A 72089-nucleotide genomic window follows, 5' to 3' on the forward strand; every position below is an offset into this window, starting at 1 on the left:
TGTGTATGTGCAAACCAGCCCATCAGTCCATTTAGAGAAAGCACAGTTTGGATTTCTGCCTACAGAATGAGACTGATTCTGGCTCCAGCATGTATGTGACTGTGTATCAGAGGTTTGGGTTTTGGAGGGGGGTGGGGAGTGCAGGGGGGTTCCATTTAATGTTTAAAGATAGTCAAAAAAGAATATGTTATGAAAGCAGCTGAGTGTTGTGAAGTATCTTTACTAACATAGGAAATATTAGCTTATGAACTTTAGGAAGCCTTTGCCCGAGTAACGAGAGGCTTAAAAGAAAATGGGATGGGTTAATGTTTAGATTGTGGTTAACTCTTCATAGTCATTTCTTTGGTTCAATAACATGGAGGCAGGGAGTAAAAATAGATGTATTTGCTTTTAATATGTACTTATTGCATGGTAACGCTCTACAAGAGCATATTGTGAGAAAATAGGATACTTATTTTCATGAAATCTTTTTAAAGATTACATATTCAGTAAAAACTGATTAAAAGATATTTGAGTGAGTGAAGTGAGTGAGTGAAGTCGCTCAGTCGTGTCCGACTCTTTGCGACCCCGTGGACTGTAGCCCACCAGGCTCCTCCATCCATGGGATTCTCCAGGCAAGAACACTGGAGTGGGGTGCCATTTCCTTCTCCAGGGGATCTTCCCAACCCAGGGGTCGAACCCAGGTCTCCCGCATTGCAGGCAGACACTTTAACCTCTGAGTCACCAGGGAAGCCTTTTTAGAGGAGAATTGTGCTTTTTTTTTACTCCTGTTCTCTGGCCATGGACCAGCACCACATAAGCCCCAGAGCCTTTTTGTTATTACCATGCAGTAAAAATCACTGAAAGAAACATGGGCTTCAGGGTCTGATAGATTTAAGTTCAAATCCTAGACCTGCCACTCACAAGCTGTGTGACCTTGCACAAGTTATTTAACCTAATTTTCAGCTTTTTTTGTGTTTTTTTTTAATGGAAAAATGGGGATAGTTCTGATTCCCTGCACAAGGTAGTTGATTGAAGCACCTTACACATGTTGGGCAACTAGTAAGTACGCAGTAAACATTAATTCTCTTACCTTTGCCAGGAAGGGAGAAAGAAGAAACTGAGTAGGAAAAAAAATTCTTTGCAAAGGGTCTAACCTTTGTTTAGTCAAACTGAATTGTGTCTGACTCTTCTGTGATCCCATGGATTGTAGCCCCCCAGGCTCCTCTGTCCATGGGATTTCCCAGGCAAGAATACTGGAGTGGGTTCCCATTTCCTTCTCCAGGGGAATCTTCCTAACCCAAGGATAGAACCCATGTCTCCTGAATTGGCAGGTGGATTCCTTACCACTGAGCCACCAAGACCCTGATGCTGGGAAAGATTGAAGGCAAAAGAAGAAGGTGGCAGAGAATGAGATGGTTAGAGAGCATCACCTACTCCAAGGACATGAATTTGAGGAAACTCCAAGAGACAGTGGAGGACAGAGGAGCCTGGTGTGCTGCAGTCCATGGGGTTGCAAAGAGTCCAACTGAACAGTTAGGGACTGAACAACAACATCTCTTTGATGCCATTTTCCTGCTAAGGAAGGTCATGGCATGCATTTGGAGTGAAAATGTATGGATGCCATCCCTCATCTCTCAAAATCTACTGTACCCCAGGTGTGTTACCCTGTGTCCAAACCTTTCCAGTGATGATTCTGAGTAGCTGTATTACCTACTTAGACACTGTGTACACTTATTCGTGGATTGTCTGTATTCAGGGATGTACCATGCCAGTTTGATCTGCTTTGAGGATATTCATATTGGGATTGTCTTTCCCCAGCAATGGTAGTGAAAAACTTGTTGGAAGAGAGAAATCTTTACAAATCACTACTTTAATTTTTTAATAAAAGCTTTGAGGTCATGGTAATGAGAGCACCACCAGATCAAGTACGACAGTCTTACCCAAAGAACTCATGTTCATCTGATGAATGCATGTAGCAGAGCCAATGATGCACTTTCAGAGCAATTGGACTGTCTTCCCTGCTTCCCCAAAACTGTTATTCCTGGTGAAGGAACCAGTTCAGTCAACATCAAATGTGCCTACTACGCATGGACTACATGTTACAGGAGGGGTTTTTGAATCTTTAAGTGTTCAGAGTGATACAGTTTGGGGTGCTGGGGACAGAGAGGGAAACAAGCAAGTCACAATTACCAACACACAACTGAAGCGTAATCTACATTCAGTTCCTCCAAGGTTGGCATAACCTAAGAGCAGAAAGCCAAATGCAAGCCTCAGGGGGAAAGCCACACTTGAAAAGTAGGAGGAAATTAAAACAGTAAAGTAAACTAGAAAGAGCAGTAAAAGGGAAGAAAAGCAGGATATTACAAGGTCAAAACAAAAACCAAGAATCTTCAGTGGCATCGCATGTAGCAAGGACTTCAAAAGAGAAGCAGCAAAAAGTGATTTGACAGGGAGGAAGTTAGCAGAGAGGTTTCCGAGGTTAAGTGGTTTCTGACTGGGCAGGGGGTTTCTATTAGATAAACAGTGGCTTATATGGAATGAGATAGTTAGATCAAAGACTTATTTAACAGAACATTAAGAAACCATTATAATTAGATTGGCTCCTTTATTTATTTCATTAGCATTTGCAGTGCTCTTACAAGTGCCCAAGTCTACTAAGCTCCATAGGATAGGGATACATAATAGAAAAGTCATAATTAAACCATAATGGTTTTCTTTCACAAGAAATCTGAAGTTTTAGACCCATGACTTAAAAAGTCTCATTTCCCCAAAACTGTTTCAGTTTATGTATTCTTTTCTGATATATTAGACTTCTGTTTTCCTTTTTGAATTAAAAAAGTTTGGTTGCCCACATCACAGGCAAAGGTGTCAACCTTGAAGGGCAACAAATTTTAAAAATAGCAAATCTCAATGTATCTTACGTATGCTGTGAGGAATAGTAGTTACAGCTTGTGTTAGACTTTTTCCTACAAATATAAACAAAAGCCCATACAGAACAGTCCAAAGAAATCAAAGCTTTCTCAACTTCACACACACAAAAATGTGTACATTGCTTAGCTCCTAATAATTTAATCAGTTTGGCTGGCCAGCATCACTGTTAAAGTACCAACTTGGATTCTGACAGGAGATTAAAAGCACAGTCTCAAAGAATCCTGTGTGAGCTGAGGAGAAACAGAAATGGCATTTATACCTTGTATTAGGGACTTATTTTCTGTAAAATTTTGATGCCTACAACATAAACCCAACCCCTCATAGGAATAGGCCAAAGCTGCCAAGCTTTCCACACTTTCAGAAAAGTGTGCTTCTCAAAGTGGAGTTCAGAGCTGCCTTGCAGTGGGCAACCTGGTGCCTGGAAGTGAGACAACCCACAGGATACCTTTGGCACATTACAAATGTGGGGGTGGACTTTATAGTCCACGTACAGACGCACACCTCAGCTAGAAGGGGCTTTTACCTGGCCATCCAAAAAAAATCCATCTTGAAAACAAACACACCAACCCACCTTAAGGGCAAGGCAGCGTGTTTTTTCTACTTTTCACATGCGCTGGGTTTTTTTTTTTTTTTAATAACAAGGAAAAATGTCTATAAAATACTAAAGAAAACTTCAAAAGGTTATCCTAGGCCACCCTAGTGAAAAAATAGCTATTTGAAAATTGCTCCAATTATCCTTTAAAGAAGTTTGATTATCCTTTAAATCCTTATTTAGCATCAGATTTCAATAACTGATTCACTACATTTGGAAAGCCACTAATTTTTTTCAATTGTTTTATCCCTATACCTTATGTTGTCACCCATCGAATGTTTTAATGGAGAATACCCTTTCTCTGCAGTAACTTCAAGTACTTTCAAATAGGTACTGCCAAACTCATCATTAACTTTAGTAGTTTTCATCCACTTTCTGTACTGTGGTTGACTCCCCCTTACCATTAAATTTGGGCTTCCCTTGTAGCTCAGTCAGTAAAGATCTGCCTGCAGTGTAGGAGACCAGAGTTTGTTCCCTGGGTTGGGAAGATCCCCTGGAGAAGGAAATGGCAACCCAACTCCAGTATCCTTGCCTGGAAAATCTCATGGACAGAGGAGCCTGGTGGGCTGCAGTCCCAGGGGGTTGCAAAGAGTTGGGCACGACTGAGCAACTAACACTTACTTACTTACCATTAAATTCAAGGACTGTGAATATGTGGCAGTCAGAGATGAGCTTGGTTCTTCTAATGGATAAAGAGGGTTTTCCTGGTAGCTCAGATGGTAAAGAATCTGCTTGCAATACAAGAGACCTGAGTTCGATCCCTGGGTCAGGAAGATCCACTGGAGAAAGCAATGGCAACCCACTCCAGTATTCTTGCCTGGAGAATGCCATGGACAGAGGAGCCTCAAGGGCTAGTCAGGAGAATCAGACTCGAACACAACTGAGCAACTAACACACACAGTGAATAAAGAAACTCAAAACCAAAGAAAGAATTCCCCCATTCCAACTCCAACTTTAATGATTAATTTCCTTATTACCCTGAAGGTACAGGTTATCTCTCTCCCCATCCAACTTCTTAAACTATACAATAAAAATGTCTAATCTCTAGGAGAATGATAAGCATTATGCTCTTTCATAGCAAGGAATGTGTTTCTTTCACAGGAAATAGTTTTTGTAAACAGGAACTTTTTAAAAATGTGTCCAGATCTCAGGTTTACATTTCATATCCAGAACTATATTCACATTTCATATCCAGAACTATATTCACCAAGTAGAAATGTGGGGCTTAGCTTTCTCAGCGGAAAACCACCATCCCAGAAGATTTTCCAAAAGTTAAACACAATGATTTTAGAGAAAAACACTATTTATTGTGTAAAAGATTTATATTTATTAACCAAAGCCACAAAACTATTAAAAGTTAACCTTAGTATTGACAATTAAGTCATATGAACCTGGCAAGGAAATTCCAGCTAAAGCTAATGAAGATCTTTTGCTTTAAATTCCCAAAGAGAATACAATAACTCTGGCACCAGTAATAATTAGAACCTTTCAAACAATAATGGAAACAAACATGTTAGTGTAAATATCTGAATTCAGAGGCAAGAAACGTAAAGTGTTAAGGTGTTGCAACCTGATGTATCACAGAGCATGTGTAGTGCCTTTTACAGTCTTGAGTGCCTTAGAAGTCAGACCATTACCACCAATTGGCAACTCTGATGATGGGTGTTATCCAACTACTGGCTGGAATTAAATTACAGTGTGACTAATGAAAACATTTTAATTTCTTGAAGCAAAGTATACAATCACACCAGATAACTCTGGCTGGGAAAAGGGCAAGTTTGGAAGGGTCAGTTTTCGATCTTACTACATGAACAGCAAACTCATTGTCTATCAAAAGCCCCATACCAAGACAAAAAAGTCAACAGGAACAGTTTTGCTTCGTTTACAATTTATTAAGCTCTTCCAGTGTTTCAGAGTGATATGGAGATTTCAATGATGTAACATGAATGGGACAAAAGGTGGACTTCGAACGTATCAAACAACTGTCTTGATCGAATCAGACTATTGATGTAGTTTTTCAATCTATCTGTAACAAATGTAGGTCTTCCATCCAGGTGATCTTGTAATTCACAAGGTTGGGGATAGGGATGTTAATATCCTAAATTAAAGGAAAAATAGTTAATTTCCTTGTAACCCAAACTTCAATATCTGTATTCATTTGCACACATTTTAATCTAGTCTGCTAATGAAGATCTCCACGTGTTCCCAGTGAGTGACTCAAATCAAATGTGAAGGGAACCCTAGGGATTAATTCAGCCAGCTATAGTTCTCACATTTTATCATTCAAATTCTGAAGTTATTGAAACACATGTTTCTCCAAAATCTAGTTAAGCTAGATGAGTTCATGGCTCTAGTAATACCAGAAGACTGCAGTAAATGAGAATTGGGTAAAAGACCAGGGGAAAATGCCGGTATTGATCAAGAGCCAGAGTGTACTTGCCAGGGACACTTACAAGTAAGGTCACTATTAGGATTCTTCATTTCTCTTCATTAGGTTCAAATCTGTTAGAAATGGGACCACGAAGGATCTTTAGGCTGACATGTAGGTAAACCCAGAGAGGCCCATCTGTCCTTTTACTGCCATGATATTTTTGCGAGACTAGTGCTTATACATGGCTGTGCTGTGTCAAGTCACTTCAGTTGTGTCCCACTGCTAACACAATACTGATAATATTTGAATGCACTGCTGGACATGATCTTCTTTGCAAACTCAGTCCCATTCATCACATGTATAGGCTGAAGTAAACACTGACAGTGCTGAGGATCAAAATGAACATACCTTAAAGTTGGAGAGTAATAGGCCCGTGTTATGTTGGTTACACTATCTCATACTGGTTATTTGTAATGGCACGAGAGAGGCAGTAAGCTAGAAAGATTCCAATCAGCTGGAAATAAAATATAAGCAAAACTAAACATACACATACACATAAAGCTTAAATACCTGAAGATACAGGTCCTTTCACTTCCAATTCACTACTTATTTCCTTAAGTTTTTTCTATAATAAGCTTATACATGATGTCTTAACTACAACTGTGATCTGGAATTTCACAACCATCCCTGACATAAATCAATCTGGGAAAATCCTGAAGTTTGGGGAAACTTTTCTTATTCTTCCTCTCAGTTATCAGAGCAAAAAGGATATGGCTTAGAATTAGCATCTCATCAAGTAAAATCTCCATCTATGAGGCAGTACTGTGATAATGAAAATGCTGTCCAGCATGGCAGCAATTAGCCACATATGGTTTTCAAGCACTTCAAATGGAAGCCTAAGGAGCTAAAATTTTAATTTCATAGTTATAACTTTCGAAAGGTGGCTATTTTATTAGAGAGTACAGATTCAGAGAGACCTAAGAGGGCAGGTCTCACAGAACTCTGGCGTTGTGGAAAACAGCATGGTAAAACAGGATCCAAGACAACTGAAAACTGGAATGGAAAGGGCAAAACTACTGTTTCTACTGAGATGATCGACTGAGTTTTGTGAAAATGTGACTTCTCTAAAAAATGTCCTTGCTATACAGGGCCCAGAAGCAAAAACTCAAAGCCTTCAAAGTGGAAATCTTGTAGCCTACACCTACAAAAGTGATGAAACATTTCCTAACTACAAGGACTTACTTGGAAGCAAGCGACTCCAAAAGAAATTCCAGCAACAACTCCCATTTCTGACTCTATAATGGTCATCACCATTATAAAACAACCCTAATGGAAGAGAAATTAAAAAAAAAAAAAAAAACAGTAAGTACAGTCCAAGCAATAATACTTTGATCACACATCTCTGCAAAAGATGATCTTTGTTCTTTTATTCAAATTATTCTTTCATAACAAATCCTATCTCTTTTGAGGGACATAAGATTCATTTTTTGGATTATGCATTTAAGTGTCACTTAATCACAAGTCACAAATTTTCTGAGCTTCAGTTTTCTGCGCTATTGCAGATTATGTGTATTGTGAGTGAAAATTAAATTCTTTTTTTACTCCTTACTTCATTGTTTACTTTATCTGCATCTCTCTGAGGAGAACAATCTTCAAGTTTACAGCAGCTTTCAGGAAATCCTTTTTCCGAGTAATAATTAGTATCCTTCCAATCTCTATAGTTGGTGACACCACAACAATGCAACTGAAAAAAATCCAACAAAAGCATTTAGAGTTCATATTACAACTATGTAGTCAAACAATTACACCAGCATCTAAGATTATACTCAGTGATCTCTATCCTATGACATTGGCATTAAAATTCATGAGATAAACATTTTGGAACTGGTCTTTCACTGCTATACTGCAAGTGGACAACATATGATAGGCAGGGCCCTATCATCTTCTCTGAGGGAATAGGGAATGTGTTTCCTTCTTGAGAAACCACCAGCTATGACCACTTACCATGCTTTGGATCTTGTCTACTGCATCACTTCTATAATCTCCCGTAGCGTTATACTGCTTTAAAGCTTTCTCATAATTATTCTTAAGGCTGTTCTTAATCTACAGCAAAGAAACACAAGGCTGGTAAACAAAGATTCTAGAATGTTCTTTGGATCTCCAGGTCAAATAGGAAATTGCAGCAACATATAATTAATATCTATGGTCCAATTCTATCTTCTAAGTGATATGGTTTTGCTAAGGGGACTCCTAAGCAAAACATTCCAGGAAAAGATGATAACTATGAGAAGTTCAAAGTACAATGGGAACCTATATTTATTCAAGTGGCAGCTTTGTACTGCTGTATCGCCCACCCTCACTACCACTTTGTTAAACACTCTCCTGGATGAGGCCTCAGTACTCACTGAATGATTTCCTAACCCCAGATTTAACAAAGTGGAATTCCAATTTCTAATTTGTTTTTAAAGTTTTGACAAGTGGAGAAGGTATCAATTTTGTGTTACCAGTTTTGTGCTAGTGAAAGCACTAGTGAAAGCTGTCTTTTAACTCTATTACTTAAATTTATCCAGTTTTATCTCTTAGAGGATAAATTTTCACATATTCAGGTTCCCAAAGGCAAGCTTACCTCATGTCTGAAAACAAATCCTATGATAGCAGCGACCAGTTCAACCAAAAAAATGAGAGTCAGAAACATTGCATACTGTGGGATAAAAAGAAAGTCCAAGTCAGCATAAATAAGATACGTGACAGCTGCAAAGCGAGTCAATGTTCAGCACATTGTTACTGAAAAGGGCAGGGAAAACACAACAGAAGTGGGAATTGGCAGCTATACTGTTACTTGCTAAGTTTTCATAAGGAAGAGGAAAAATCAGAAAGGGGCCATGCCTAGTTCCAAGAAACAAAGCCTACAACATATTAGCCTTTTCAAAAACCAACAACCAATTTTAAGAAAACAAGGACTCACCAGTTTCAGCATCCATGCAGAAGCTCGGCAGGTAGCAAAACAGCCAAAGGTGCCCAAAAGAATAATGACAGTGCCAGTGCCAATGAGCACAAAGGGGACATTGGTGGCCTTCTCATTTAAAAGGGAAAAATAATTCTCTAGGCTCACCTTGCCCCAAATGCCAACGGCAAGAAGGATAACACCAGTGATCTATGTGGGAAATCAGAGAATAGAGAGTTATACACTGTATACAGTAACATCTTCAAACCACACACCACTAGATGTTTAAGAAACAATAGGTGTGAGAATTGACGTAGCACTCTGTGGCCACAGAACTGTGGCTGGGATATGGCAGACAAGGGGGGACTGTACAGAGGGTTAGGAAGGGGAGCTGCACACAAGAACAGGTCTTGATAAACCCACACGCTGGACAGCTGTAGCCAGGACAAAACCAGGGGGCAGCTAGGCTTCTTGACAAAATTCTTAAACTTGATGTTTTTTTTTTTTTTACCCTAGGGTTCAAAACTTCCTTAACCCATTTACTCCCGCTTTAGGAAGAAAACCTTCCCGCAGGTAGGGGGAGAGGGAGTGTTCGAAAGTGTTCCAGAAACAAATGTGCACAGCGTACAAAAGAATGGTTCACAAAGCAAGCCTAAGGATAGACTGGCGGGAGCGGAGCCATTATCATACTTACCTGCGAAATACTCCCCTCTTATGAAGCAGTGAAAAGAAAGAGACTATTATGCAAGCGAGCCCTCACCGGGCCCGGGCAAGCCTTGCTTCTCAGGGGACACTCTCTGCTTGCTTTGGGGGCGGGGGGGGGGGGCGGTCACTCCATTCCAGGCGCCCCGCATCTAATTCGAACGCTAGGCACTTCTGGTCCTGGTTCAGCCTCTCGGCTGCCCAAGACCCCGACCCGAGCGGGCGAGATGCCCGAACCCGAGGTGGAGTCCCAGCGCCGAGGTCCCAGCAGCGACCGCCGCCCCAACCCCACTCGCGCCTCCCTTCCCACTTCGGATCCGAGCTCCCTCGGCTCGGGGTCACACACCCCCTCCCCGACTCCAGCCTGGGATCCCCTCCAGTCCCCGGAGTCTCCGTCTCTCACCCAGAAGATGAATGTGTAGATCAACAGGACGCTCTTGAAACAAGTGATGACCGGTTTGGTCTGCAGCCTCCGAGAAGGGGACGCCATGACTCGCCAGAGACCCTGCCCGCTGCGCCAGGCGATCGGAACAGCTAGCGAGGCGCGGAGCCCCCGAGTCTTCCCGGAAACTGCCGAAAAGTTACGAGCGCCCGCAACTGAGAAAAGCCGGAAACACTGTACAGTTTTCTAGAGGGTAAAGTCTGGGAGGCTGTCCGGAAAGTGACGACAATTTCCGAGCGCCCTCTGCCGAAGGTTGCCGAAAACGCTACACAAAAGGTTCTAGTGTCGGAAATTTCTTAGATCTTCAGAGTGCAGGTTGCTTCATTTTTTCGCTTATGGAATATTTCCTGCCCCCCACCCCTCTCCATGCCCTTATAAGTGCATCATATTGTTTCTAACACCAGCAACGCCAGCAGCACTCTTGAGATACGGCCTCGCCGGCCCCTAATGCCCTAAAAGTGGGGGAGGGGGGTGGGGGGGAGGATGAAAAGAGGTTAAAAGTAACCTAAGAAAAAGTAACCTAAGAGTATCTTATTACGTAGCAAAATACTCTCAAGACATGGACCTATATTTCCAAAGAGAAGCAAAAGCAGTTCTCAGAGCGATCCATCCAGTCACATGTTTTTAGACAAAAACCTAAAGGAAAAGTGCAATTTACGTGAGTGGTGGAATTAGGATGATTTTTCTTTTTTTTGTCTCTTGTGTTTTTTCGATTTTTGAACACTGTTTTAGGAGGTGGGGAAGGGGCACAAGAATAATAAATAACCACTTATTGAAAGAATTCCAAAGGTAGATAGGAAAGTAATGAATTTTAGAATTTCTCTACAAGAATTTGCCAAAAATTCTTGCCTTTATCCCTCTCCCTCCTTATCATCTAAATTACTGGAGATTAAGGAAAAGTGCTTTAAAGTAATTACTCCTCAAATGTAAGTTCAGCTATTAGCTACAAACTTTCAAAAGGGAAGGCGCTACAGAGAATACCCGGTAAATGTGACTCTCTTTTAAATGTTAAGACTGAAAGGCACTGTATATTCCAGCCCTCTGTATTTTCAGATCAAGAACAGCTGATCATAAAGAGGCTGAAATCTTGGGTCACACAACTAACAGCAAAGGCAAAACTAGAGATAACTGTGCTTTTTCAATCCTCTCCTCTATTATATAAGCTGTATATGGTATTTGGTGCCTACTCATCCCAAAGAAATTCTACCAGTTGCTTAGATCTTCCTAGAACTTGAGACTATGTGTTCCTAAGGACTTAAACTGCTTCCAGGATGGGAATGAATCACCAGAAAGTTTCCTGTCCCTTATGTCCACAGGCAGACCTGAGTCAAACTCTAGGGTAAAGTGGAATTTTAAAACACACACACACACACACACACATGCACAACAGCCCTTTTCACAATCTCCTAAATACTAGAGACCTCAGGATAGATAGGGATTTTTTTTTTTCATCTGTTAAGGTCCGGTTTAACAAAAGTATAAGCTCTTTAAGGGAAGAAACTGTCAAATGTGTGTGTCAGGGGGAGGTGTTTCTAGGGGGATGGGATTAAAAGACAGTATTCCATTTCCTAACCAACCAATTACATCATCAGTGACACAAGCTTAACATCACAAATGGGTATTCATTGTATTGCCACGGCAATAAGCCCTGCATTGGTGAAGAAGAGGTGACTGCCTAAACTTTTTTGCTCTAAATCTTGCTTTAAACACATACCACAGAACCAGAAAACAGGAAAGTTCCATTAACTTGGTCACACAGAGCTTCCTTGTGCTTCAAATATTGACCTAGGACCAGCTCCTATAGCATCATGCCAGATGTCTGAGGTCCAAGAGAGCAACTGCTGGAGAATTATTGCACTGCCATGCCTTATACTAAAGCATGAAAAGCCTAGCACATACATACATGGAGAGAACAGGTAAATGATACATGTATACACTTCGTAAACACTAAGGTCATCAGGAAATAAGGCAGACATCAAATTTTAAAACACCATATATGCCACAGCCACAGGAAATGAAGTTGAGGGGGCTCTCAGTATACCCAAAGTGGTCTCCCTAAACTAAAGAGCACACATCTGAGGGGTTCTCATATTAAAACAAAAAAGTATCAAGGGAAATCTTGCTAAATTCTTGTCATCTTAAATGAAGTTTCCTCTAAAGCTTAGGTTTGTACCATGTCCTGAAAGGGATTTTCATTGTAAGCCTGAGAGCAAATAAATATTTCTGTGGCTGAAGAAAAAACAAAATAGCCAAGCAAAAGCTGCATCTTATTTCCAAGAATGTGTTGATTTTCCTCCCCTCCCTTCCTCTGCTACTCACAACACTGCTTTGTTTGAATAACAGTCAGTGCCAAATTAAACCAAAACCTGACATGGAATTTAATATTCCTATGGCCACAACACCTTGAACAGTGCCTCCCACCCTGCTAACCCCACTCCCACCATTGCCATGCCACCAAGCCTAGAAGTTCAGTTTAGTTCAAATTTAGGTCTGGGTCTGGGTCGAAACCCAGACAAAGAGGCATCTAATCCCATCTAGGCAATGTAAGAAGTAAGTCTCTAGGCTATAAAATAAATTTATTCCTTAAATTATTAATAAATGCTGTACTGAGCATTGACTATGTACCAACCACCATTGCTAAGCAACCAACAAGTGTTACCTCATCCTTACATCACAAAAGTCCTTATTGTGAGGCCGCGACTACCATTGCTCATGTTTTACAGATGAGGAGACAGGTTCAAAGAAGCTAAGTAACTTGCCTAGGACTAAACCCTGGCAACTTCCATTTCTCTCATCAGAAACAGAGCCCACTCTGTGATGAGATATGGCTGCAATTGTACATTTAACCATAAACAAGGGCTCTTTGGAACCCCTGAAGCACAAGAACCTCAATGGTTTCCCCAATTCTGCCTTGTACTTGTGGGTTTTGTTGAATTTTACTTTTGCCTTCACTCAATTAGCCCAACCACCTAGGAGGTAACCCTGCCCATCCCAGAGTGGTAAAGGGAGTTCAATAGCTTTTTTGGTTCAACCTCTTAATTTCTCCCTCTTTTCTGATCACAAAAAAACATTTGATGTTGAAAATGTAGGGGGAAAAAGGAAGATACTTTCCTTAAATATTGTTACTGCTTGTTTTACAGTCAACATTTAGTGTAGATTTGGTCCCTTCTCTATTAACTTCCTGTAACCTTTAAGATTAAAGTGTTTTTCTTTGACATTTAAATGATGCCTCTTCCAGCACATCAGCTTATTTCCTATAGCTTTTCCAAAGTGAATTTCCTGTTCCATAATAAGCCAGTACGATTATCTCCCCAATAAATAAGATCTGTTCCCTACTTCCCAATCTCTAAACTCAAAATACCTGCCCCACAACTTAAGGTTCAGCTCAAACCCAACCCAATGAGAACAACCTCCCCCAACTCTCCAGCCTGGCCAACACATATACTTCTTTCTTTAACATCAGTCCTTATACTCTGATCATTCACATTAACTCATACCCTTAATCAATTACTATAGTACCTGCTTTCAGTATCTGCTTCTTCTCTACTTACCTGTCTTACGTCTGGTTGTCTACATGTTCAGAAACTACTTGAAGAGCCAGTTTGGCTGGGCTCCTGCACCCGCTTTTATACTCTCCAGGACCCTAGGACACAATGCTCAATTGATGAGGTCATTTGGTGCTTGGCCAATCCCTGTTCAGCTCATTGGTCATAGCTGGCCTCTGAGGCTAACCACTTAGTAGTCACTCAAGGCTTGATTAATTAAATGAAATTAAAAACTAAATGTCTAAGCCATCCCAGTATCACACTGACATAAAACGGAAAAATTAAGTTGAGCTGTTAGATAACGTCTTGGGACATTACTTCGCTCAGTCATGTCTGACTCTTTGTGACCCCATGGACTGTATAGTCCATGGAATTCTCTAGGCCAAAATACTGGAGTGGGTAGCCTTTCCCTTTGCCAGGGGATCTTCCCAACCCGGGATCAAACCCAGGTTTCCTGCACTGTGGGTGGATTCTTTACCAGCTGAGCTACAAGGGAAGCCCGCTGCTTGTCTTATTTTCATTTTCTAATACCTTTTCTAGAATCCCTCCAATTACCTTCGGCTAAGTACCTATTGTAAAATTTAAAAACACCTTCTACTTATTAAAGTCTCATATTTTACATTATAGTCATCAGATAACCATCATTTAAACAGATAATTTAAACATCATAATTTTGACAGATAACTCATAGGTATAGTTTTACAAGCTACCTTCCTAAATAAGAATATCTTTTTATCCCTCTTGTCTCTTGTGCGTTCTCACTGTTCCTTCTCTGCAATTGTCTTTTTCATTCACCCTTTCCCATCTACTCCTTTCACATTCTCTATGAACCCTTTCTTCCTTTTCCAGTCCTTATCTTGCCTTTTCCAAAAAGACTCATAATATACAATTTGGGACACATGGAAATGAGAAATACTCCTAAATGGTATTAAAATTTACATTTACATTATCAATTTGTCCTAGTCCGCTTTCTAAGAATGATTTCAAATGTAGGCTTGTTGAGCTTTGCTGATATTTCAACTAGTCAGTTTCCATATCTAGTATTTCTTAAAACAATATCTTGTTGACTCTGAGGTGCTTCTTATTAAAAGTTTTGATACTGAACTTTAACAACCTTAAAAAATTCATATTTGTATGTATGAATGTTGCCAGTCTCTGTCTTTTCTTGTCTTCCCAACCAAGTCATAGGAAAATGTGTTTTATTTAACTTTATATCCCCACAGTGTCTAATATAGTGTTACCCCCACGTAGTAGTGCTGAAGAAATGTTGGTTTTTTAAATTAACCCTACCTGTTTGTTGTAAGGTCTTCATATTACCCATCCAAGTGCTTCATAGGAATGCTGCCCCTCTTGTCTCACTTATCCCCTTACCTTGATCTCCCTATGATTTCTATAATCTTCTCCTTCATTTTCTTCTTTAATCTCTCACTGCCACCCCTCTGCCCTGCTCCTTCCAGCCCTGAGTGGGACACAAGGCCTATGCAGCATCTTCATCTTAGCATGTTCTGGGCTCTGTGTTTGGTGCTGGGGGAATGAAGAAGACTAAGCCATGGTCCCACTCACAGTCTAGTAAGGGACAGAGATGAGTCTGAGTTGAAAAGACTAGTTAGAGTAGGGAACAGAGACTATCATAGATCAATCGTGGCAATAAATGTGATAAATCCTATAATTGAGACATGAGACATGTACAAAGTGATATGATAGAAAAGGAAGGTGAAGTAAACCAGCTCTGGCTGGGATGGGCTGAGAGAAGCTTCTCAACAGGCCAGGAAAGAAGGGAAAGGGTTACAGAGTGGAGTAAACATATCTGTCCCAAGCCACAACAGTGAGAAAGGAAGAGCAAGTTTAGTGTTTCCAGAATGAGGAGTCATGGAGTGAATGTTTAAACCAGGCTGAGGACATAGGGGGATTTGCTTGTGTGGGGTACAGTGTGTCCTGCTAAGAGCTGGGACTATATTCTTTGCCACAAGGGAGTCAGTGAAGGGATTTTTAGAAAGAAAACAACCCTGGTAGAATTTATCCCTCTGCTCACTCACTCGCTGTCAATCTCTCTCTTTTGCTCTTTCTCTCACGCTCTCTGTCACACACACATTTATTTAATAAATTCACTATTTTCTAACACATAAGTTTAATGTAAACGCCTATATCTGATTTCAACGGCCCATAATTTCAAGAGCCCTACAGTATTTATTCAACTTTATCTCCTACCGCTCCTCTGAACCCTCATACCAGTTAACCCATCCCCTGCTTTGACTTAACAATGAGCTCTTGTTTATGTCATTTCCCTTGCCTGAGAGCAGACCACGGCCTATGTTTTCCCACAGAGTCTTCACAGTGTATTCCATACCTTTTGGAAATTTATAGGGTCTTGTACAATTTTCTAATTGTGTCGTCCTTCTCTCCCCTAATAAACACAAACCCTGTGGGAGCTGCAGAGTAAGCTTCATAAGATCAAGGATCACACAATTTTTACTCATCACTGTCCCTTGGTTCTTAGCTTAGTTGAAGCCCAATGAAGATTGATCAGCTCAATACACAAAATTGTAATTAACATCTTTGTTAAATGTCTGTTTCCTCCAATCCATAAGGGCAAGGGTGTCTCTCAAGCACCTCGAACAGTGTGTGGTACATAATAGATGCTCAATAAATATTTGTTGAGTTAATTATGTATTAGGATGTCAGGAATTTTGTCCTCCATCTTTAACACAGTAAATGCTTGATAAATTTATTGAATGAATGAGGCCAAGACCATGCTTTTAGCTACTTTATAAAATGATCACACTGTAAACACTCCGTACATAGTCATGATCAGTGGATGAAAAATGAAACAGGCTTGCTACTGAACTTTGTATTATTTTAAGTACAATTCTTCCCTTCATAACTGAGAAGGGGTTACCAATTTGCTTACATACACAGGAAATAAATTCTTTCTACAGCATCTAAAACAATTTCTTCCAGGACCACTGCATTTCGAAGTTGGAAATGCAACTCTGAGGGGAGGGAAAGTACCAGGAGCAGATATGTCCCATGGTAGAACAGTCTCATTATCAGACACTAAAATGAAGAAAGCTTGCTTGATGAGGAGAAACATGGCCCTCCATCAGAGATCTGTGAGAAACAGCTTAGCAATGGCTTTAACCTTGCCATGCACAGAGAGATCATTTCAATTCACGTAAACAACCTCCCCCTAAAGCATCTGTGAGTATGCTTTCTCTCTGCTCTTATTACAGGAAATCAGTTTGATCCTGAAGGCTGGAAGCACATGGTATATTTTGTCAACAACACAATCTTATCAGAAACTGAAGTCCATTGGAATTAGGTCATCAGAGATAATTTCAAAGTGGGTCTGACCCTGTGCATATGGATGGCAGGGCAACTTGGGGATGGTGAGTACTAAGGAATTACAGGGGAAATCTCCAGGGAATTTCAAAATCGGCTCCACTCCTCCCCTCTCCTGAGAGTTTGTGGAATTCGTTTTCATTCAATCCTGATGTCATTAAAAAAAAAAAAAAATGTTCTTCACTGCGCCACATCTCTGGAGGCCCTTTAGCCAGCCTGTTAGTCATTACTATACTCATGGGCTTGAGGCCAGCGCCACTCACACTCTCCTCTGCTCAGCAGCAGACGGGCTGAGCTCCTCTTATCCTTGCATTCCTTCTCCTCCATTTCTCTAAAATCTTTCTCTGAGGGAGGAACAGCTATAGCTTTGGGGCTACTATAGCTTTAAGGAAACTTTTGGCAGATGCCAATGTCCTAACATCTGGGCAGTGTTAACAGAATCCTGGAGGCCCGGACAGACCAGGAGCCACTCATTCTAGGAATGTTAAAAAGTAGTTTTTCCGACTGATGAGAGGAGCAGAGAGGAAGGAGAAAGAGAAGAGAGAGTACAAAAAACCCGTACATCAGGTAAGATCTGCTGCTTCACCCCTCCACTCCATACCATACCACCCCATCTCTCAACCCGAGGGAGTAACGAGACCCAGGACTTAGGCAACATGGCTCGGGGATTGGGGGGTGCGGGAAGAAGTTCTTTTATGAAATTGGACCATATGCTGGTTTCCATTTGAGCTGTGACCTGGCTGCAGACACAGGTTCCCACTACTTTCCCTGCCCACAGCAGAGGGATGGCCGACCCCATGACTGAGTCAAGTTTTCAGTTTGAGATTGGCGAGAAAGGTGGGTAGGGAAGGGGTCACAGACTCAGAGCACTGGGTCTGCAAAGGAAAGCTCCTGCTCCCAAACCAAGGAACTGGATGGAGGCTGCATGTGGGAGAGGGGGTTGATGATTAGTGCATCTCTCTTTAATCTCCTCTCTCTCGTCTGTTCATTCCCTCTTTCTGCTTTCATCTCTTGTCTTCAGCTCTGGCAGATTATCTTTTCTTGCTGAGATTCCTTCCCACATGTTTCCACTTTCCTTGCCTCCCCTGCTTGCTCTCACTTGTTCTGTATTCTGCTTCCTTGCCACTCTCAAGACAGAATCTGAAGCTAGGTAGCAATGAATTGGAAAATGAATTTCTGCCATTCTTGGACTTCTTGTATCCCTTAGGGATGCTGGTCAGAATCTGCCATCTTTTTGTTCCTCCATTTCTGGAACTGACCCTCCCCTGAGCATGGTGTTTCATTGAAAGCCTGTGGGTGAATGGGTTCTTGCTGAGAAATCCGGCGGCCAGTTTACAGCAATGGGCAGCAAGTTTTAATACTGTCATTTATGAAGTATTTGCCTACTGGAAGCCACAAAACTCTCATCCCATTAGAGTCCCATTAGAGAGTCCCTCACTCATTAGAGTGAGGACAGGATGGGAAGTGAGAGGGCAGTGGGAGGTTGCTTACCCTCTCCTCACGTACCTTAGTATGTTCTTTTCACCCTTACTGACTTCCTGCTGGCTCAGCAGGATAAAACTAGAAAGTTAGGCTGGACTTGAAAGCCGGAAGCCACTACCAAACCGCTAAGCCTCAAAATCCAAAGCTAAGAACTGAGCCAGGGTATAGTCACTGCCTGAGAGACTAGAGAAAGAAGACATCCAGTCCTGTTCAAGATGGAATTGGTAATATAGTATCTAATATATATGGATTGCTTCCCTATGTTTCAGGCAATAATCCACTCTATAATGTAAATTCTATTTTTGTGCCCATTTTATAGATAAGGAAACTGAGGCTAAGAGAAGGTAAGGAATTTGTCCAAAGCTCCGTAACTAATAGGGACAGAAATGGATACATATCCAGATCTATGTAACTCCAGAGTTCAAGTTCTTAGTCTGTATATGCTAACACTTTCTCAGATTCGTGGTTAGGAAGCACTAGTTCAGTGAATGAAACCATCACCTGGGACATTTAGATTGCAGGTTTCTCTCTTGGTTCTATATGATTTAATGTTGGCCCTTTCCTGGTCTTGAGATCTCAATGTCCCTCTCTGTAATTTAGGCCATGGAACACTGGCATCAGATATCACCAGGATCAATTGAGAATTGGTTGTTTTCTGTCCTCTTCCTCCTGAGAGGAAAAGACCAGAATTCACAAATAGAGTCTTATTATCCTAAAAGTGGGAGATCCTTCCAAAGGGGACAATATAACAGGTATTTGTTAATTTAAAAATCTCTCTTCTTCCTCGTAGATCCTGCATTTCTGCTTCCTCTCACTTTTGGAAGTTCATTGATGCCTGATTTCTGAAAGTCATCCTCCTTTGCCTTGGTGCTTCTGGCCACATACCTCTATTCTTGTCTCCCTAACCTCCCTTCCCATCCCTCCCCACCACCTTTTCAAGGATGGCCATTCAACTAACTCGAAGAGGAGCTCTCTCTCTGCTGCTCTTCCTCACTCCAGCAGTGATGCCAACATGGTATGCAGGTATGTCATAGGAACTGTAGCCCATTATTTCCAGGAAGGGCAGGGCTTAGACCAAGTCTTAGAGAAGGGAAGGTTAGACTGAAATAGGAGGCACTTAGATACAGAGAAGAACTATCCTCAATAAAGAAGATGGTTAAACATTGAGGCAGGCTACGGAGGGAGGCTTTTGAGGCAAACTAATAGATTTTTGAAAACAGGCTGCACCAGCATAAAAGTGAGTTTGGTCAATATATTCTTGTAGTTTATTTGCACAACACAGGGAATATAGCAAATATTTTATAATCACTAAAAATGGAGTATAATCTTTAAAAATTGTGAACCACTATATTGTGCACTAGTAATTTATGTAATACTATATACATGAACTATACTATACATGCTGCAGTCCAGGGGGTCGCAAAGAGTTGGACACGACTGAGGGAACAACAACAGCCACATACTTGAACTATACTTCATAAATATAAATAAATATTAAAAATGTGGCTTGTTAACATGGCTTTTGAGGCCATTATCTTACCTGCTTTTCCATTTTCTCTCTCTTTCTCTCTCCCCTCCCAGACATTATTTATAGGATGAGATTTTTATAGCTCCTTTCTGATAAAGATTGCTAATGACAATTCAGACCACATTCTCTTGAACAGGAATCCCCAGTTTCTTCTGGCTTGTTTCTTACTTTGGAAAGGATGGGGATTTCTAGATCCCTGAATGTGTTTCATCCTTTGCCTCTGGGGAGATATAGGGCGCTCAAGAGAACTCATTCAGCGAGGAGGGAAAGGAAGGGGAGGAATGAAGGAAGGATAATGAGGTGCCAGACAGGAGTTTTTGATGGGGCCCAGCTGGCATTCCAAGTGCTAATAATATTCTGTGGTCAGCACTGTCTGCCTTCATGGGGGCTGGGAGGAGCAGGGGAAGGAGACAGGCCCAACTAATGGAGTTAGAAAAACATCCAGAGATGAGTAAATAACAAACTGCTTCCATCACAGCTGCAGTCATCGTAGCTAAAATTTTCCACATGCCCTTAGCTCCTGGTGGAAGCCTCTGGCAGAAGCTCTGTTTGGAACAGCTGCATCAAGTTTTCAAACAAATATGCGAACTTCTTCCCCTGTTTGGCTTAACTTGGCTTTGTAGGGGGTGAAGCATGAGGGCTGACACTGAGGCAAAGATGTTCAAATCAAGCCCTTGGCAGAGCACACACTGTTTGGGGTTAAAGGAGCCCAAGTCTCCAGAATATATGTGCAGCTATCGTCCCCAAACTCTCCCTAGCTTCAGTTCAAGTACATGAGACCAAAATCCAGCCAAAGACCATGAGTGTAGGCTAGATGAGTGAAGCCTGATTCTGAATCACTATAAGAAACCCCAGAGCACACTGAGGCCTTTACCTTCCCCAGGGTGGAAGCCTGAGCTTTTGGAGTCTTGAGGACAATGCAGTTTTTTAAGACTTGGATTCATTTGAAAGTCTCAAAAGGCCATTTGCAAAGGTGGCCATTCCCCACTTTCTATAAGAGTCACCATGCTCATCACTCCTTCTTGGGAGCCCTGGCTAGTGAAGTCTTTGACAGTCCTGCCAACCCGTTCATTCTGTCCTGTTCTTTTCTTAGAAGGCTATGTGATGAGAGATACTTGGGAATTTCCCAATAATCTTTCCCTACATCACTAGCTCAACTGTCTGAGTTTGCTCTGTTCATGTGTTCATTTCTTCACTCAGTAGATATTTAGTGACCACTATATGCATTCAGGGCTGTTTTGTTCATGGCTATAACCTTGTCCTCCAGTGGGAGTTGTACAAGGAAAGCAGCCATGTATGGATTCTGGGCTAATCAGAAATAGGATCCAGGAATAATCAGCAGGGTGTAGGAAGGGTTAAAAATATAAATCAAGCCAGCAGTGGATTACAAGTGTGTATTGGCATATCTGTGCAGTTCAGGAAGTCAGACAGCATTTCTTATCATAATCCAAGCATTAGTGTGGATCTTAAAATAGTCATCAACTATCAGTTACATTTCCAACCACACCTTTGTAAAGTGTAGTGCTTTAGAGGGTCTGTTCTATGGATATTGGAGGAACCCAGTAACAGACCACATGGTAACCACCAATCAGCCTAAAGGGACCAAGGAACGATGCCAAAGCTTCTCCCCACCAGGGCTCAAGAGGGACAGACAGATAGAACAAGGTGGGGGGAGGGGTCCTCTAGTTTCATATATCACATCTCAGTATCTTAATATTTTCCAAAAATTATCCAAAGACAGGCAAAGATGAGAAATGGAAAGGCTTAAAGCGGTAAGGTGGCCCTGAATTATTCCTGTCACAAAGCAGACTTGGCACTGGGCCAGCCAGCTTTGTACCCTGGTGAAGACTGTAATTATCTGACTGAGTCTTCACCTCAGCTTTTCCACATCCCTTGTAATTCTGGAGTGATATGAAATGTTTGGTGGCCTTCGATCCCACACACACAGAGTTTAAAAAGCTGAATTGCAATAAAGATTTTGGATTTTTATTTCTGTTGGATGTTGTCCAAAACTTTCCCCTACAACCATCTTTAGTGGAGTGTCTGAGTTTGGCATCAAGGGGATCAAACTACCCTGGGCTGGAATGCCCACTCTGCCCCTTACTTGCTGGGAAACCTCGAGCTAGTTCCTGAACTCCTCTGAGCCTGTTACCTCATCTGTATTTGAAAGCAATAAGGGTGTCTACCTCACTGAGATGTCAGGGTGATCTAATGAGATGACACATGTAATGGGCTAAACCCAGAGTAGGTGCTGAGTGATGTTAAGAGTCATTGTTGTTATTGTGGTGGTCGTTATCCAGTCATAGGCCTTGGACACTCCTGTCTGCTCTTTTGGTAAACAGAGGCTTGCTCCCATGCTGGGAATTTGTTCACAGGCAAGCTCTGGAACAGGAGTATGGGGACCAAATCCTTTAGAAAATCACACATATCTGGCCTCCTGTTTATAGGCATTGTAAGGCTTTGATACTAAACTGAAACAGCTGACAAGAATTCTGTCCACCCTGCCACCTCCCTCCACCACAAAGAAACCACCCAGGTGGGAAAAGAGGGAGCAAGGGAGAGGAGGCCTAAGGAGAAATAAAGGAAAGCCAGGAGAGAACTGAAAAGGGAAACCAGAAAAAAATAAAGGGAAGGAGAAAATATGAACTCTTTCCTCTGGAATGAGGGCAAACCAATGAGGCCATGATTTCATAAGACAAACTTTCAATTTGATTCATTCCCTTGTTCATCAAGTTGGACTAGTTTCCCAACACCCACCCCTCACCCCCAGTCTGGGCCCGTGGGGAATGGAGGAGCCTCATCATCTACCCTCTGCTCCACCCATTAGTGCAGGGGGCCCCGTGTCTCTGCCCAGAGAGGAGACAGGGTAAGCTTGTGGTCAGAGTGTTTACACAGGCCAAAGGGCTCCGGTGCTAAAACCCAGCCTTGTCCCAGAAGCACACTCTCTCCTGGAAATGAAGAATTGTCTCTGACTCCAGCACGGCTGGCTGCTCTATTAATGTGTGTGCTTTAGGCACACAGTGAGGCTGGAAAGAGAGTTTCCGGAAACTTCCCTCCAGAAAGGACCAAGTTGTATTCCAATTAGTATGCATGACCCATTTCCTGCTGTCTGGTGGAACACACTGTTTAGTCTCCCAGACAGCCGCAGACTGGCCTCCACAGGGACTGGACCACTTAACAGAACGGGGGTGGACCCAGAATGTTCTCTAGTTCAGCACCTCCCTACTAAGGCTCCTGCTGATCAGAGTGACTGAATATTTCTGCAAACCAGGGCAAACTGTTCAGGCAGTGAAACTCCCCTTGCCTCTTAAGCCCTCCCTCTTTGCCCTGGCATGCCACCCCTGGCCCTGGCAATCAATTGAAATTGAAATTGTAAGATTTCCTATCACCATATGGCTCTATGTGTTGTTTTTTTTTTTAAGCTTCCTGCATAGAATTATCCTTAATACACAGTTGATTAAAAAAAAAAAAAAAAAGTGAAATTCGCTCAGTCGTGTCCAACTCTTTGCAACCCCATGGACTATATAGCAAAAGGCTGGTGCCCTGTGGGCTGGTGGGAGCTTGAGGAATTGTTTCCCTCTGATGACTGTAAGAAGGCCCATCATTAATGGAAAGACCCTTGCTAAGGTTCTGTATTTTTGCCTCCTATCTGGGACAACAGTCCATCCTCAGAACTCAGTCATCAGTGTCTCACCAAGACTCCTGTGTTGCATCAGGGAAATGGATCATTTCTAGTCCAAATGGGCAGGATGGGTGGATGGTCAAGAAGGTTGATTTTTTTTTTTTTAATGGAGTCTTCTAATGCTACCAGTAGCCACCTGACCCCCTGGACTATAGCCCACCAGGCTCCTCCATCCATGGGATTGTCCAGACAAAAATACTGGAGTGGGTTGCCATTCCCTTCTCCAGTGGATCTTCCCAATCCAGGGATCAAACCCGGGTCTTCTGCACTGCAAGCAAATTCTTTACTGCTTGAGCCACCAAGGAAGCCCAGTAAGCTGCCCACCCCTCCCCCACCATTAGCTCACCCTCTATGCACCTGAGGTGTGGAGGTTTGCCCACATTAGTTGTGCTGCTTCACAGCATAGGATTTTTCCCACTAAATAGCCACCTCATTCTCCACCCATGGAGTGTCACGCCCTCATAAAGGGACCAAGCTGGAAAGCAGAAAAGGTTGGAAAGGACTTGCATCAGAGACCAATATGTTATCTTGATATTTTCTTCATTCTAGGCTCAGGCTACTACCCAGATGAAAGCTACAATGAAGTCTATGCTGAAGAGGTCCCACAGACTCCCATCCTAGACTACAAAGGTAATCCTCACTGCTTCTCAGGCTTAGGAAAGGCCTTTTCTGTCCTAATTCCTAGGCCCTGTCTGATGCATCCTCACCCAGCTTGGCTCATTTGTATCAAAGCTGCAGTTCAGGGAATCAAGGGCTGTGGTTTCCATCCATGAATCTTGTTACTGACTTGCTGCATGATCCAACCTCTCTAGCATTAAGATTGCCCTTCTATCACTAAGTATGGACTGAGTACCTACTGTATGCCTAATTCTGTGTAAGGAAAGCCTTGGGTGCTACAAAGGTAAAGTTTTGTCCCCCTCAAGAAGCTTACATTCTCCTAAGGGATATGAGTGAGGGGGCAATAAAATTAGCAGGTGTAGGGCAAGGAAGCATGAAACTCTGTGCTACCAGTAAACACAATAGGAATTAAGAAAAAGAAGTCAGGGGAGGGGTCATGAAAGATGATGTTTAGACTAGGCCTTGAATGATGGGTAGATTTCGAGAAGTAGAACAGAGACAGGAGGGCATTCAGCAAAGCATATGGCCACAGGTAGAGAAAGAAGAACAAACGTGTAAGAGGAAGGCACTGGGAAGAATCCAGTCTGACTGGAGGATATGGGATATGGAGGGAGTTGTAGGAAGTAAAGTTGAATATAAACAGTGAGACCAAATTAGGAAAGGCTCCACAATCCAGGTGGTGGTAGTTTAGTCACTAAGTCATGTCAGACTCTTTTGTGACCCCCATGGACTATAGCCCTCCAGGTTCCTCTTTCCACGTAATTCTTCAGGCAAGAACACTGAAGTGTGTTGCCATTTCCTTCTCCAGGGGATCTTCCTGACCCAGGGATTGAACCCATGTCTCCTGCATTGGCAGGCAGATTTTCTTTACCACTGAGTCACCTGGGAAACCCGCCATGATCTAGAGACCCTTCTAAAGAGAGGCTGAATAGTGGTTCCTGCTTTAGAAGGAAAGTTAGACCACATGATTTCTACTATCCTTTCCATTTCTAAGATTCTTAGTTTCTGTGCTTTGCAAGCCATGTTGAGGAGTTTGGCTGTTGTGATAAGAGTTATAGGGAGTCGTTATATGTTTTTGCATAGGGGAGCGGCATGGTAAATAGTAATTTCAGAATATCAACCTCATTATTGTGGGCAGAAAGTAGGAGTTCAGGAGGTGTAGACCCTGGGTCAGGGAGATTCTCCAGGAACCAGTAACAGTGATGTTGGTTAGAGATGATTGATGCTAGTTGAAAAGAAATGAAGAGCAAGGATGAATCCCAGAGATGTTTTAAAGAAAGATGATAAGACCTAGTACAGATTTGATGTACCAAGAGGTTAAGAAACAAAGGACTCTCTGAAAGCATCCAGTCTGGCACCTGGGAGAACTGTAAGACCCTTCTCAGAGAGACAAGGTTAGAAAAGAAAAGTGGTTTGTACCCTATAGGCAGTGGGGAGAAGAACGATGGAGCTTCGTGGGTCAGAGTCATTAACTTAGATGGATGAGCTATCTGAGAGAGCAGGGGGCCAACATCAGAGCCTTAGAGGTCATCTGCATATGTGCGCAGGAAAACGGGAACCAACAAGGGAAAAAGAGATCATTAGTGGTCAGCCATGTAGGAGGAGATTGGGGTAGCATCTAATATATTACAAAAGCCACAGGAGAAGAGAATTTTAAGGGAGGAGAAGGAATAAGAGATCTGTGTCAAATATTGGAGAGAAACAAATTGAGGGTATTACAAACAGTATATTTGGCAAGAAGAAGGTAAATGGTAACGTTTGAGAAAACAGTTTCAATAGAGAAATGATGAGAGGTTGGAGTTCCTCTCTGCTCCTTTCTAGCTACCTTCTTTCTACCTATCTTCTTACTCTGCCAAATGGTCTAGACCCACTGCCTCTCTGTCTTAGCACCTGCCAACCCCCAAACTCCCTACAGTCTCTTGCCTTCTCATCCACAGATCTCCATGCTGAGACAACAGCCCTTAAAGGTCAATGACAATCCTCTCCCAAAGCCCAAATCATATGGCCCCTTTTTGAGCTCAGCCTCCACATCTCTCAGCAACAGTGAACACATCTATCTCTTCTCACCCCACCCCCATCCTTGGACTCCATGACATTTCACTATTATGATCATAGCTGAGGCCAATAAAGGAGATGGGCTCTCTAGTAGTGACAGGAGGGAGAGTGAGGCATTGATCTGAACTTCAATTGATCATGATCTGTCTCCTGAGCTCCCAGACTACACCTCTAATTGCTGCTAGACACTTCCATTTGGAGATATTTAAAACTAAATTCTTTCATCTTCCCTGAAAAAGGTTTGACATCTGGCCTTCACACTTTTGATAATGGTACCATCATCCTCTTCAAAATACCTTAATGTGACCTTTAACAGCCCCCATCACCTTTAATAGCCCCCCTTTCTTCATCACCTCTCACCAGTCATTCACCAAGAATTGTCATTTCTTTATTAATCCCAGTGATTAAAACTTTTATTACCTTACACATGGATAATGACAACTGCCTCCTAATTGGATTATCTGACTCATGTTTCTCCCTTCCCCAAACCTACTGACCCACTGTGATTATTTCTAATAGAATTTGGTCTCAGTCTAGATAGTCTGACAACACATTATCCCTTCTCCACACATGAAATCTATGACTAGCCAGATTAATAGAGCTCTGTTTCCTGACAGTTTGGGTCCACACTGAGCTTTCCCTCATTTATTCATTCTTTCATTCATTAATTCAGCGACTATTTATTGAGTACCTACCATATACGTCTTCTGATATAAATTTTTATTATCTGGATCACTCATTTGGCATTCGTTATATACTGCCTCTTTGGTTTATTTTTCATTACTGTCAACCAAATAGTTCTCTATTTAACAGAAGGTGCCACGTATGACACTCCCATAGAGCTATGTCAAAAGTAGATGCTCAAGAAATGTGTACTGGCTGGTTGGAATTCTGGGAGCAAAAGCCAGATTGTAGTAGATCATAAATGGGAGACATAGACAGGAAAAAGCAACAGATGCAGAAGGTACTTTCAGGGGGTCCAACAGCCCTGTGATTAATATTAATCTGCCTCATTGGTTATTTTTAAATGTGTATAAAGCCATTTAGAAAAATATAAGCCACATGGTGGCCTTTGGTCTTGGGGATAAATTGTCTCATGGCTATCTTCGGGACTTAGTCTCGGGACATAAAACTAATTTGGTAAGGTTATGGATTGCAGCCTTCCAGGCTCCTCCATCCATGGGATTTTCCAGGCAAGAGTACTGGAGTGGGGTGCCATTGCCTTCTCCGTATCTATGTTGAGGCAGGAGGGGCTGCCAGGAAGGTACAACCTGAAGTTCCAGCATTCCTTGTAAGGTCTTGTGATCTCATAATCAATAGCTCTGCCACTGTGGTGCTTAAAAGACTTTCTGTAACTTGAGGCAGGCACCTCCACATGGCAGCCCTGTGTTGTTCCATGAAATGGGATAAACCAGTGGTTCAAACACAGACACTGACACAGGGAATGTCATTCCCATTCCCAGGGCTAGATATGTTTTACACATGCATCTTCATTTGACTCTCAAAACAATCCTATGAAACTGGTTTATTAGTCCTACTTTACAGATCAGGAAACAGCTCTGCTGCTGCTGCTGCTAAGTCGCTTCAGTCGTGTCCGACTCTGTGCGACCCCATAGACGGCAGCCCACCAGGCTCCCCCGTCTCTGGGATTCTCCAGGCAAGACCACTGGAGTGGGGTGCCATTGGGAAGTTCAATTTAGAGCATCACGGAGCTCAGGAGTGGCAGGGCAGGAATTCAAGTGCAGGAATGTCTGACTTCAAAGCCATGCCCATTCTATCTCTTCCATCGGAAATGTAGCCCATTGTGGGTTTTTTGTTTTGTTTTTTAAAAGGATGTTTAAAAAAAAATAAAAGTTAACCAATAAAAAGCACATCATTATTTTAGAGCAAACTGCTCACATACTTTGGTACCATTTTCACTAATCTTGAACTTCCTTTCCTTCTCTTAAACTGACTCCTAGCTTGGAGTCAAAAACGCTTCTCTGAGGTATGTCCCAGTCCTCTGGGCTACCACTTGCTCCCAGATTGCTACATCACTGGGCAAGCTGGTAACTGCCTGTGTTATCTGATGATAATCATGAAGAAGGTGCTTTCAATCATGTTGTCAGCACACCATTTTCTTTATAATCTCTAGAAAGAGATAGGTGAATTGCAGAGGCCGCAGGCCTGAATTCAGATCCCAGCTCTTCTACCTTCCAGCAATTTTGACCCTGGACAGACACATATTATGTGCCAGTCACTGTGCTATGTATTTTATAAATATTATTTAATTTAAATACTTTTCATGCTTGCTCTCCAGTTGTTGACAAGACCTCTGAAACACATTATTAAGTTTATTTTAAAAAGCGCTGGTGGGAACAGTGGACGTACTCTATGTGATAAAGAGGAAGAGAAAATAAGACTCACTTTATATGTGTAAAGAAACTATTAACAGTAGTTCCCGATAGGGGGACTAAGTAGGGATAGGTGGGGGAGCAGGGATGGAAGGGAGAATTTAACTGTATAACTTTTTATACTTTGGGGATTTTGAACCAGGTGGTTATATTACGTATTCAAAAATGTAAATCTATACTTCAAAAGAGCAGAGCTTTACATGCTGCAATGACAGATACTGTGGTTAGAAAAAATGGGTTTTAGAGCCAGACAAATCTTGGATTCACATCCAGCTCTGCCCCTTACTTGCTTCTGGTTTGGGGCAAGTTACTCCCTCATCTGTAAAATAGTGATAAACACCCACGCACCTTTTCAGGGCTGTTGGGAGAACTATGTGAGATGATGGATGGGAAAATGAAATTATAAAGCATCATGCCTAGCACACTGTAGCTACTCCATAATGACTAACACTTTTCCTACCACATTCTTAGTTTCAGTTTCCCATCAACATTCTTTGGGTACATTTGTTCAGCCAGTTTGAATCTCCATGACTGTACTGTCACCTCTCCTGTGTTCAGCCCATCCACGTTAATGGCATGAAGGGCATTGTCTCATGCCTCACTTACTTCCACATAATGTTCCCACCATTTCCCCTGTTCTACCAGTCTGGTGACCACACCCAAAAAGAAAATGAGGTTAGCCTTGAATTACTTATTCTCGAGGTCACTTGGAGATCACGTTTCTCTTCCTAACTGCTCATAAGCCTGTGTTTAATTCTAAAACATTTTGCTATCAGTGCTATCAGTCTTGCCAAGCAGCATAGTTGAAATTTACTAACAGAGTACATCTTAAGTGTTCTCACTACCAAAAAATAATGGTAACTATGTAGGTGATGGATGTGTTTATGAACAGATTTGAAATAATCATTGAAGTAATCATTTAACATTGAAGTTAATCGTTGAAGTAATCATTTAACAATGTATACATATATTAAAACATCATATTCTTCACCTTGCTGCATGCATGCTCATTTGTGTCCAACTCTTTGCGACCCCACGGACTGTAACCCACCAGGCCCCTCTGTTCATGGGTTTCTGCAGGCAAGAATACTGGAGTGGGTTGCCATTTCCTACTCCAGAGGATCTTCCTGACCCAGGAATCAAACCTGAGTCTCCTGTATTTGCAGACAGATTCTTTACCACTGAGCCACCTGGGAAGCCCATTGTTCACCTTAACTATTTACAATTTATGTGTCAATTATACCTCAATAAATCTGGGGAAAATGAAAAATGGGATAGTGAATTTGCTCTTTCCAGCCTTCCAACATGGTCATTTTTTCCTTTTGGTAAACTGTCATGCTTTATAGTTCTTTATTTTATTTTATAGTTCTTCATATATGTCAAATATATGTCAAATATAATTGACATACAACACTATATAAGTTTAAGGCATACAGCACAAGTTTAGTGAGCATCTATCATCTCATATAAATATATCATTAAAGAAATAGGAAAAAATATTTTTCTTTTAATGAAAAGTCTTAGGATTTACTCTCTTAACAACTTTCATGTATGACACACAGCAGTGTCGATTATATTCATCATGTCGTACATTACATCCCTAGTACTTATTTATCTTATAACTAAGAGTTTGTACTTTTGACCACCTTCATACAACCCCTTTCCCCTCTTCCCCTGCCTCTGGTAAACCATAAATCTAACAGGTTCTCTTTATGCCAGTATTCCTTCAGGCCAGCAAATCTGAGTTTATTTATAACAGCTGCTGCCGCTGCTGCTGCTAAGTTGCTTCAGTCGTGTCTGACTCTGTGCGACCCCATAGACGGCAGACCACCAGGCTCCCCCATCCCTGGAATTCTCCAGGCAAGAATACTGGAGTGGGTTGCCATTTCCTTCTCCAATGCATGAAAGTGAAAAGTGAAAGTGAAGTCGCTCAGTCGTGTCCGACTCCTAGCGACCCCATGGACTGCAGCCTACCAGGCTCCTCCGTCCATGGCATTTTCCAGGCAAGAGTACTGGAGTGGGTTGCCATTGCCTTCTCCATTTATAAAAGCTAGACCCTCTATTACTGTCTCAGCATTTACCCTGAGGTTTATATTTCCCTTTACTATGCTTGCTTATTCTACCCATTCCAATTTTATGTGTATTTTTCTTGACCAAATATGGGTGAAAAATAGAACAGGAGTGATTGTTGAGGTCCCAGCCTCGAATGTAAAGTCTTAATCATATGTGTTGTGACCATATAATCAACAGCCCTGGAACTGTAGTGCTTAAGAGACTTTCTGTCATTTGGAGATGGTTTCTCCAGGTGGCAACTGTGTGTCACAGCCACAGGCTCAAAAATAGCACTGGAAGCTACAAGCCTGTTGTGGCTTAAAGGCTAGTTTTCTCACTGTCATCTGTTATCATTCTCCAGCTGTCCTCAAACAGAGGCTCTAACTTTCTTTGTTCCTTTGGTTCCTCGTGAGCTTTTTTCAAAGCCCCCCCCCCCTTTTTGTCTCTTAGGATTTCGGGACCAAATGAGCTCATATGGGGCTTTAGCTTTCCCAACCCCAGGCTAAGAAAGCTCTCTCATCCCACGTACCCATCCTTGGGCAGGTGGCCCTCTGCTTGTTTATATGTTCCCCTTTCAAGTCTTAACCCACTGAAGAGTCATTATTTGTGTAGCCAATGAGGTGTTTTTATGATGCTTTTATGATCTAATGACCCTATTACCTTTTGTGTTCAGTACTGCACTGGGATTAGACTTTCCTTCCTAAACAGCCTACTTTGATATGCAGTCCCTGCCTCTCTCTAGCTTACATCTTTGTGTTATTTTTAAACAATTATTAAAAGTGTACATCCTATAAAATTCAATTTTTGGTGTACAGTTCTATGAATTTTGAAAAATGCGTAGAGTCAGGTCACCAATGCCACAGTACCAAAAATTTGCCAAGGGCTGCCCCTTGAGGGTATCCCCACCCCTATCCCTGATCTCTGGCAACCCCTGATCTTTGCCAATATTTCTGCCTTATCCAGAATGTCACATGCATGGAATCATAGTCTGCAGTCTTCTGATTCTGACTTCTTTCATTTCACAAACTGCACTGGAGATTTGTCCAATTAGTTGGATGTATCAGCACTGCCTTCTTATGTATGGATAAACCACGCCTAGTTTAAACGTTCACCTTTGGAAGGATATTTGAGCTGTTTCCAAGATTTGACAATTATGAATATAGATATTTTAAACATTTGTGTACAGGATTCTGTATGAACATGGATTTTTATTTCACTTTCAGTTCAGTCACTCAGTCATGTCTGACTCTTTGCAACCCCATGGAGTGCGGCACGCCAGGACTCCCTGTCCATCACCAACTCCCGGAGTTTACACAAACTCATGTCCATTGAGTTGGTGATGCCATCCAACCATCTCATCCTCTGTAGTCCCCTTCTCCTCCCACCTCCAATCTTTCCCAGCATCAGGGTCTTTTCCAATGAGTCAGTTCTTAACATCAGATTGCCAAAGTATTGGAGTTTCAGCTTCAACATCAGTCCTTTCAATGAATATTCAGGACTGATTTCCTTGAGAATGGACTGACTAGATCTCCTTGCAGTCCAAGGGACTCTCAAGAGTCTTCTCCAACATCACAGTTCAAAAGCATCAATTCTTCAGTGCTCAGCTTTCTTTATAGTCCAACTCTCACATCCATACATGACCACTGGAAAAACCATAGCCTTGACTAGACGGACCTTTGTTGACAAAGTAATGTCTCTGCTTTTTAATATGCTGTCTAGGTTGCTCATAACTTTCCTTCCAAGGAGTAAGCATCTTTTAATTTCATGGCTGCAGTCACCATCTGCAGTGGTTTTGGAGCCCCCCAAAATAAAGTCAGCCACTGTTTCCACTGTTTCCCCATCTATTTGCCATGAGGTGATGGGACTGGATGCCATGATCTTCGTTTTCTGAATGTTGAGCTTTAAGCCAACTTTTCACTCTCCTCTTTCACTTTCATCTAGAGGCTCTTTAGTTCTTGTTCACTTTCTGCCATGAGGGTGGTGTTATCTGACGTTAGTGATATTTCTCCCCACAATCTTGATTCCAGCTTGTGCTTCATCCAGCCTAGCATTTCTCATGATGTACTCTGCATGTAACTTAAATAAGCAGGGTGACAATATACAGCCTTCATGTAATACTTTCCTGATTTGGAACCAGTCTGTTGTTCCGTGTCCAGTTCTAACTGTTGCTTCCTGACCTGCATACAGATTTCTCAAGAGGCAGGTCAGGTGGTCTGGTATTCCCATCTCTTGAAGAATTTTCCACAGTTTATTGTGATCCACATAGTCAAAGGCTTTGGCATGGTCAATAAAGCAGAAACAGATGTTTTTCTGGAACTCTTTTGCTTTTTCACTTGGGTATATACTAAAGTGGGATTGTGGAGTCACCTGGCAATTTTATATTTAATATTTTTAAGAAATTACCAAATAATTTCCTGAAGTTGCTTCATCTCAGGAATGTATGAAACTTCTAGTTTTCCCCCATCTTCATCAACACTTAGTATTACCAGAGTTTTTTAGGTTTAGTCATCCTAATGGGTATATAATGATATCTTTTTGTAGTCTTAATTTGCATTTCTCTAATGACTAGTGATGCTAAACATATTTTCATGTACTTATTTGCCATCACTATATCCTCTTCAGTGGCATGTCCTTTCATATCTTTTGCTCATGCTCTGACTGGATTGTTTGCTATTTTTATTGTTGAGTTTTCCAAGTTCTTTAAATATTCTAGATACTAGTCCTTTGTCTTATATATGGTTTGCAAATTTTTAGCCCCAGTTTGTGGTTTGTCTTTCATTTATCACCAGTGCTTCCCACAGAACAAAAGTTTTTAATTTTGACAAGGTTCAATTTCTTGATTTTTTTTATTTTATGCATTGTGCTTTTGGTATCATGTCTAAGACCACTTTGTGTGTGCATGCTAAGTCGCTTCAATCATGTCTGACTCTTTGTGGTCCTATGGATTGTAGCCTGCCAGGCTCCTCTGTCTGTGGGATTCTCCAGGCAAGAATATTGGAATGGGTTGCTATGCCCTTCTCCAGGGGATCTTCCTGACCCAGTGATCAAAGCTGTGTCTCTTATGTCTCCTGTATTGTGAAAGGTTGTTGCTGAGCTGTGAAATACGTCAGGATTCTTGGCCTCTGGAGAAGAGAAATTCAATCTGGGGCCAGTGATGAGGCTTGATTGCTCAGAGCTTTTGTGTAACAAAGTTTTATTAAAGTATAAAGGAGATAGACAAAGCTTCTGACATAGACATCAGAAGGGGGCAGAAAGAGTGCCCTCTTGCTAGTCTTTAGCCAGATGTTTTGTGTCTGTTAGAAAGCTATTAATCAGATAGAGACACTTCAAGGCTAAGGGAGTTTCACCAGTACTCTCTCCCACAGCATGCATTTTTGAGATGGGATGGCACAAGGTGTGTCATATCCCAGCCATAAAACGATTTATATGAACACTGGTTTGTTGACCTATTATCAGTCCAAGGTTTGAGAAAAGAAAAAAGTTAGTCTTTGGTGGAACCATTTTGAAGAAAGGCAAATTCCAAAGCAAATACATCGTTTCATTAACATAGCTTAAGAAAAACATCTCCATAAGAAAAATGCATTGGTTAGCTCAAGGCTTGAGAAAAGTTAAGTTCAGGTGGAACCAGGTGTCTTTTAAACTTGCAGCCTATTTCCTCTGTTTGGAGACCCCTGGCCTTCCTGCCTGTTACCCTCTCAATTGGCAGGTGGGTTCTTTACTAGTAGTGCCACCTGCCCTTTGCTGCTGCTGCTAAGTCGCTTCAGTAGTATCCGACTCTGTGCAACCCCATAGATGGCAGCCCACCAGGCTCCCCCATCCCTGGGATTCTCCAGGCAAGGACACTGGAGTGGGTTGCCATTTCCTTCTCCAGTGCATGAAAGTGAAAAGTGAAGGTGAAGTCGCTCAGTCGTGTCCAACTCTTAGCGACCCCATGGACTGCAGCCTACCAGGCTCCTCCACCCATGGGATTTTCCAGGCAAGAGTACTGGAGTGGGGTGCCATTGCCTTCTCCACACCTGCCCTTTGCCTAGTCCTAAATCCTAAAGACTTTTCTATTTTTTTCTAAAAGTTCTATAATTTTACCTTTTTCATTAAAGTTCATGATCCATTTTGAGTTAACTTTTGTTTAAGGTATGAGATACGGGCTTCCCAGGTGGCTCAGTGGTAAAGAATCCACCTGCCAATGCAGGAGACACAGGAGATGCAGGTTCAATCCCTGGGTTGGGAAGATCCCCTGCAGGAGGAAATGGCAACCCACTCGAGTATTCTTGCCTGGAAAATCCCATGGACAGAGGAGCCTGGTGGGCTACAGTCCATGGGGTCATACAGAGTAGGACACGACTTAGAGACTGAGCACCCATACATGCACATGAGACATTTAAGTCAAAGTTCTTTGCTTTGCTTTGCCTCTTTATTTTTGCCTATGGAAGTTCAGTTGCTCCAGCATCATTTGTTCAAAAGACTATTTTTCCTCCATTAAATTGTTTTTGTACCTTTGTCAAAAATAATTTTGCCATATTTGTGTGAATGTGTTTCTGGGCTCTCTGTTCCTTTCCATCAATATATGCGTCTGTCCTTCCACCAATACCACGCTGTCTTGATTACTGTACTTCTAGCTTACTGTACTTCTAGCTTACTTTTCTTCTATTGCTACAGTCCCCCGATGGTGTTATACATTAAATATCCAGGATGGAGAAGCCACATGCTACTCACCTAGAGGAGGAAATTATCACAGCAGCCTGGGTACTCGCTGTGAGCTTTCTTGTGACCGGGGCTTTCGACTGATTGGACGGAGATCCGTGCAATGCCTGCCAAGCCGCCGTTGGTCTGGAACTGCCTACTGCAGGCGTAAGTGGTGTGCATGTATAGGCTGACATCTGCATGTGAGAGAGGCTAGCCAGCCACCCAGGGTATATGCCTGGAGGTATTACTATGCCCTCTGTCAAGTACAAATTGAAAATTTCCACAGGATCCCAACAGGGCCTTTCCCCATCCTAACATTCTAGCTCATGTTCTCTCCCTGTGACTATGGACCAAACAATAGGGGCATTTTAAGTTGCAACCAGGCTTCCCCAGTGGCTCAGTAATAAAGAACCTGCCTACCAATGCCAGATACATGGGTTCAATCCCTCAGTTTGGAAGAACCCCTGAAGAAGGAATGGCAACCCACTCCAGTACTCTTGCCTGAAGAATCCCATGGACAGAGGAGCCTGGCGTGCTACAGTCCATGGAGTCGCAAAGAATCTGGCATGACTTAGCGACTGAGCACAGATGCATGCAAGTAGCAACCAGCCCTCAGTCTCAAAGGGCCCAGGAGTGCATGGATTACACCTGGGGCCTGATGTGGACTTGGGCCTTCCTCTGGAACTCTCAAGCATGTGCAGTCTCAGACTCTTTCCCACTTAGGTAAACTAATGTACTTCTTGGCCTAAGGTCTTAGGCCTTGGCAGTGAAGCTAAAAGACATCTTCTAGTCTTCATTTTCTTCTGAAAGTCAAGAAGAACCTCCAAGGCTGGAATGCAGGGATGCTAATACATACATTTCACATCATGTTCACCTCAGCTCCCAAATCCCTACCTCTTATTGAAACCCTACAGCCTACCCTATTTTGGCAGCTAAGCTTTGCCTGTCCCTACATCCATTGCTGAATGTCATTTGTAGAACACCCATGTGTGCAGGGCCACTTCAAGAGCCATTAATTACCAGACTGATTCTAGACTAACAAATGTGTGCGTGTAAATGGAATGTCAGGGGATGTAGAATGCTGAGCATTCAGAGAGAAATGGGGTTGTTTGGAGAAGATGCTGTGGAATAGAGGAGAAGTTTGGTAGCCAGAAAAAAGGAAGCCACCATTCCCCTCTAGGTGACTATAAGCCATTTGCTATAGGACTAGACCCCATCATTTCCAAAATGAATTTGAATTGACCTTACAAAATTAAAATACATTGACAAATTAACATGAAACCAGTTAAAAGTTTGTGTTGTATGCGTGCTCAGTTGCTCAGTTGTGTCCGACTCTGCGACCCCATGAACTATAGTCTGCCAGGCTCCTCTGTCCATGCAATTTCCCACCAAGAATACTGGAGTGGGATTCCATTTCCTTCTCCAGGTGATCTTTCCAACCCAGGGATCAAACCTATGCCTCTTGAGTCTCTTGCATTGCCAGGCATATTCTTTACCACTGTGCCTGTTTAAACACTGAATCTCACTTTGTACTTCCTCATAAGAGACACATGGAAAACACTTTGAATCTATCATTTTCACTGTTATATAATACTAAGAAAATAAAATCAACAGAATGACAGACCTTTTTTCTTGGCCCTGATTTCAAGAAGGTCATTGTTGCTTAGGTCTTTATATAAAGGAGGCTGGAAAACATAAAAGGCAATCACCTTCAAGTCTGGTTTGACCAGGAAGCAAAAACAAACATAGTCAATAGAATCTTTAGTCAAAGATCCAATAATGGAAGTTAAGGAGGGTTAGAACTTAGACAACTTAAAGGAACATATGGCCGGCCTACTTCCTTCAGGTGCTGGGTATTTCATACTGGACTTTGGCAAGTACAAGCTTACAATCAATTCATGGGAGCTGTTGCCACTTCTGGCACACATAATGTCTAAAGCACATGGACTCGCCTTTAAGCAAATGCCTCCAAAGCTGTCTGCCCCTCCCTACTGGGATTGGCCTGACTTGTACTCTCACCAGCACAGAGGGAGGACCAGTGGGCATGTAAGTGAGCCTCAACTGAGGAGTGCTTGTGGCAGAACCAATATTATATTCAAAAAGGAGTCTTAAATTTGTTCAAGGGCATCTAACATTTGTGGAACAAGAGAGGAAAACTATGAGCTGCTGAGGCCCTAAATAAGCCCAGAGATTTGTATGCATTGTCTCTATATTTGGCACAACAATCCTACTTCATGGTGTACATGTTTTAGTGATGGAGACACTGAGGTGTGGAGAGATGATGTAAGTTGCTCAAGTCACAGAGCTAGTTAAGTGGTGGAGCTGGGATCCAAACTGAGGTGCGTTCCTCAAATCCATGAACTTGGATGAGTAACTTCTTTGAGACCATCTCCCCACCTCCGCCCCTCAAGAGTACTGTTGTACTTCATAATATCAAAATAAGAAAGAAATTAGGAAAAAGAGGCAATCAGGCACAAAAATTTCAGAGCAGTTGGGTATAGGTTTCCCTGTATTTTCTGCTGTCTCTGACATGGTCTTCCCTGGGCTAGATGCCTAGGCATTACTTCCACATAGCCCCAGAGGCCACTCAGCTTGCCTCCTGATTCTCTCTTAGAGATGAGATGCCATGCATTGCCATTCATCACGAGTGGCACCTACACGTGCACAAATGGGGTGCTTCTTGACTCTCGCTGTGACTACAGCTGTTCCAGTGGCTACCACTTGGAAGGTGACCGCAGCCGAATCTGCATGGAAGATGGGCGATGGAGCGGAGGAGAGCCTGTATGTGTAGGTAAATGCTGGTCGCTCCCAGTTGTCCTGCTGCAAAGAACCAGCCTGGTATTATGTCCACTGCAGAAGGCATTCTCACTAGCTGCAAAAGGTGGCACCCCGGGCACAGGCTTAACAAAGCAATTGCTTCCCTTGGAGTCAGGCCTCACAAGTTTCATTGAGCATCTTGAACTGCATCTTTTACCTACCCAGTGGTGTGGTATTGTTTCATGGGTTCCCTCCAGGGAAGGTAGGGGACCCACAAGTCAGCACTTAATTTCTGACCTTGACAGACATAGATCCCCCCAAGATCCGTTGTCCTCACTCCCGTGAGAAGATGGCAGAGCCGGAGAAACTGACCGCTCGAGTATACTGGGACCCACCCGTGGTGAAAGATTCTGCTGATGGTACCATCACCAGGTGAGTCACAGATGCCGCCTATGCCTCCTGCCAGCTTCTCCCAGGCACTCAGGTAGCCCACACTGAACCACACAGACTGATGGTACAGTGATGATGTGCCCCAAACCCCAGTTCTAAGAGTTACTTTCCTCAGTGGCTCTCTCACCCTGTCCCATGTAGGTTGACACTTCGGGGCCCTGAGCCTGGCTCTCACTTTCCAGAAGGAGAACACGTGATTCGTTACACTGCTTATGACCGAGCCTACAACCGGGCCAGCTGCAAGTTCATTGTAAAAGTACAAGGTCAGAAAGAAGTTTTCCATTTTGCATTGCTTATTATTTCTGCTCTTCCCTTATCCTCTAAATGCCCATCACAACCCTCTCTTCACTATACCTGAAACAGACACCTCATGCAGATTGGGAGAGGGGAAACTCAAGTTCATGAAATAGGTCATTCAGGAAACCTGTATACACGTATACACACATTTCAGAAACTCTGCCCCCCAACAAGACTTTCTCATTCTCCTAAATCTACATGAAACCCACCAATATACTCTATATCCATTTCTTTTCTTAGCCTTCAAATTAATGATTAAAGTCAATCAGCCTTCATTCTCAGTCTTTTTCCTCTGCTGAAATTGGTGGTACTGGCTGCTGATTCTTGCTTTTTATTTTGTTTTCATCATAAAATTAATTCATGCTCATTGTTGAATGTATGGGAAATAAAGTAACACACAAAGGGGGAAAAAAACTATTACTCTGTCACCCAGAGGCAATTGTTGCTAATCTTTTGGTATTTTTCTTCCAGTCTTTTATTCACACATACTTAAAAAATACGTAATTGAGATCACAGTGCATATCCAATCTTAGGTCACCCCTTTTCACTTTTCATTATAACACAAGTAAATTTCTCATGTTCTTTAAAGTTTTTTCAGAAGTCTTTTAATCACAGTATAATAATCTACTTCTAAGAATATATCATACTTTGCTCAACACTTCTCCTCCCACTGACGAATATTTTAAAGTGTTAATTGCTCAGTCATGTCCAACTCTTTGCTACCCCATGGACTGTAGCCCACCAGGCTCCTCTGCATGGAATTCTCCAGGCAAGAAAAATGAAGTAAGTTTCCATTTCCTTCTGCAGAGAAACTTTCTGACTCAGGGATTGAACCTAGGCCTCCTGCATTGCAGGTGGATTCTTTATCTTCTGCACCACCAGGGGAGCCCAATGATATTTCACATTAAAAGTAATTTATAAGGTGGTTATCTGTATGCAGAGTGTCCCCAAAGTCTGAAAATGAAAATGGCAAATTTTTTTACAGATTGCTAGTCTTTTGATGACTATATATATATATATATACTTATCCATGCTTCCACATTTTATGAACACTTGTCTACATTTAAGATTTAACTCCATAAGAAAGCAAAAATTTTGCCTCTAGCCCTGGCCATTGGCAACACAGAGAAGTCATTCATTCTGATTATCCTGGGTCTGCTGATCTAGAAAACCCAGCATGGGCACCCTCTTAGCCTATTCTCTACGAGAGTTACCATAGCCCCTAACTTGAACTTCTCCCTGACAGTGAGACGCTGCCCAACTCTGAAACCACCACTGCATGGCTACCTCACCTGCACCTCAGCGGGGGACAACTATGGTGCCACCTGTGAATACCACTGTGATGGAGGGTATGAGCGCCAAGGGACCTCCTCCCGGGTCTGCCAGTCCAGCCGCCAGTGGTCAGGATCACCACCCGTCTGTGTTCGTGAGTGAAACTAGGGGATGGGGAGAGTGGACATAATGATCAGGGCTTCTTTGAGGGGTCTCCCAATGCCTATGGCTCAGGGACCAAAGGCAGTGCGTCTGATGTGGGAATGGGGGGTTCTGTGATGTTTCAGAGCCAATGCTCCCCTCTAGCATACTCCACCTCCAAGAAAAAGGATTTAAAATCTCCAAGTGTTCTTTTAGGATTTCCCCCCAAGGAAAGGGAGAAACAACCAAAAAAAAAGTTTAACCTGAAAACCTCAGGATGTTGTTGTCCATTCTGCGATGAAGGGACAGGCCATACTCTGACTGGCCATGTGCTTCTGCCCTAGCTATGAAGATTAATGTCAATGTCAACTCAGCTGCTGGCCTTCTGGATCAGTTCTATGAGAAACAGCGACTCCTCATCATCTCAGCCCCTGATCCCTCCAACCGATATTATAAAATGCAAATCTCTATGCTACAGGTAAGAGCCACTCCCCTAATCAGGGCTTAGCTCCTTTGTATTCCCCTATCCCACTCCGCTGGGTTTCCCTGGTGGTGCAGTGGTAAAGAATCCAACTGCCAGTGCAGGAACTGTGGGTTCGATCCCTAGGTTGGGAAGATCCCCTGGAGGAGGAAATGGCAACCCAGTTTAGTATTCCTGCCTGGAGAATCCCATGGGCAGAGGAGCCTGGTGGGCCACAGTTCACGGGTTCACAAAGAGTCAGACACAACTTAGCAACCAAACAACAACAACAACCCCACTCTGTCACTCAAAGACTTGCTCTTTCTACAGCACATACTTGTATACCTGGTCCTTCCTTAGATTGCAGACAACATTTGATTAGTTTTACTGTAGACAAATTTAGCACAGTTTTAAGACAACTGTGTTTTTACTGAAAAGGCAGTGAAGTCATTGGCATGGTGGGTTGCAGGAAGCTTGATGAAGGATGAGAAGGCAGTGTGGCAAAGCACTCCTGAAAGACTTGTAAAACCTGTGATCAAATGTAAATTTGGGGAATTAGTTATGTTTAAGTTTTCAAGGAATAATAACACTAACAAACATTTAGACAATTAGGGCTGTATAAGGACCAGGTATACACGTATGTGCTTTATACATATTCATTTAATTCTCCCAACAATGCTTATAAAGTAGGTACCCTTACTATCTCCATTTTGCAGGTAAAGAAACTGAGGCACAGAGAGGTTAATGATTTGCCCAAAATCACTAGCTAATAAATGGCTGAGCCACGATTAAACCCAGGCAATCTGACTCAAGGATCTGTGCTCTTAACCACTACTAATAGCAGACAAGAAGGAAACGTGTCATGATATTGCAAAGTAAAATGAAGGAATTGCATAAGGATTTTTAACATTCTACCAGATATCTAGTTAAAGCCACTGTTGGGGAATGAGAAGCAGAAAAGACAGGGTAGTTCTGACTACTGGGACTTTCAAAAAGAATAGGCTAGGTTCTATCACTATTCTATCACTATGTTGTACACCTGAAACTTATATAATATTGTAAATCAACTGTTTTTGTTGTTTCCATTGACTAAGTTGAGTCTAACTCTTTGCAACCCCATGGACTGCAGCACACCAGGCATACCTGTTCTTCACTATCTCCCTGAGTTGTCTCAAACTCATGTCCATTGAGTCTGTGATGCCATCCAACCATCTCATCCTCTGTCACCTCCTTCTCCTCAATTGAAAAGGAGAAAAATAATGTAATAATAAAAATAAAGAATAGACTAGGTTCTTGAAGAGAATTCAAAGTATGCTGACAAGACTCTGAGAAGCTGAAAGGGTCTGGATACCCAGGTAAAAGAAGAAGCTATTTAGGGGGTTTCTAAAGGTTGAGTTCTTACAAGTTGCCAAGTCAATATTCAGAAGGCCATGATGAAAGCATCCATATCAAAAGAATGACCCTGGTCTAAACCAAAAAGGACCCCGTTCCTCCAGGGATCCAAAAACGGCAGACAAAAGCAATACCTCAGCTTGAACAGAACGCAGGAGCAAAAAAAGGAAGCAGCCAGGGAGGACTGTGACTTTGAGGCCAGGTCTAGAGGACTAGCCCAAAGACTCAACAAGGGGTGGATCACCAGGCAGTGCTCACTGCTGCTTTCAACCTTGCCCCAGGTAACTGGCTAAGAGGCACCCCTGCTGGGCGAAGCAGGACAAAAAACCGCAGTACGGTTACAGGCTGCACTGCCTAGTGCGAGGAAGGCAAGAACGGGTCACAGAAAGAGCACTGACACTATTTGGGGGGAAATTCTGGAGACCAAGAGAAGGCTGTGGCCGTGTAGCCTAATGGTAAGGAGCACACAGGCTTCTCAGGTGGCACAATGGTAAAGAATCTGCCCACCAGTGCAGGAGATGCAAGAAACATGAGTTTGATCTCTGGGTCCAGAAGATCCTCTGGAGAAGGAAATGGCAACCCAATCCAGTATTCTTTCCTGGGAAATCCCATGGACAGAGGAGCCTGGTGGGCTACAGTCCATGGGGTCACAAAGAGTTGGACACGACTGAAAGACTAACACACAAAGAACTTATGTAGCTTCCAGTTATAAAATAAGTAAGTCCTGGGGCTGTGATGTACAGCATGGGGACTATAGCTATACAATATATTTGAAAATTGCTAAGAAAATAGATCTTAAAAGTTCTCACTGTAAGAAAAAAAGTTATGACTTTGTGGTGATGAATGTTAACTGGACTTATTGCGATGATCATTTAGAAAAATATCAAATCATTATATTGTACACCTGAAACTAATATGTCAACTAGTATCTCAATTTTAAAAAGAACATGAAAAGATGCTCAACATCACTCATTATCAGAGAAATGCAAATCAAAACCACAATGAGGTACCATCTCACGCTGGTCAGAATGGCTGCCATCAAAAAGTCTGGTGCTAAGTCGCTTCAGTCGTGTCTGACTCTGTGCGACCCCACAGACAGCAGCCCACCAGGCTCCCCCGTCCCTGGGATTCTCCAGGCAAGAACACTGGAGAGGGTTGCCATTTCCTTCTCCAACGCATGAAAGTGAAAAGGGAAAGTGAAGTCGCTCAGTCGTGTCCAACTCTTAGCGACCCCATGGACTGCAGCCCACCAGGCTCCTCCATCCATGGGATTCTCCAGGCAAGAATACTGGAGTGGGGTGCCATCGCCTTCTCCGATCAAAAAATCTACTAACAATAAATGCTGGAGAGGGTGTGGAGAAAAGGGAACCCTCTTATATTGTTGGAGGGAATGCAAACTAGTACAACCACTGTGGAGAACAATGTGGAGATTCCTTAAAAAAACTGGAAATAGAACTGCCATACAACCCAGCAGTCCCACTGCTGGGCATACACACTGAGGAAACCAGAATTGAAAGAGACACATGTACCCCAGTGTTCATTGCAGCACTGTTTACAATAGCTAGGGCATGGAAGCAACCTAGATGACCATCAGCAGACGAATGGATAAGGAAGTTTTGGTACATATACACAATGGAATATTGCTCAGCTATAAAAAGAATGCATTTGAATCAGTTCCAACAAGGTGGATGAAACTGGAGCCTATTATACAGAGTGAAGTAAGTCAGAAAGAGAAACACCAATATGGTATATTAATGTATATATACGGAATTTAGAAAGACGGTAATGATGACCCTTTATGCAAGACAGCAAAAGAGACACAGATGTAAAGAAGAGACTTTTAGACGATATGGGAGAAAGTGAGGGTGAGACGATACGATAGAATAGCTTTGAAACATGTATATTACCATATGTAAAACAGATGACCAGTGCAAGTTCGATGCATGAAGCAGGGCACTCAAAGCCAGTGCTCTGGGACAACCAGAGGAATGGGGTGGGGAGGGAGGTGGGAGGACGGTTCAGGATATGGGGACATATGTGTACCTGTGGCTAATCCATGTCAATGTATGGCAAAAACCACCGCAATATTGTAATTAGCCTCCAATTAAAATAAATTAATTAAATTTAAAAAATGAACAGGGGGTGTAGGCTGAGGGAAGAGGCAGCACTAGAGCAAAAGCAAGACAAGGATTTAAAACATATCAGTAAATGAACAATTGGTAACCCCCCAAAAAATAACTTATGTATTTAAAAATCTATGCAAAACTAAGCAAGGAGAGATGATGTTACTGCAATTTGTTAATTACATTTCTCTTTTCTATCCCACATAATACAACCAATTTCTACACTTCATTAGAATAAAGGAAACACTGTTAGGGTAAGTGGGCTTCCCAGGAGGCATTGGTAGTAAAGAACCCACTTGCCAATGCAGGAGACATAAGAGACACGGGTTCTATCCCTGGGTCAGGAAGATCCCCTGGAGGAGGGCGTGGCAACCCACTCCAGTATTCTTGCCTGGAGAATCCAATGGACAGAGGAGCCTGGCAGGTTGTTGTCCATAGGGTGACAAAGAGTCGGACAAGTTTGAATCGACTTAGCACGCACATTGGGGCAAGTGCTTCAGGAATGATAGAGGAAAGAGGTGGTAGACCCCCTCATGTGATGGTTTGTGAAGGGGCCCCTCCTTTCCCACACTGCCTCGACATGGTCCCAAGAAGAATCAGTTAAGTAGCCTTAGGTTTGGGTTTGACAGCCTATTCAGGAAAACCTTCTTCTCTCCCCTCCCAGCAATCCACTTGTGGACTGGACCTGAGGCATGTGACCATCATCGAGCTGGTGGGGCAGCCACCTCAGGAAGTGGGGCGCATCCGGGAGCATCAGCTGTCAGCCAATATCATTGAGGAACTCAGGTCCAGACTGGAGGGCAACAGGAAAGGAGTGGGTAGAAGCCTTAGGCAGGACATTGGCCAAAAGAGAGTTGTGGGAAAATCAGCAAACACTATTCTCTTGGGGAATTGCTTGTTTGAACTCTTTGGATGCATTAGGTAAGATCAGAGAGTGGCAGGGCATCAGAATCAAATGGCAGGGTGTTGTTGAAAATACAGATTACCACCTCAAACCACCTCAGGACTTTATTTTTATGAGGCACCTCAGGTGACCCTGAAGCACAGCCAGGGCTGAGACACAGACTCAAACATGACTTAGATAAGCCTTTGATCCTGTCACCTGGTGGTCATATCCTTTTGCCTTCAGTCTGCAAATAAGCAAAAATTAGGCAGTGAAATCTGAATCTTTAGGCAGTGAAATCTTTAGGCAGTGAAATCTGAATCATACTCATCTGCCCCTTGGGGAGGAGAAGACCATAGGGAACAGGTGGTAGAAGTTGACTTTTCTCATTTTCTGTCTGTTATCACCCTCCCAACCCCTCCACATATACTCAGAACCAATATAGCCATCACTCCCCTCTGTTCCATAAACAATACCTGCCCCTAGGGCTTAATCTCAGGGACAGAAAGATTCAGTCCCAGGTAAAGACTGGGGCTTCTCTGGTGGTTCAGTAGCAAAGTCAGTGGTAAAGAATCCACCTGCCTATGCAGGAGATGCAAGAGACTGTGGATTCAATCCCAAGGTTGGGAAGATCCCCTGGAGAAGGGAATGGCTACCCACTCCAGTATTCTTGTCTGGAGAGCCTGGTGGGCTACAGTTCATGGGGTCACAGAAGAGTCAGACACAACTTAGTGACTAAACAACAGCAACAAGAGGAAAGACAGGAAAACACTCAGAGGAAGGAGACTGCAGACTTGGTGATATTGATCGACCTGAAGGTTGACCAGGTGATATTGATCAGCCTCAGGGCTGTCATGTTTGGTTGTTCAGGCTATGCTTGTCCAGCTCTGGGAAACACTGGTCACGGCATAGTGCCCGTGACTGGTGCTCCTTGGAGTTCTTACATGCAGCTCACATCGCTATATGTGATAGCCCTGTGTAAGGGGGCCTGTGAGGCAAGCACAGCTTGGTAGTAACAAAGCTGTTCCATCTGGGGTGAGGAAGGGACAGCTTAACACAGCTAGAGATGTTGGGGCAGCAAGACTAAGGTGTAAGCAGAGAAAAGTAAAGGGGCTTGAGATAGTTACTGGAGGGGATGAGGCAAGGGATTCGGTGAAGAAAGAATTAGTCCATCAGTGGAGCTGTGAAAGATCAGAGAGGACTAGAGTCTGGCGGAATGATGTCCAGACAAGGTCTCACACATCCCTGGGCTCATCTCTCTAGGCAATTTCAGCACCTCACTCGCTCCTACTTCAACATGGTGTTGATTGACAAGCAGGGAATTGACCGGGAACGCTACATGGAACCTGTCACCCCCGAGGAAATCTTCACGTTCATTGATGACTATCTACTGAGCAATGAGGAGCTGATCCAACGCCGGGAACAAAGAGACATATGTGACTGAACTTGAGTCGGAGCATGGTTGAGGTCAAGGGAAAAGGTTCCCTGGTCAGCCAAAACTGGGGCCTAATCAAAGAAGAAAATGCTTTCCCACAGCTCTGAGGAAAGGACTCTAAGGTGGGTGAGGTTCCCTGATCCTGGGACATTTCCAGACACCTTTCCTCAAGCAAGTCTCTGCTTTAGGTAGCACTGGAACAGCATAAGAAGCTAGGGAGGGACTGAGGACAGGCCCTGGGCAGCAGCTTGTAGATAGAAAGTCTTACTTCTGCCCAGCTGTCCAAAATCTTTCAGAGAAGTAAATTCTAAATTCACTCACTAACCGGCTGTGTTTTAAATGGCTCCTCTACCCTGAGGTGACAGCAGAGGGCAGCACCATCACAACAGACAACCAGGGCACCATCAAGTGTGGCTGGATCTTCCTTACAGGTTAACTGTGGGCTTGGAAGTGAGGCAGAGCTCACTCTTGTTTGTTCTTCTCCCTTGTAGGATGTTGGGCTACAAATGTTAACCATCTGTTAACCATTCTGTTAACCATCATCTCACCGAAGAGTTAGCAGGCCACTGCAGTTAGAAGGGAGCTTGGGGAGAAAAGTCAGACTAGAGCAGAATGCTTTCTCCTGCCCCTCCAACTAGCTCATAGGCCACAGTCTCTCCTTACTGAGCCTCCAGTGCTGCTCCTTCCTCAAAGAAACCCCCAGCTCATGATCCAGGAAACCTCAGAACCAAGTGGAAACTACATCATGGAGAAGGAAAAAAGACAGCATCAGCCACATGTATAACTTATTAACACTTTGAAGAGATGAATACAGAGCAGGCAAGTTACAACAGCACAAACACAAGCACTAAGGGCCATGAGTACATTTCCATTAGGAAATGTGAGTCATCTGGGATCTTGTGAAGCAGAGCAGCACTCACGCACACTAACCCTGCTCTGGCTCCGGCCACACTCAAGCATGCATAGTGTTTGAAGAAAGGCAGTCTTCCCTAGGCTGCTGGGAACCTTCTTTTCTACACACGTGGAAACAGTGTCAGGTTAAGACTCAGCAGCCATTCACCTTCCACGTTACCCAGAGGGTAATTACTAGGAAATTAGAGGGGAAGAGGAAGCGGGCTAGATTGAGAAACAGGACTAAAAGGCTCGAGCACTGACTATGTGCCAGGTGCTATCCTGAAAACTCACAATTGACTGAAATCCTCATAAGAACCCTCTAAGCTAGGTCTTGTTGTAAGCCCATTTACACGTGCAGGGATGGAAGCACAGAGAGGTCCCAAACTTGCCTAAGATCAAACAGCTCAGAAGTGGAGGCACAGAGAGGTCAGGCAACTTGGCTAAGATCACACAGCTGAGATGTGGAAGCACGGAGAGGTCAGGAAAATTGCCTAAGATCACACAGGTCAGAAGCAGAAGTACAGAGAGGTTACGCAACTTGCCAACGATCACAAAGCTCATAAGTGGAAGAACAGAGAGGTTAGGCAACTTACCTAAGATCACACAGGTCAGAAATGGAAGCACAGAGAGTTTCACAACTTGCCTAAGATCACACAATTCAGAAGCAGAAAAGTGGAGGGACAGAGAGGTCAGGCCACTTGCCTAGGATCACACAGCACAGAATTGAAAGCACAGAGAGGTCAGTCAACTTGCCAAAGATTACACAGCTCAGAAGTAGAAGCCTAGAGAGGTTAGGAAACTTCCTAAGATCACACATCTAAGATATGGAAGCCCAGAGAGGTTAAGCAACTTGACTAAGATCACACAGCTCATATGTGGAATCAGAGAGGTCAGGCATCTTGCCTAATATCACAAAGCTCAGAAGTAGAAGCACAGAGAGGTCACGCAACTTGCCTCAGATCACAAGTTCAGAAGTGGAAGCACTGAGAGATCAGGCAACTTGCCTAAGATCACACAACTAAGATATGAAAAACAGAGAGGTTAGGCAACTTGCCTAAGTTCACAGAGTTCAAGAGGAATCGAAGACAGGTCAGGCAACTTGCCTAAGATCACATAGCTAATAAGTGGAAGCCTACAGAAAAGAGGCAACTTGTCTAAGATTGCACATCTCAGATATGAAAGCTCAGAGAGGTTAGGCAACATTTCTAAGATCACACAGCTCAGATATGGAAGCACAGAGAGGTTAGGCAACTTACCTAAGTTCAGCAGTTCAAGTGGAAACAGAAAGAGGTCAGGCAACTTGCCTTAGATCACACAGAAGTGGAAGCACAGAGAGGTCAGGCAACTTGCCTATGATAACACATCTGAAAAGTAGAAGTATAGAGAGGTCAGGCAACTTGCCTAAGATCACACAATTCACATATGGATGAACACAGAGGTTCGGCAACTTACCTAAGATTACAGAGCTCAAAATGGAATCACAGAGATGTTAGGCAATTTGACTAAGATGAAACCACACAGATGTGGAAGAAGATAGTGGTCAGGCATCTTGTCTAAGATCACACAGCTCAGAAATGAAAGCACAGAGAGGTCAGGCACCTTGTCTATGATAACACAACTTTGAGGTGGAAGCACAGAGAGGTCAGGCAACTTGCCAAAGATCACACAGCCCAGATATTGAAGAATAGAGAGGTTAAGCAACTTCCATAAGTTTAACAGCTCAATTGGATGCACAGAGAGGTCAGGCTTCTTGCCTAAGATCACACAGGTCAGGGATAGAAGCACTGAGAGGTCAGGCCACTTGCCTAAGATGCCACAACTCAGAAATGGCAGCACAGAGAGTTTTGGCAACTTGCCTAAGATGACACAGCTCAGAAGTGGAAGCACAGAGAGTTTTGGCAACTTGCCTAAGATCACACAGCTCATATATGCAAGCACAAAGAGGTCAGGCAACTTACCTAGAATCACACAGCCCAGATGTGGAGCAGAGAGATGTAAAGCAACCTGCCTAACATCACACAGGTCAGATACAGAAGCACAAAGAAGCTAGGCAACTTGGCTAATATCACACAACTCAGAAGTGGGAGCACAGTGAAGTCAGAAAACTTGCCTAAGATCACACAACTGAGAAATGGAAGCACAGGTAGGCAATTTGCCTAAGATCACCCAGCTCAGAAGCAGAAGCACAGAAATGTCAGGAAACTGACCTAGGATCAAACATTTCAGAAGTGGAAGCACAGAGAGGTAAGGCAGCTTGCCTTAAATCACACAGCTCAGATATTGAAGAATAGAGAGTTTAGGCAACTTGCCTAATATCACATAGCACAGATGTAGAAGCACAGAGAGGCTGAACAACTTTCCTAAGATCACACAGCTCTTAAGTGGAAGCACAGACATACAGGAAACTTGTCTAAAATCACCCACCTCAGAAGTGGGAGCACAGAAAGGTCCAGAAACCTGCCTAAGATCACAACAACAGGAGTGGAAGCAAAGAATGATGAGGAAACTGGCCTAGAATCAAACAGATCTGAAGTGGAAGCACAGATAGGTCAGGCAACTTGTCTAAGATGACACAGCTCAGAAGTTGAAGCACAGAGATGTCAGGCAACTTCCCTATGATCACACATTCAGAAGTGGAAGCCTAGAGAGCTTAGACAACTTGCCTAAGATCACACAGATCAGATATGGAAGCACAGAGAGGTCTTACATCTTGCCTAAGATTACAAAGCTCAGAAGTGGAAGCACAGAGAGGTCAAGAAACTTGCCTAAGAAAACACAGCTCAGAAGTGGAAGCACAGAATGGTTAGGCAACATGCCTAAGTTCACACAGCTCATATATGGAAGCACAGGGAGCTTAGGAAACTTGACTAATCCACACAGATGAAATGGAAGCACAGATCAGTCAGGCATCTTGCATAACATCACACAGGTCAGAAGTGGAAGCACAGAGAGGTCAGGCAATTTGCCTAAGATCACAGAGCTTAAGTGGAAGCACAGACATTAGGCCACTTGCCTAAGATCACACAGCTTAGAAGACGAAGCACAGAGATGTCAGGCAACTTCCCTATGATCACACCTCTCAGACACCTCTTAAGTGGAAGCACAGAAAGGTCAGGGTATGTGCCTCATATCACAGAGCTTAAGTGGAAACACAGAGAGGTTTGGCAACTTGCTTAAGGACAGACAGCTCAGAAGTGGAAAGACAGAGTTACACAGCATCCCTAAGATCACACAGCTCATAAGATGAAGCACAGAGTGATTAGGCAAGTTGTCTAAAATCACACAGCTCAGGAGTGGAAGCAAAAGTGGTAAGGCAACATGCCTAGGATCACACATCTAAGAAGTGGAAGCACAGAGAGGCTAGGGAATTTGCCTAAGATCACACAGCTCAAAAGTTGAAGCACAGAGACTGCAGGCAGCTTGCCTAATACCACACAGCCTAAGTGGAATCATTGAGAGGTTAGGCAACTTGCCTTAGATCACACAGCTCAGAAGTGGAAGCATAGAAAGTTTAGGCAAATTGCCTAAGATCATACATGCCAGATAGGGAAGCTCAGAGATGTTAGGTAACTTGCCTAAGATCACACAGCCCAAAATTTGAATCACAGAGAGTTTAGGCATCTTTTGTAAGATCACAAAGCTCTGAAGTAGAAACACAGAGAGTTCAGGCAACTTGTCTAAGATAATACAGCTCAGAAGTGGAAGAACAGAGAGGATAGGCAACTTGCCTAATATCATGCAGCTTAGAAGTGGAAGCACAGAGAGTTCATGCAAGTTGCCTAAGATCATATAGCTCAACAGTGGGAGCTAGAGAGGTGAGAAACTTGACTAATATCACACAGCTTAAATGGAAGCACAGAGGTTAGGCAACTTGCCTAAGATCACACAGCTCAAGGGGAAGCATAGAGAGGTCAGGCAACTTGTCAAAAATTATGTAGCCAGAGAGGGAAGCACAGAGAGTTCCGGGAATTTGCCTAAGATCACACAGCCTAGAATTGAAAGCACAGAGAGGTCAGGCAACTTGCCTGAGATAACACAACTCAGAAGTGAAAACACAGAGAGGTTAGGCAACTTGCCTACAATCACACAGCTCAGATATGGAAGCACAGAGAGGTCAGGAAACTTCCCTATGAACACACAGCTCAGAAGTGGAAGCAAAGAGAAGATGGGCAACTTGCCTAATATCACAGAGCTTAACTGGAAACACAGAGATCTTAGGCTACTGGCCTAAGATTGGAGAGCTCAAGTGGAAGCAGTGAGAGGTCAGGAAACTTTCCTATGATCACACAGCTCAGAAGTAGAAGCACAGAGAGGTTATGCAGCTTGACTAAGATGAAACAACTCAGAAGTGGATGCAGACCATGATTAGGGAACTTGCCAAAATCACACAGCTCAAATGTGGAAGCACAGAGAAGCTAAAAAATTTGCCTAATATCCCACAGCTCTTGTGGAAGGACAGGTGGGTCAGGCAACTTGCCTAAGTTCACAGAGCTCAGAAGTGCAAGCACAATGGGGTCAGGCAACTTGCCTATGATCACACAGTTCATAATAGGAAGGAAGCACAGAGAGATCAGAAAACTTGCCTACCTCACACAGCTCATCAGTTCAGTTCAGTCACTCAGTTGTGTCTGATTCTGCGACCCTATGGACTGCAGCACACCAAGCTTCCTTGTCCATCACCAATTCCCAGAGCTTACTCAAACTCATGTCCATCGAGTCAGTGATGCCATCCAGCCATCTCATCCTCTGTTATCACCTTCTCCTCCTGCCTTCAATCTTTCCCAGCATCAGGGTCTTTAACAAGGAGTCAGTTTTTCGCATCAAGTGGCCAAAGTATTAGAGTTTCAGCATCAGTCCTTCCAATGAATAGTCAGGACTGATTTCCTTGAGGATGGACTGGTTGGATCTCCTTGCAGTCCAAGGAACTCTCAAGTGTCTTCTCCAACACCACAGTTCAAAAGCATCAGTTCTTTGGTGCTCAGCTTTCTTTATAGTCCAACTCTGACATCCATACATGACCACTGGAAAAACCATGGCTTTGACTAGATGCACCTTTGTTGGCAAAGTGATGTCTCTGCTTTTTAGTATACTGTCTTGGTTGGTCATAACTTATCTTCGAAGGAACAAGGGTCTTTTAATTTCATGGCTGCAGTCACCACCTACAGTGATTTTGGAGCCCCCCAAAATAAAGTCTCTCACTGTTTCCATTGCTTCTCCATCTATCTGCCATGAAGTTATGGGACTGGATGCTATGATCTTAGTTTTCTGAATGTTGAGTTTTAAGCCAGCTTTTTCACTCTATTCTTTCACTTTCATCAAGAGGCTGTTTAGTTCCTCTTCGCTTTCTGCAATAAGGGTGGTGTCATCTGCATATCAGGTAATTGATATTTCTCCCGGCAATCTTGATTCCAGTTTGTGATTCCTCCAGCCCAGGGTTTCTCGTGATGTACTCTGCATATAAGTTAAATAAGCAGGGTGACAATATACAGCCTTGATGTAATCCTTTCCTGATTTGGAACCAGTCTGTTGTTCCATGTCCAATTCTAATTGTTGCTTCTTGATCTGCACACAGATTTCTCAGGAGGCAGTTAAGGTGGTCTGGTATTCCCATCTCTTGAAGAATTTTCCACAGTTTTTTTGTGAATACAGCTCTGCCATCTTGTTCACACAGCTCATATGTTGAAGCAAAGAAAGTTCAGGCATCTTGCCTAAGATCAAACAGCTCTTAAATGGAAGCAGAGAGAGGCTGGGCAACCTGACAGAGATATCACAGCTCAGATATGGAAGCATAGAATGTCTAGGCAACCTGTTCAAGATCACACAGCTCAGAAGTGGCAGCACAGAGAGGTCAGGGAACTTGCTAAGATCACACAGCTCAGAAGAGGAAGCACAGAGAGGTTAGGCAACTTTCCTAAGATCACACAGCTTTTATATGGAAGGACAGAGCGGTCAGGCAACTTGCTTAAGATCACACAGGTCAGAAGTGGAAGGACAGAGAGGTCCAGAAAAATATCTGAAAATCACACAGTTCTGAAATGGAATCACAGAGAGGTCAGGCAACTTGCTGAGGATCACTACAGCTCAGAAGTTGAAGCACAGAGTTGTCAGGCAACTTCGCTATGACAAAAATGCTCAGAAGCAGAAGCACTGAGAAGTCAGGCAACTTGCAAAAAATCACACTACTCTAATATGGAAGGCAGAGAAGTAACACAACTTGCCTAAAACCACACAGCTCAAATATGGAGGCAAAGAGAGGTCAGGCAACTTGCCTGAGATCACCCAGCTCAGAAGTGGAAGCACAGAAAGGTCAGGCAACTTACCAAATATAATAACTACAGTAGTGGAAGCACAGACCATCAGGAAAATGGCCTAGGAAAAAACAGCTCAGCAATGGAAGCACAGAGAGGTCAGGCAACATGCCTAAAATAACACAGCTCAAGTGGAAGCACAGACATGTCAGGCAACCTGCATAAGATCACAAAGCTCAGAACTAGAAGCATAGAGAGCTTAGGCAACTTGCTTAAGATCACACAACACAGAATTGGAAGCACAGAGAGGTTAGACAACTTGTCTAAGATCACAGATCTCAGAAATGGAAGTACAGAAAAGTCAGGAAACTTGCCTATAATCATACAACTCAGATGTGGAAGCACAGAGAGGTCAGGTAACTTATGTAAGATCACACTACTCAAATATGGAAGGACAGAGAAGTAATGTAACTTGTCTAAGATCACACAGGTCAAAAGTGGAAGCACAGAGAGGTCAGGCAACTTGCCTAATATGACACAGCTCAGAAATGAAAACACAGAGTGTTTAGGCAACCAGCCTAAGATGATACAACTCATACGTAGATGCACAGAGAGGTCAGGCAACTTGCCAAAGTTCACACAGCCCAGAAGTGGAAGGAGAGAGTGATTAGGCAACTTGCCTACAATCACACAACTCAGAACTGGAAACAAGAGAGGACAGGCAACTTAACTATGATCACACAGCTCAGAAGTGAAAGCACAGAGAACTTAGGGAATTTGCCTAAGATCACACAGATCAAAAGAGGAAGCACAGAGATTTCATGCAACTTGCCTAATATCACACAGCTTCTAGACCATTCAGGTATGATCTAAGTCACATCCCTTACAGTGGAAGTGACAAATAAATTCAAGGGATTAGATATGATGGACAGAGTACCTAAAGAACTATGGATACAAGTTTGTGACACTGTACAGGAGGCTATGACCAAGACCATCTTCAAGAAAATGAAATGCAAAAAGGTGAAATTGTTGTCCTAGTAGGTCTTACAAATAGCTGAGAAAAGAAGAGAAGCTAAAGACAAAGGAGAAAAGGAAGGCTATACCCATCTGAATACAGAGTTCCAAAGACTAGCAAGGAGAGATAAGAAAGCCTTCCTAATTGACCAATGCAGAGAAATAGAGGAAAACAATAGAATTGGAAAGGCTAAAGATCTCTTCAAGAAAATTAGAGATACCAAGGGAATATTTCATACAGAGATGGGCAAAATTAAGGACAGAGATGTAATGGACCTAACAGAAGCAGTAGATATTAAGAACAGGAGATAAGAATACACAGAAGAATGTTAGAAAAAAGATATTAATGACCCAGATAACCACAATGGTGTGATCGCTCACCTCAAGCCAAACATCCTGGAGTCTGGAGTCAAGTGGGCCTTAGGAAGCATCACTACGAACAAGGCTTGTGAAGGTGATGGAATTCCACTTGAGCTATTTCAAATCCTAAAAAATGATGCTGTCAAAGTGCTGCACTCAATACACCAACAAATTTGGAAAACTCAGCAGTGGCCACAAGACTGGAAAAGGCCAGTGTTCATTCCAATCCCAGAAAAAGGCAATGCCAAAGAATGTTCAAACTACTGCACAATTGCACTCATCTCACATGCTAGCAAAGTAATACTAAAAAATCTCTAAGTGAGGCTTCAACAGTATGTGAACAAAGAACTTCCAGATGTTCAAGCTGGATTTAGAAAAGGCAGAGAAACCAGAGATCAAATTGCCAAATGATCCATTGGATTATTGAACAAACAAGAAAGTTCCAGAAAAACATCTATTTCTGCTTTATTGACTGTGCCAAAGCCTTTGACTATGTGGATCACAACAAACTATGGAAAGTTCTTAAAGTGATGGGAATACCAGACCACCTGACCTGCCTCCTGAGAAATGTATGCAGGTCAAGATGCAACAGTTAGAATTGGACATGGAACAATGGACTGTTTGCAAATTGGTAAAGGAGTACGTCAAGGCTATATATGGTCATCCTGTTTATTTAACATATGCAGAGTACATCATGTGAAATGCTAGGCTGGATGAAGCACAAGCTGGAATCAAGACTGCCAGGAGAAATATCAGTAACCTCAGATATACAGATGACAGTACCCTTCTGGCAGAAAGTGAAGAGGAACTAAAAGGCCTCTTGATGAAAGTGCAAGAGGAGAGTGAAAAAGCTGGCTTAAAACTCAATATTCAAACAACTAAGATCATGGCATCTGGTCCCATCATTTCATGGCAAATAGATGGGGAAACAATGGAAACGGTGAGAGACTTTATTTTCTTGGGCTCCAAAATTACCACAGATGGTGACTGCAACCATTAAATTAAAAGACCCTTGCTCCTTGGAGGAAGAGCTATGACCAACTTAGACAGCATATTAAAGAGCAGAGTCATTACTTTGCCAACAAGGTCCATCTAGTCAAAGCTATGGTTTTTCCAGTAGTCATGTATGGATGGATGTGAGAGTTAGACGATAAAGAGCTGAACACAAAGAACTGATGATTTTGAAGTGTAGTGTTTGAGAAGACTCTTGAGAGTCGCTTGGACTCCAAGATCAAACCAGTCAATCCTAAAGGAATCAGTCCTGAATATTTATTGGAAGGTCTGATGGTGAAGCTGAAATTCCAATACTTTGGCCACCTGATGTGAAGAACTGACTCACTGGATAAAACACTGAAGCTGGGAAAGTTTGAAGGTGGAAGGAGAAGGGGATGACAGAGGATGAGATGGTTGGATGGCATCATCAACTTGATAGACATGAGTTTGAGCAAGCTCCAGGAGTTGGTGATGGACAGGGATGCCTGGCATGCTGCCATCCATGGGGTTGCAAAGAGTTGGACACAACTGAGTGACTGAACTGAACTGACTCATTGGAATCACAGAGTGTTTAGACAACTCGTCACACAGCTGAAGTGGAAGCAGAGAGAGGTTAGGCAACTTGCGTATGATCACACAATTCAGAAGTGGAAGCGCAGAGAGATCATGAAACTTGCCTAAGCTCACTCAGCTCGGATATGGAAGCACAGAGAGGTAAGACAACTTTTTTCATTTCAACAGCTCAACTGCAAGCACAGAGAGGTTAGGCAACTTGCCAAACATCACACAGCTCAAGTGGAAGCACAGAGAGGTCAGGCAACTTACCTAAAATCACACACCTCATGAGTGGAAGCACAGAGAGTTTAGGCAACTTGCCTATGATACACAGTTCAGAAGTGGAAGCACAGAGAGGACAGGAAACTTGCCTAAGATGACACAACTCAAGTGGAAGCACAGATAGTTTGGGCAACTTGCCAATGATCACACAGTTCTGAAGTGGAAGCACAGATACATAGACAACATGCATAAGATGACACATCTTTTAAGTGGAAGCACAGAGAGGTTATGCAACTTGCCTAAGATCACACAGCTTTTAAGTGCAAGCACAGAGAGATCAGACAACTTGCCTAAGATCACACAGCTCACAAGTGGAAGCACAGAGAGGACAGGCAACTTGCCTAAGTTGACACAGCTCAGAAATGGAATAACAGATAGGTTAGGCAACTTATCTAAGACAACACAGCTCAGAAGTGGAAGCACAGAATGGTTAGGCACCTTGCATAATATCATACAGCTCAGATATGGAAGCAGAGAGAGAATGTAGTTAGCCTGCCTGAGATCACACAGCTCAAGTGGAAAACAGATAGGTCAGGCAACTTGTCTAAGGTCACAAAGCTCAAAAGTGGAAGCACAGAGAGATCACACAACTTGCCTAATGTCACACAGCTTAAGTGGAATCACAGAGAGTTTAGGCAACTTGCCCAAGTTCACACAGCTCAAGTGGAAGCACAGAGCATTCAGGCAACTTGTGTAAATTCACACAGCTCAGAAGTGTGAGTATAAGATTAGAGAGGTTAGGCACCTTGCCTAAGATCACACATGTCAGGTATGGAAGCTCAGAGATGTTAGGTAACTTGCCTAAGATCACACAGCTGAGATGTGGAACCACAGAGAGGAAAGGCATCTTGCATAAGATCACAAAGCTCAGAAGTGAAAGCACAAAGATCAGGCAACTTGCCTGAAATAATACGGCTCAGAAATGGAAGCAGGGAAGGGTTAGGCAACTTGTCTAAGATCACACACCATAAATATAGAAGCACAGAGAGATTCAGAAACTTGCCCAAGATCACACAGCTCATGTGGAAGCACAAACAGGTTAAGCAACTTGCCTAATTTCAATGGCTCATTGGAACCACAGAGATGTCAGGCAACTTACCTGCAATCACACAGGTCAGAAATGGAAGCAAAGAGAGGTCAGGCTACTTGCCTAAGAACACACAGCTCAGAAGTGCAAGCACAGAGAGGTCAGTCATCTTGCCTAAGATCACACAGCACAGACAGGGAAGCACAGAGAACAGGCAACTTGCCTAAAATAATACAGCTCAGAAATGGAAGCAGAGAATGGTTAGGCAACTTGTCAAGACCACACAGCACAAATATAAATACACAGAGAGATTAGGAAACTTTCCTAAGTTGACACAGCTCGGAAGTGGAAACACAGAGAGGTCAGGCAACTTGCCTAAGATCACACACCTGACAAGTGCAAGCAAAGAGATCAGGCAGCTTGCTTAAGATCACACAGTTCACAAGTGGAACCACAGAGAAGATAGGTAACTTGCCTAAGATCACACAGCTCAGAAGTACAAGCACAGAAAGGTCAGGCAGCTTGCCTAAGATCACACAGCACAGTAGTGGAAGCACAGAGAGGCCAGACAACTTGCCTAAGATCACACAGCTTGGAAGATAAAGCGCAGAGATGTTGGCAACTTCCCTATGATCATATCACTCAGAAGCTGAAGCACTGAGAGGTCAGGCAAGTTGCATAAGATCACACAACTCAGATATGCAAGCACCAAGAAGTTGCTCAACTGGCCTATAATCTCATAGCTCAAAAGTGGAAGCACAGAGATGTCAGGCAACTTGCCTAAGATCAGACAGCTCAGAAGTGGAAGAACAGAGAGATCTGGCACCTGGCTAAGACCACAGAGTTCAAGAGTTGAAACACAGAGATGTCAGGCAACTTCCCTATGATTACACATGTCTGAAGTGAAGATGTAGAAAGGCTAGGCAACTGGCCTAAAATCACAAGGCTTACATATGGATTCAGAGAGAGATTATGCAACTTACCTAAGATCACACAGCTCAGATGTGGAAGCACAGAGAGGCCAGGCATCTTGCCTAAAATCACAAAGCTCAAAAGTGGAAGCTCAGAGATGTTAAACAACTTGCCTAAGATCACACACCAAAGAAGTGGAAGCACAGAGAGGTTGAGAAACTTGCCTAAGTCACACAGTTCAAATATGGAAGCAGAGACTTTAGGCTACTTGCCTAAGATCAACCACTCAGAAGTGGAAGCACAGATAGTCAGGCAACTCACTTATGATCACACAGCTCATATGTGGAAGCACTGATAGGTCAGGCAGCTTGTCTAATATCATACAGCTCAAAAGTGGAAGCACAGAGAGGTTAGACAATGTGCTTAAGACTACACAGCTCAGATATGGAACAAGAGAGAGGTTAAACAACTTACCTAGCATCGCACAACTCAGATGTGGAGGCACAGACAAGTCAGAAAAGTTATGTAAGATCACATAGCTCAGATATGGAAGACAGAATAGTCAGGCAACTTGCATAACATCATACAACCCAGAAGGGGAAGCACAGAGAAGTCATAAAACTTGCCTAATTTCATACAGCTAAGAAGTGGAAGCTAGAGAGCTCAGGCAACTTGCCTAATACCACAGAGCTTAAGTGGAAGCACAGAGAAGTTAGGCAACTTTATGAAGATCACAAAGCTCACATATGGATGCACAGAGAGGTTATTCAACTTGTTTAAGATCACACAGCTCAGATATGGATGTACAGAGAATTTACACAACTTGTGTGAGTTCACACAAACAGATGTGGAAGCAGAGAGGTTCAGCAACATGCCTTAGATCACACAGATCAGATACAGAAGCACAGAGAGGTTAGGCAACTTGCCTAAGATAACACAGCTCAGAACTCAAAGAACAGAGAGATCAGGCAACTTGTCTGGTCATACAGCTCAGAATAGGAAGCACAGAGAGGTCAGGCAAGTTGCCTAAGACAAATAGCTCCCAAGTGAAAGCACAGGGAACAGGAAACTTACCTAAGTTTACAGAATTCAGAAGTGGAAGCACAAAGATGCTCTGAAATTAGCCTAAGATAACACAGCTCAGATGTGGAAGCACAAGGAGATTTGGCAACATGTCTTAGATCAGTAAGTTCAAAAGTGGAAGCATAGAAATGTTAGGCAAGTTGCCTAAGATTGTACAGCTCAAATGTGGAAGCACAGAGAGGTCAGGCAATTTGGCTAAGATCACACAACTCAAAACTGGAAGCACAGAGACGCTGGGAATTTGCCTTAGATGAGAAAGCTCAGATATTGAAGTAGAGAGAAGTTAGGCAACTTGCTTAAGATCACACAGCTCAGAAGCGGAAGCACAGAGAGGTTACACAACTTACCTAAGATCACACAACTCAGAAATGGAAGCACAGAGAAGTTTGGCAACTTGCCTAAGATCACAAAGCTCAAATATGGAAGCACAGAGAGGCCATGCATCTTTTCTAAGATCACACAGTTTGTAAGTGGAAGCACAGGGAGGTCAGGCAACTTGTGTAAGATCATACATCTCAGATATGGAAGCTCAGAGAAGTTAGGCAACCTGCCTAAGATCACATATCTCAGATGTTGAAGCACAAAGGGGTCAGGTATCTTGCCAAAGATCACAGAGCTCAGAAATAAACTTTACTACACAAAAAGCTCCAAGTAGTTAAGCCTCATCTCTGATCCTGGATCGAAATCCTCTCCTCTGGAGGTCACGAATCCTGGCATAACACAGCTTGCAGCAGCAGCCTTTCATCTTGGGAGCTCATCTGGGATCTTCAAGACAAGGTAAAGGTGCTTGGAGCTCTAATTATTTGCTCTCCTGGTAAGAAAGTTTCTGCTGTACTTTACTAACTCTGTGGTGTGCCTGTGTGTGTGAAAGCAGCAGGAAAGAGACGTGCCCTGCTCCAAGCCAGTGATGATCCCTGCTCTACAGTTTCGTGGTGCCTCATAATGACTGAAGGCAGCCCCCAGAAGGGGAGCCTTGTCGGGGGTTTATACCGACCTGCCAATGCCAAGAGGCACTCAATGTCTATGCAAGGGGAACAGCCAGAAATGGATGAAGTGTATGGACTGAACATTCCTTTCTCAGTCACCTTTTCCTAGTCTCTTTGACCATTTTGTAACTGCCTGAGGAATTAGAACTACTAACCAAACCCTGTCGGATCACAAACTTTCAAGGGACTTGCAATCCATGCTGTTGGTTGTTTTATCAGACACTAGAGACAAGAGCATGTTCAGTAGCTAGGTGGAGCACTAGCTCCAAGAATGTCTCTCAGGCAAGCAGTTGCTCTCCTGGCTGCCTACCTCAGGGGCTAGCAACCTGAAAGTGAATCTTTATCATGGCTGTGCCTCCAATATATGTGGATAGGAGTACTGCTGGTGACCATGAGGTTTCTGAGGACACAGACTGAGAATCCCAGGATCTGGTCAGATTGGAAGTGCAATGGGCTTCTTCCTTTGGTAATGCTAGCTCTTAGCGGACCAGAGGAGGCTCTCCAGTGGCTTTGGAAGAATTGAACCTGATAGCTCGAGGACAAAAATTAATTTTTCCTCACTGGCCAGCCTTTCACCACCTCTTTTGCTATCACATATACTGGTGTGGTGACACTTGGAAGGGACATCTTGGGACACCAAGAAACAGGTTAACTCCAGCCAGGGAAGGATGCTTAAGTGGAAGACCTGTCTCCACCCCCATCTAGAGCAGGGAGGGACACCTCTGGTAGGAAAAAAGCACTGGTCATTGCTTTTTTTCTCTTACAGATGGGATCTAAAATTCCAGCCTCACTCCTTTGAACTGTATCCTGAAAAACTGGGATAGATTCAACCCCTACATCTTAAAGAAAACACACCTGATCTTCCTATGTGATACTGCATGGCCACAGTATCCATTGGAGGATGGCAAACAATGGCTGGTTGGAGGGTCTCTTAATTATAATGCTGTCTTACAATTAGACCAGTTCTGTAAAAAACAAGGGAAATGGGTAGAAGTAGCATATGTGTTGCCTTTTTTAGCTCTGTGAGACATGCCAGACTTATGTCCTAACGGTATAGATTTGGGTGTGAAAACTTCAGCTCCCTCCTGTCCTCCTATGAGAGGGAGGATAGGAGACAAAGAGATAAGGAAAACAGGTTTCTCCAATCTATCCCTGGGATCGTATGCATGCAGAGGGCAACCTGAGAGGCTGAGGAACAGCCACACGAGCTGTTGCCTCCCCAGGAAGCACCCACCAGGAAAAATAACCAATCCATCAGAGTTAATAACCCCTTTTCTTACAAGAAATACAAAAAATCAAGGAAGATCTGGGAAACTATTTGGAGGACCCAGAAAAATATATTAGAGCCTTTAAGGGTGTTACTCAGCTTTATGATCTTACTTGGAAGGATGTGATGTATATCCTGGGGCAAACACTAACTTCTGACTCAAAATCTCAAGCTTTGAAGAAAGATATTGCCTATGGAGATGAATGGCTTGGTAGTGAATCAGCAGGAAAGAGGGAGGACAACATAGCCATCCCCCCTACTGGGAATCAGGTAGTCCCAACTACAGAACCAGACTGTGACTATAACATGGCTAAAGTAAGATGGAATCAGGGTCATTTTGTCAGATGTATTCTTGAAGGACACAGGCGAGCATGTGCTAAGACTTTAAACTATGCCAAACTGGCAAACATAGAACAGGAAGAGAAGGAAGCACCTGGTAAATTCCTAGATAGACTGCAAGAAGCCCTTCACAGATTCACCAAAATGATCCTGAAAGTGAAGAGGGAAGAGTGATCTTAAAGGATAGATTTTTCACTCAGTCGGCTCCAGATATCTAAAACAGGCATATGGACCAAATCAGTCTTTAGACAATCTGTTGCAACTGGTTCATAGTTTATTATGGCAGGAAATATGAGGAGAAGAAGGAAAGGCAGAGAAGACCAAGGAACAGGCTGAAGCCCTAATAATGGCAGTCAGAACCATTCTGAGATAGCCTGAGAAAAGTGCCCAGAAGGACCCAGGTGGAAAGGCATGGATTTGCTATTACTGTGGAAAGGAGGGGCACCTCAAGTGGGATTGCCCTCAAGCTTCTAAGCTGCCCCTGGATCCATGTCCAGCCTGCAAAGCCCACACTGGAGGAGAGACTGCCTCCAGAGGTATAGGCCCCAGAGGTCAGACTCTCAGGACAATCAGGACTGAAGCTGCCTGTGGCTCCCCACACAAGCTCCTGTCCTAATTACACCTGAGGAACCCTGGGTATTAATAACTGTGGGGAGCCAATCAGTTGATTTCCTTTTTCACAATGGGGCAACTTACTCTGTGCTTACTGAAGCCCCTGGCCCACTTTCTCCCCAATCCAGTACTGTCATGGAAATGTCTGGATGAGCCAAACGTTATTATTTCAGTTGTCCTCTAAGTTGCAACTGGGGCTCTGTGCTATTTTCACAAAAGCTTCTGATCATGTCAGAGTCTCCCTCACCACTTTTTGGGGAGGGACATACTGAGCAAGGTCCATGCCTCTGTTTTCATGAATATGGAACCCTCTTTTTCTCTCCCATTAATTGAACAAAATGCAAATCCTAGAATGTGGGCTGATGGGAAAACTGTGGGTCAATCACAAAATGCTGTTTCTGTCGTTATCAAGCTCAAAGACCCACACATATTTCCACATCAAAAGCAGTGTGCTCTAAAACCCGAGGTTAAGAAAGGGCTAAAACCTACCATTGAAAATTGAAAAGAGCAGGGGCTACTAATTCTATATAACAGACCACACAACACTTCTGTTTTGGGTGTGAAAAAGTCAAATGATAAATAGAGACTAGTTCAGTTCAGTTCAGTTGCTCAGTCATGTCCGATTCTTTGTGACCCCATGAGCCGCAGCACTCCAGGCCTCCCTGTCCATCACCAACTGCCAGAGTCTACTCAAACCCTTGTCCATTGACTCGGTGATGCCATCCAACCATCTCATCCTCTGTCGTCCCCTTCTCCTCCTGCCCTCAATCTTTCCCAGCATCAGGGTCTTTTCCAATGAGTCAGTTCTTCGCATCAGGTGGCCAAAATATTGGAGTTTCAGCTTCAACATCAGTCCTTCCAATGAACACCTAGGACTGATCTCCTTTAGGATGGACTGGTTGGATCTCCTTGCAGTCCAAGGGACTCTCAAGAGTATTCTCCAACACCACAGTTCAAAAGCATCAATTCTTTGGTGCTCAGCTTTCCTTATAGTACAACTCTCACATCTGTACATGACTACTGGAAAAACCATAGCATTGACTAGACGGACCTTTATTGACAAAATAATGTCTCTTCTTTTTAATATGCTGTCTCGGTTGGTAATAACTTTCCTTCCAAGGAGTAAGCATCTTTTAATTTCATAGCTGCAATCACCATCCGCAGTGATTTTGGAGCCCCCAAAATAAAGTCAGCTCAAAAAATAAAGTCAGCTACTGTTTCCCCATCTATTTGCCATGAAGTGATGGGACAAGACGCCATGATCTTAGTTTTCTGAATGTTGAGCTTTAAGCCAACTTTTTCACTCTCCTCTTTCACTTTCATCAAGAGGCTCTTTAGTTCTTCTTCACTTTCTGCCATAAGGGTGATGTCATCTGCATATCTGAGGTTATTGATATTTCTCCCAGCAATCTTGATTCCAACTTGTGCTTCCTCCAGCCTAGCGTTTCTCATGATGTACTCTGCATATAAGTTAAATAAGCAGGGTGACAGTATACAGCCTTGACATACTCCTTTTCCTATTTGGATCCAGTCTGTTGTTCCATGTCCAGTTCTAACTGTTGCTTCCTGACCTGCATACAGGTTTCTCAAGAGACATGTCAGATGACTAGTTCAAGATTCACAAATAATAAATGAGGCTGTGGTTCATTTATACCCCATGGTACCTAATCTTTATACTTTGTCTAAAATTCTGGAATGAGCCAAATATTTTTCAGTAATTGATTTAATATATGCCTTCTAGTCTATATCATTGGTGGAGGAAAGTCAATTTGTATTTGCCTTTGAAGACCCTACCCAGCCAGCTTCTCAGTTAACCTGGACAGTTTTGCACCAGGGGTTTCATGACAGCCTTCACTTATTTGAACAGAGTTTGTCACAGGATACACAAAACTTTAATAGCCCCAAGGCAGTGGCATTACAATATATAGATGATAATCTGCTCTGTGATGAGACAGGAAGCTTGCTCACAAGCCTCAGAAGACTTCCTAAACTTTTAAGGGAAAAGGCTCAGCTTTGTCAACAATATGTTAAATATCTGGGCCTAATCATATCCAAAGGGATGAAGGCCATAGGCCCTAAGATAATTAAATCTATACTAAATCATCCCCTGCCTATGACTTTAAGACAATTGAGAGGATTTTTGGACATCACAGGCTACTGCTACATTTGGATTCCAAGTTATGGGCAACTTGCCTAGCCTTTATATAAACTTGTAACTGAAACTCAACAAGCCCAAACTGACACACTGGTTTGGTCTCCAGATATTCAAAAGGCTTTTAAGGCTCTTCAAACTGCTCTGCTGTAAGTTTCCACTTGAGCTTGCCCACAGGATCAGAGTTGAATCTATTTGTCACTGAAAGAAAAGGTATGGCCTTGCGAGTTATGACACAACCCCAAGAACTTCACCAACAACCTGCAGCTTATCTAAATAAAGAATCTGAGAGTAATTTCCGCTATTGCTTTACTACTGCCTGAAGCTCTTAAGTTCACTAGTGGGCTAAATCTTACTGTACTGACTTCTCATGATGTGAGTGGAATCTTAAACTCTGAAGTTAATATTGGATGACAGACAGTTGGCTTCTTAAATATCAGTCATTGTTATATAACTCAAATTTCAGCTTTTCAAAAGACATTATGGGAACTCCGGGAGGTGACTCCTGACCCAGCCTCTGAGTCAAACAAGTCACTGTTTGAGCAGGAACTGAGGTCCTGATAAAGACATTGGAATCTGGGGGGCAATCTCTTGAGCCCCTCTGGGAAGGTCCTTACCAGGTTATTATTTCTTCTCCCACAGCTGTCATGGTGTCAGGAATTGATTCATGAGTGCACCACACTCGAGTTAAAAAGTGGCACCCTGACCCCTCAGACTAAGCAACGTCATATTTATGTCTTTGTTCTCTATACTTTTACTTTTCAGATGGGCCTGATAATCTATGTAGGCCTGCTTTTGCTGACTCCAAAAATCCTGAGTCTGCCGTTTTATTCTCAAGTCAATGCCTTCCTGTCCTGGGCTCATTCCTATGCTGCATTCCACAATTGGTCTAACTGCTGGGCCTGTGGAACACTCCCCTCCTCATCAGTGGAAGCCTTCCTGTGGTGGACATCTCCACTTTAGAGAAAGAGCTTTCTCCAAGTCTGTGACTACCTTCACCAACAACAATCATATGTGATACTTCTTCTTAATCTGATGATGTCTAACAATGCTAAGATAGACTGTTGTAACACTTTGTACCTTAACTACAGACATAATGTGACCTTTAACTTTGATTATACTTTGTCTTGGTTTAATGACTCTTTTGCTGCATATAAGAAGACAAATGGGTCTAGGTCTGGTGGTTTTTAACTTGATTTTATTAAATATGGGGTGAGATCATATGGCTAACTCCTGAAAAGGGACATCTAAAGTCTAGTGCCCCCATATGCCGGGAAGAAATAGAGCCATCCCCAGAAGTTGGCCAAAAAGTTAATTATAATGACTGGAAACAATTGGGGTTTTGCCTCAAGAAATATGCAATGTAATCATGTCTATGTTTTATAATCCCAGTACAGGTCCTCCTTTTGCCTGGCCAGGCATTGACTGGGACTGGACCCCTCAGTCATGCTGGCTTGCTCCAAACAGGACCTACTGGATATATCGTTCTTCTCTATGGGTGTGGCTTCCCCCTGGCTGGATAGGGGGATGAACCCTAAATCTAGCTTTTACTCATGGCTTCATATTTTCAGAGCTTCCAGAGAAGCCTGGTAATTTGTTATACCCTACAACTTGTTGGACAATGTCTGTATTTCACTGGCATGATTATTTGGCTGCAATATTCATTCCCTCTCTGGGAACCTCAGATGTTATCCTATGAGTTGATGCTCTGACTAATTTTACTCATCAAGCCTTACAAGATTCTCAAAAAGCTATTTCAGCCCTCAATGCTGAAAAATACAAATTAGAAAGGTGGTTTTAAAAAACAGATTGGGCTTAGATATTCTAACAGCCACACAAGGAGGAACTTGTGCCATTATTCATACCCAATGTTGTACATATATACCAGATATGAACACTAATGCTACTCACTTTACTAAACACACGAACGCAATGATTCAGGCTATGAATACTCCTGAAGCCTCAGTTGCTTCAATTTGGGAGACGTTAACTAGTTCCCCATGGTGGAAAACTATCTTAATTGTAATAATTCTGATTGTTCTGTTTTTGCTGTTTGCCCCTTGCACTTGTAAGTGTGTAGCTGGATTTGTTTCTAGCCACATGAAGGCTTTTAAGTTACAAGTGGTTGTCCAAGCTCCTATGAGTGCCACAGCTTTCTCCAACTACTACTTGGGGCCTCTGGGTCAGAGACCCTCAATATGAGGGTTAGGAGAATATGTTGCCTCACCAATTTAGGGATGATACCCCTTATCAGCTCAGAAGCAGTTATGGAATGAGAATGCCGCCCCTTTTCCCTAGACAACATAATTCCCCTAAAAGAAAAGAGGGGAATGAGAGGGTAACAGGTAGGAAGGCCAGAGGTCCCTAAGTGGCAGGAGGAAATAAACTGCAAGTGGCAGACGTTTATTTTTTCCCTTCTCTGTTGCCAAAACTAGTTCTGCCTAAGACTAACTTTTTTTTTTTTTCTTTTCTCAAACCTTGGGCTGATAATGGCTCAACAAACCAGTATTCATGTCAATTGTTTTAGTGCCAGAGGATGACACACCTTATGCCATCCAATCTCAAAAATACATATTGTGGGAGACAGGCCTGGTGAAACTCCTTCAGCCTTGAGGTTTGTCTCATCTGACTAGCAGCTTGCCAACAGACATAAAATACCTTGCTAAAAACAAGCAAGAGGGCACTCTTTCTGTCCCCTATGATGTCTATGTCAGAAGTTTTCACTATCTCTGTTAAACTTTAATAAAACTTTGCTACACAAAGAGCTTCAAGTAGTCAAGCCTCGTCTCTGACCCTGGATCGAAATTCTCTTCTCTGGGGGTCATGAATCCTGGCATAACACATGGTTTGCAGCAGCAACCTTTCAATATGAAGAGAAAGAGAGGCTTATGGCTGAATGGGAAAGAGAAGTCCAAGGAGTGATTACTTAATCTTCAATGTCTGTAAACTTGAGCAAGATTAAAAGTTAATGTGAAGGAGCCATCCCATTTAATTTTTTACCTTTAAAATTTCCCATACACTCATTTTCCTTCTCAACCTCTTATTTCTACTGCAGAGTTAAGAGACATCTCAAATGGAATAGTGTAAATTGTGAGCCCAATATATATTGTGTTATTAGTAAATGAAAGAATGAGCCATTGTATTTCAATAAAATGGTAGTACTTTTTAATTTTTTGTCTCACATAGAGACAGCAGATATTAGAAATTTTGGTGTGACATATCTGGATGTTGCATGATCTGAGGACCCATGCAGTGTTGAATGGAAGACAGGTCTAGAATTGTCCTATAGATGCATTAACATAGGGAGCAGTCCAGGAGCAGCAATTAAGCAATACCACAGCTTGCTGCCCTGGTGCCATCTCTCACTGAGCTCACCAGGTGAGCCAAAGACAAGCCTGTATTCCCAGGATGGGAACTGGATTAGGGTCTGTTCAGAGGCATGATGTTGGGCTCCTCTTAGGAGCTTCTGAGCCTCCCAAGAGCCTAGAGATCCTTCTCTCTTTAGAAGTTTGAACTCAAGCCATATAAGAAAGACATTTGCTTCCTTTCTAATGATGTCTACCTTCTCTTCTCCTGGAGAACCAGGAGAAATGACTTTACACAATGCCTGCCATAGCCCCAGGTTTTCTTATTCACCCCTCAGGACAGCTCTGTGTTAGAGATGAGTCCCATTTCACAGATGACAGAGCTCCTCCTCTTATAGCTTCTATTGTCTGTCCAGATAAGTGGGAACCTGGGGTTAGGTTCCCACCCTTGCCCTCTCTGGGGGACAATGGAGCAGCCTCCATTTTAGACAAAGGGCTGGAGAAATGGTCACTTTTCTCTCCCCTGATATAACAGGTTCAAGGGGTACTCCCTCAAAAGCCCCTGTTGATGAGTATGATAGTGCAGATACATGTGCACATGCATTCATTACCTAAGAAAATCATTCACTGTGTTCAATTTCATGTGGAGATGAATTAGAATCAAAATGAATTGCCAGCATATTCCATGCCACATATCTCCGTGTGTATGTGTGTGTGTGTGTGTCTGTGTGTGTGTATCATTGGGCTGTGATAGGAAATATATAAGGTCATTACTTATAAAAGTACAGCATGCCAGGTAAAAATGTTGAGATGACATACCTCTGAGAGGTAGATATTTCCTTCTTTACCTCAGAGTTCCCCTTCCCTAGTGGGCAGGACAGCTTTTGAAGACTGGAGAAAATAGAGTATCATTTGTATGTGGAAGCCCTTCAAGGGTAAAGTCTGGAAAGTTCCACAGGGGGACATTTTCAGATACCCAGAAGCAAAGAGCAGAGCGATGGCAAAGGAGGGGCAGGTCTGATGGCCTTCAGTGGAGCAGGAGCTGATCAGAGCAGAGTGCTTCAGCTAGGCACCTCCCTGTCAGTCCCCAGGTTACCACTGTCTTCAGGTGAGAACCAGGAATGCTGTTGGGTAAGAATCTTCTCTGAGTCATGAGAGGATGGGCACAGGGCCAGGCACCCAGGGAGAGTCCAATGCTTATCTGCTTCCTTCACCTCCATTCTCTGTCTTCACTGCTTATATTCTCCACCTTCAGTTGGGTTCATCCCTTAACTTCATGCTAATCACCACTCCTAACATTCACATTTTAGCTGGGTAGTAAGAAAAATAATAATACTCATAAAACTGAAAAAAAAAAAACCCAACCCACAACAGTGATAAAAGATACCAAGCACACATAATAGGTAAACTACTAATTTATCAAGGTAAATAAAATCCCAGCATCAAATCTTAGTCTTCTGACAGAAAAGGCTCTACCCATAGTCTGTTTCTATAGTGAGTATACTGTGTTAGGACTGAGGCCAACACAGGTTAGGGACTCAACCCAGGTCCTGTGGTCAGTTGATGACTCTGAAATTAGACATTTGTTTGATGACTTCTGTCTAGCTGACCTGTACCTACTCTCTGCTCTCCTGTACTATCCTTCTTGTACTATCCTTCCTGTACTAATCCTCCTTCTTCAATAAGAAGTGACTTGCTAATCTTCCTTTTGGGGGTTCAATAAGAAGTTACTTCTGGTCAAACTAGAACTTAAAAAATGGGACCAGAAAGCATGAGGAAGTAGGAAGTGATGAGATGGAACCAAAGTTTATTTCCTGATTCTACATTTCCAGATACTTTTTCAAATCTTCTATTTAACAGGGCATAGGAGACAAGGTTCCCAGGTGGCACTAACGGTAAAGAACCCATGTCTCAATGCAGGTAGATGTAGCAAATTTGAGTTTGATCCCTGGGTCAGGAAGATCCCCTGGAGAAGGAAATGACAACCCACCCCAGTATTATTGCCTGAGAATCCCATGGACAGAGGAGCCTGGTGGGCTGCAGTCCATAGGGTCGCACAGAGTCAGATGTGCCTGAAGTGACTTAGCACACACTCATACACAAGACGCAAGGTGGCCCTGGAGTAATACATCTAAAAGTGTTCTTGCATGACAGCCATTCTTTGAGGTTTTCTCCTTTTCTTCTTACAAGTCTAGAAGTAAGTGCCCATAGTCCCATTTTACAGATGGTCAACCTCAGACTGACAGAGAATGTAAAATTTCCAGGGTCAGATGTCTACCCTTTGCTCTCTGTACAGGCAAAGCAGCAGCTCCATTTTAGATGGTAGATTTCCAGGGCTTAAAGACTGATAGTGGAAAACTCACCTGATGTCGGATCTAGGTTGTGTCATGCTCACTATTGGATGTGAAGATGATAATGGGGATGAAATCCTACTCCATGGGTAAGGAGGAATCTGTGTGGGGGCCACAATGATTAGCTGATTCCTGAGGTGCTGAACTGAACCCAGGAAGCTGCACAAGCTGTTGCTCTTTGGAAAGAGGACCTGAATTGTAGGATATTAACATGTTCACAACTACTATATAAAAACCTGTTTTACATTTGATCTCATTCAGTCCTAATCTCTATTTAAGGCAAATATGCACTTACAAACACTGAGGAAGAGAATTTTTTGTGTGAATTTTTAAAATTGAAATACAGCTAATGTACAATATTGTGTTAGTTTCAGGTGTACAGTAAAACAATTTGGATATATATATTTCAGATTATTATCCATACTTTTTATAAATTATTGAATATAATTTTTGTACTTTAGCAAAAGTCCTTATTGCTTTTTCTTTTTGGGTATAGTAGTTTGTATCTGTTAATCCCATATTCCTATTAATGTTTTGTCCCTCTCCACTCCCTATCCCCTTTGGTAATCATAAGCTTGGTTTCTCTATGAGTTTGTTTCTATTTTGAATATAGATTCATTTGTATTATTTTTAAGATTCAACATGTAAATGATATTGTATAATATTTACTTTCTTTTTCTGATTTGCTTGACTAATTATAATATGCTCTAGGTCCATCTATGTTGCTACAAATTGTAATATTTCATTCTTTTATGACTAATTGTCCTCTGTGTGTGTATGTTTGTATTATATCAAATCTTAGGCCAGTCATCTATTGATGGACACTTGTGTTGTTTGCAAGTCTTGGTTATTGTAAATGGAGATGCTATGAACATCTGGGTCTATGTATCTTTGAATTAGACTTTTTTTTTTTTTGGTTATATATCCAGAAGTGGGATTTCTGGATCATATTGTAGGTCTATTTGTACTTTTTTCAGAAACTTCCATGCCATTCTTTATAGAGGCTGCACCAGTTTACATTACAACGCACAGTGTATCAGGGTCCCTTTTCTACACACTCTCTCCAGAATTTATTATTTTTAAACTTTTTGATGATAGCCATTCAAACCATGTGAAGCGTAACCTCATTGCGCTTTTGATTTGCATTTCCAGAATATT

General features: G+C 42.8%; 2 protein-coding genes across 4 annotated transcripts; one reads left to right on the plus strand and one right to left on the minus strand.

Annotated features, from left to right (window-relative positions):
- Positions 1-5381: 5381 nt before the first annotated feature.
- Positions 5382-13563, minus strand: TSPAN6 (tetraspanin 6). The gene is given in 9 exon segments (NM_001038109.1): positions 5382-5603; positions 6285-6390; positions 7119-7202; positions 7486-7620; positions 7881-7979; positions 8503-8577; positions 8842-9030; positions 9926-10119; positions 13516-13563. Coding segments are annotated over 7 exon segments (738 nt in total). The 5' UTR covers positions 10013-10119; positions 13516-13563; the 3' UTR covers positions 5382-5603; positions 6285-6321.
- A 3517-nt stretch (positions 13564-17080) lies between these two features.
- On the plus strand, positions 17081-46875 carry SRPX2 (sushi repeat containing protein X-linked 2). Of its 3 annotated transcripts, none has more exon segments than NM_001014926.1 (11): positions 17373-17415; positions 19121-19353; positions 24090-24170; positions 35315-35506; positions 37956-38132; positions 38404-38530; positions 38690-38811; positions 40092-40271; positions 40603-40736; positions 44898-45019; positions 46380-46873. In NM_001014926.1, coding segments are annotated over 10 exon segments (1398 nt in total). In that variant the 5' UTR covers positions 17373-17415; positions 19121-19271; the 3' UTR covers positions 46561-46873.
- Positions 46876-72089: the final 25214 nt, after the last annotated feature.

This window comes from Bos taurus, chromosome X (assembly GCF_002263795.3).
Source record: "Bos taurus isolate L1 Dominette 01449 registration number 42190680 breed Hereford chromosome X, ARS-UCD2.0, whole genome shotgun sequence".
NCBI classification, from domain to species: Eukaryota; Metazoa; Chordata; class Mammalia; order Artiodactyla; family Bovidae; genus Bos; species Bos taurus.

Coding starts and splice junctions, on each gene's coding strand:
- SRPX2 (XM_059883377.1), top strand. CDS start 19,272: ATGGCCATTCAACTAACTCGAAGAGGAGCTCTCTCTCTGCTGCTCTTC. Junction 38,133..38,403: donor AGGAGAGCCTGTATGTGTAG/GTAAATGCTGGT, acceptor TGACCTTGACAG/ACATAGATCCCCCCAAGATC. Junction 40,272..40,602: donor ATCACCACCCGTCTGTGTTC/GTGAGTGAAACT, acceptor CTTCTGCCCTAG/CTATGAAGATTAATGTCAAT.